The 72,089-nt window shown below is 38.8% G+C and overlaps 1 protein-coding gene across 1 annotated transcript; it reads right to left on the bottom strand.

The window, feature by feature from the left end:
* Positions 1–24,178: 24,178 nt before the first annotated feature.
* On the bottom strand, positions 24,179–59,819 carry HDAC2 (histone deacetylase 2). The gene is made up of 14 exons (XM_036249003.1): positions 59,486–59,819; positions 43,870–43,982; positions 42,659–42,776; positions 40,991–41,065; positions 40,418–40,556; positions 36,995–37,136; positions 33,717–33,809; positions 33,529–33,637; positions 30,511–30,651; positions 30,168–30,276; positions 29,159–29,289; positions 27,965–28,120; positions 25,186–25,243; positions 24,179–24,513 (listed from the first exon to the last, which is right to left on the bottom strand). Exons 1-14 carry the CDS (start codon positions 59,535–59,537, stop codon positions 24,483–24,485), a joined length of 1,467 nt encoding a protein of 488 aa, XP_036104896.1. The 5' UTR covers positions 59,538–59,819; the 3' UTR covers positions 24,179–24,482.
* Positions 59,820–72,089: the final 12,270 nt, after the last annotated feature.

Below are 72,089 nucleotides of genomic sequence, written 5' to 3' on the forward strand. Positions count from 1 at the left end.
AGTGAGCTTTACAGGAAAATAGAAAGCTGTAAAGGCGGAAGAAAGGAGAGAACAGGGCACTGAGCTCCTACCCTAAGGTGGGAGTGAAAAGGCAGCAAGTTTAGTTATTGGATGGATAGTGTGTATCCTACCTGCTTATGACTTTATACTTGACTCCCCCACACCCAGTCTTAATCCAGCCTTCAATCTCATTTTTAAAAGGGCATCAGAGCTACAAAACCTGGCCTGCCAGTGCCCCCAACTAACTCCCGTGGCCCTCTGTTTAACCCCCGAGAATTTAAACATCTCTCCAGAGCGAGTAGGCCAGGAATTCCCAACCCCCACTCTGTATGACATTCAAATGAGGACAACACATGAGTGACGGTGTATATTCAATATCCCACACGGACCAATTTGGGCTTCTTTGCAGCATGGCAAACTAAGGAAGTCAGGTTGCTTGTATAGAAACTGACAGTTTTGAGAGCAAGAAATCCAAGGCGGAGATATCATCGCCCTTTTGGTGATGCCTTGGAAGGTACATAACATCCCTACTGCTATATTCTGTTGGACCAACAGTCAGAAACGCTTGCCTGGTTTCAGGGGGAGGGAACACAGACCTCATCACTTGATGAGAAGTGTTTAAAAGGATTTGTGGCTGTATTAAGCAGTAATTGACTGATCACCCTTTTTGTGTTGCAATTACTTTTTGTCCCTGGATCTTTTCCAGTTCGTCAGTGTCTGTCTTCCACATCTCAAATAAAGGTGTTTCCCACGTTGAAAATGTTAGCAGGTGAGGTAGCTGGGCTCCAAAGAGGGCCCTCTGAGAAACCACATCTCACAATTTCGTCATCTTTTGCAATACTGCCCCTCCCACATTGAATCTGGGCTGGCACTGGGAAGGAAGTGATTCCTGTGATTTTCTTTCTTTTTTTTTTTTTATCCTCACCTGAGGACAATTTTTCTATTTTTTGTTCAGATAAAGGGAGAGAGAGGAAGAGAGAGAGAAACATTGAGGTGAAAGGGACACATCAAGTGGCTGCCACCCGCACGACCCAACCAGGGCAGGGGACAAACTGCAACTGAGGTACGTGCCCTTAGCGGGAACCGAACCCGGTTCTCATTGGACCGCAGGCCGACGCTCTAACTACTGAGCCAAACCGGCCAGGGCATTCCTGTGATTTTCAAGATTAACTCACAGGAAGCCTTGCCACTTCTGCCTGGGTCTTGATAATGCTCATTCTGGGGTAAGTCAGCCACCATATAAGAAGTCTAACCTGAGACCACCATGCTTTGAGGAAGTCCAAGACAGTCACACAGAGGAGCTGCATAAAGAGAACCAAACACTTGCCTGCCCCCAGAAACTTCAGCCACCCTAGCCTGGGTAGGATGGACGTGAGGAAGCTATCTTGGATGTCCAGAGTGGTGGAGTATTCTAGCCCAGCCACCTTCTGACTGTAATGCATTTGAGACTAAGCAAGAACCACCCAGCTGAGTCTGGTCGACCCTCAGAATCTTGAAATAATACATTGTTATTTTAAGCCACTAAGTTTGAGATGGCTTGTTAGGCAGCAATAGATAACCAGAACACCAGGTTCTGTGAACCCCACCTCAGAATGTTTCCCAAATATGGTCCTCCTAAGTAAGTCGTCAACATTGGATATTCGCTGCGGCAAAGCTTCCTCTCTGCTTCCTGAGCAAGGACTCATTCCTTTAAGGGAGTTCTTCCTGGAGGTGATACAAGACATGCTCCCAAGCAACTATAAAATAAAATCAATTCAGAAAAGTTGCTATGAGAATTCAGAAAAGAGGAGAGAATTATTCCAGCTGGAGCTGGTGGGCCTGAAGAGGCGGTAGTATTGACTCGGACCCTGAATGCCAAGTGGTAGTTTGTGGCTTTGTTTTGTAGAAGCAGGGAGCTCCTAAAGGTTTCTGAGGAGAACAGTGGTGTGACCAAAAATGTGTTTTATGAAAATTAGTCTGAGAGTGATGTATAAAGTCAGTTGCATTTGGGAGACACCAGACAGGGTGGTCAGTGAAGGTGGAGAGACCAAAAGAAACTTACCAGGACCATCCAGGGGAGACCAACAAACCCTCAGACCAGGCTTGTGGCAGTAAAAAGGGTGTAAAGAGAGCAGACTTTAGGGACATTGCAGAGATTGATATGACCCTGAAACATTACTTGTTTTATATACATGCAATGATACAATTATGATATCAATTCTCCCATTCCTTGAATAAATGAAAACAAAATAAATAACTCTATAACTTTTACTTTTGAAGGAATGTGATTTTTAAAATAAAGTACCTTTAAAATATACTTTATGTTCTGAGGGGAAAAAAGTAAATCCATTGCTATAAAAATGTGTGACTAGAGCCTTGTGGGTTTGGCTCAGCGGTTAGAGCGTCAGCCTACAGACCAAAGGGTTGTGGGTTCAATTCCGATCAATGGCACGTGCCTCGGTTGCAATTGGATCCCCAGCCCTGGTCGGGGTCCTGTGGGAAGCAACCAATTGATGTGTCTCTCTCACATTAATGTTTCTTTCTGTCTCTTTTCCTCACTTCCATTCTATCTGAAAATCAATGGAAAAAATATCAAGTGAGGATTAAAAAAAAAATGTGACCAGAGATTACTGTTTTGAACATTTCTAGCCAATTTTAATATATTCATATTGATATACAATTTTTGTCACTTATCTATCCCTCTGGAATGTTAGTAGTGTAAAAAGCCTCTAGATATTTTTTTCTTTTCAGGAGCAACATCATCAGTAATTTTGAAACCCACAGTGGCCATTGTTGGGACCATGCAGTTGCTCCAAACAATTTTTAAAGGTGTGCGCTCCCTCTAGTGGCCAAAATAGTCTTTACCGCTTGATCAAATTACCCATACTAATATTTAAATAATCTCGGTGAGACAAGTTTAATTTCCTCTAGAACTGAATTTGCACTTTAAAATTTTTCTTTGCTTTGCATTTAATAGGCTCCATAATATTCATGGTGAATGTCAACATCTACTATTATTGCTATAAATTGGAATTATCAGTCTTCAATAATGTGTTAATATTGAGTTTCAGACCACACCAAAACACAATTATCACCTAATTAATGTACAAGCTAACTTACTATAAATGTTCCAAGGAAGTGAAGTCATCACTTTTCACTCTATAAAATGTCCTCATTGATGAGTCTATATCCTCTTGAAACTAATTCAAGTTGAAAATATTCCAAAATGTACATTTCCCATCTGAATCCCACCATTTCCTACAGGAAGAAGTCACCCTCAACAGACTCCACTGAAGTCATTTCTCCACTTTGGGAGAGTGTGAGGCAAAGCCCCCTGAGAAGAGGGCCATCGCTGGGTTTGGGGAAGTGAAAAGAAAGATGACTTCGACCATGTCTCAGGCATTCGGTTTTATGCTTTGCATCTGCTACCTTATTTTTTTGAAGCTGTAAGATGTCATTCTATGCACTGTATTCAACAAAAGTTTTCAAACTCTTAAAGTCATAATAAGGCACCGAAGTAAAGCAGACACCTTTACCTTTAAGGTGTTTAGACTGTGTGAGGGGACCGAAAAGGAAACGGATGAGTGAAGCTGACTGAGCAGGTGGAAGTTCAAGCCCTGGGAGAACCCCCAAGAGCAGCTCTTCACTCCCACTGCAGGGGAGGAGGGTGAGGAGCAGCGAGAAAAATTTGTCTTCTCAGCAGAGGAGGGGATCCTAAGTTGAATCTTGAAGGATGCCAGGGAGCCAGCCAGGCAGAAGGACAGTACGCGCAAAGGCCAAGAGTCATAAGAGGGCATTAGTTCGGGTTGGCTGGCACTAAGGAGGGGGGTGAATGATTAATATTCCCATTTGCCAGATGACCTAACTGACACCCTGAGGAGTTAATCAGGACTTCTGTCTCCAAGACCAAAGTGAGGCCTGACCGATTGCATCGCTGCCTGCTGTCACCTGTCCCTTATTTACTGGGTCTAACGACAGCCCGGATCAAGCTGATACCAAGAGTAGTCGACACCAACGGAAGTAATTTTGAGCCCAGCTCTAAAAATGCCCCCATCTTTGAAGCTAAAAATAGCCAGAGTTGTTCATTTTAAGCCAAGGTATGAACATCAGAAGTGATTCAGTAGCCAGTTCTGATGAAAATAACTCAAAAGCCGCCTACCCTTAGACCCTGACCTTCAGATGCATTCCAGCTGCCCTGTGCTGGCACCATTACCCAGTGGAATTGCATTTTATAGCCATCTAAGACTTAAAGTGAACAGAAAAGCTAAAAATTGTGTGAAGTCAAAAATACTCTGGAAAATCCCTTACATTATTCATATAAACATGATTTTATGTAGACAGCCCAGTGCTGTGAATCTTATAAGTACTATGAGAGAACCACTAAGCTAAACTGTGAGGAGACCAAAGTTAGAGCTTACATTTCAGATGCCTGGGTATTCAATCCATTCCGCTTTTCTGATATCTGTCAAGTTTCTAACAGTCAATGGGGCAATCAGTAGATAATTCTAAGTATTCCTGCTTATCTGCATTATTTATTCCATTCAGTATTCACATGAACCCTCTTCAAGTTAGGGGATTATGATATTCAGTGCTCTAACTCAACATTTCTACTTTGGGACAGATGCATTGCTGCTACTGTAAGGCTCAAACCAGGTACACTATGTAGGACTGTAACTTGCTCGCTATCACATAGTGGATGCTCTAGAAATGTTTGCTGGATTTAAATCTGAATTTTGTTTCATTAGGCCCATGTTCACATACTCTATGAAATGTTGTAGAAAAGAACTTGACCACTTTATTCTTATCTTCCTAGTTGACATTTCATGGGTGGTTCCCCTGCATAGCTATCAATTTTATAACCTAAGGCATTTATTTTCTGTCCTTCTGAGTAGGTCTGAACATACTCGGGGTTTCTAAAGTTAGCCTCAAGGAAAATGGACACAGGATGGACTTCAACTGTAGCTCTATTTCTTTTGAATTTTGAAGACATTCATTTAGTTATATAGACTGGTCAATGTTGATAACATATCAGATGATATAACAGAAAGGGTAAGGAATCTGATACTCTAACTGGATTTTTGTCCTGCTTTTTCTAAAGGAAACTAAAAACATTATGGTGTACCCAAATCCTACCCAACAAACACTTTTTTTTTTTAATTTTAATTTTTTATCTTTATTGTTGAATGTATTACAGATGTTCCTCATTTTCCCCCCATTGACCCCCTCCTCCCCACTCCCGCCCCCCTTCTGCCTTTTCCCATTGTTGTCTGTGTCCAATGGTTATGCATTTAAGTTCTTTGCATATAAGTTATGCATATAAGTTATTTCCTCCCACCCCCCAACTCCCTTCTCTTTGAGGTTTGTCAGTCTAGCAACCAATTTGTTCTTCTTAATCCCTTCACCTTTTTCACCCATTCCCCACAACTCCCTTTCATCTGGCAACCAACAAAATGTTCTCTGTATCTATAAGATTGTTTCTGTTCTGCCTGTTCAATTTGTTTATAGATTCCATTGTCGATAGATATGTATTCATTGCCATTTGGTTTGTTCATATATTTTATCTTTTTCTTCAAAAAGACCCTTCAACATTTCATATAATAACGGTTTGGTGGTGATGAGCTCCTTTAACTTTTTCTTGTCTGGGAAACTCTTTACATGGCCATCCATTCTAAATGACAGCTTTGCAGGATAGAGTAATCTTGGTTGTAGGTTCTTGCTTTTCATCACTCTGAATATTTCTTGCCACTCCCTTCTGGCCTGCAAAGTTTCTTTTGAGAAATCAGCTGACAGTCTTATGGGAACTCCCTTGTAGGTAATTATCTGCTTTTCTCTTGCTGCTTTTAAGATTCTCTCTTTGTCTTGAACCTTCTGCATTTTGATGATGATGTGTCTTGGTGGGGGCCTCTTGGGGTTCATCTTGTTTGGGACTCTCTGTGCTTCCTGGACTTGTATGTCTGTTTCCTTCACCAAGTTAGGAAAGTTTTCTGACATTATTGTTTCAAAGAGGTTTTCGATTCTTGTTCTCTTTCTTCTCCTTCTGGCACCCCCAAGATGCGAATGTTGGCACACTTGAAGTTGTCCCAGAGGCTCCTTACACTGTCCTCATTTTTTTTTATTCTTTTCTCTTTTTACTGTTCTGATTGGGCGTTTTTTGCTTCCTTATATTCCAAATCGATGGTTTGCTTCTTGGCTTTACCTTCTCTACTATTGAATCTGTGTAAATTATTCTTTATTTCAGTTAGTGCCTCCTTCATTTCTGACTGTGCTTCCTTCATTTCTGACTGGTCCTTTTTTATGCTCTTGAGGCCCTCACTAAGTTCATTGAACATCCTTATAAGCAGTATTTTGAACTCAGCATCTGTTAGGTTGCTTATCTCCATTTCGCTTAGTTCTTTTCCTGGAGATTTGTTCTGTTCTTTTATTTGGGACCTGTTTCTTTGTCTCCTCATTATGGCTGCCTCCCTGTGTTTGTTTCTATGTGTTACTTAACCAGAGATATGGGGCTAGCTGAGACCAGATGCTGCTTGTTTGAAAGAATTTAGGAAAACCTGAAGGAGGATCCAAGACAGGCCAATCCTATGGTCAAGCAACTGACAACAGCTTGGGTGGGCCTGAAAGTTGGGTGGGGCGGGGCCACCAGTGTGAGCCACGTTGCTGGAGTCCCAGATATGGCGACTTTCTGCCCCTCAGGGAAGGGCTCACCAAAGGAACAAAGGCCTCCGACAGCACATCCGTCCTTGAGAAAGCCCCCTCTCCTGCCCTCGCTCCAGTGCCAAACAGCTCAGTTCTTCCCTGTATGTCTCTGGTGCCCCTTGAGCTGCCTCCCTCCAAGCTTAGAGGGAGAGAGTCCGATAAGTCCGTGCGCGGGCCCTTTAGGGAGCTGCCTGAGGCTCCAGTCCCTCATCCCCCCTGAGCCTCAGTTCCCGCTGGTCTTTCCAGCCAGAAGTTATGGGGACTTCTCTTCCTGGCACTAGAATCCTGAGCAGGGCACCTGGTGTGGGATGGGGACCCCTCAGTCCTCAGGGAGGATCTTCCCAGCCGAGGTGTCCTCCTGATTTTTATCGGCCACACGTGGGTGTGGGACCAGCCTGTCCGCCTCTGCCCCTCCTACCAGTCTCGATGTGGTTGCTTCTTTAATTCCTCTTTAATTCCGTAGTTGTAGGACTTCCATTCAGCTTGATTTCAGACGATTTTGAATGATAGTTGTTCTGTAGTTTAGTTGTAACTTTGATGTGGTTGTGGGAGGACGCGATACTGTGTTTACCTACGCCGCCATCTTGACCGGAAGTGCCCCAACGAACATTGAAAACATGACTTTTTATGTCCCAAGCTCTCCCTGAAACACAACAGGGGACGAAGAAATGAATAATATATGGTTCTTATCCTAAAGGACAATATTTTTTTCCATTTTCTCCCTTTCAAACATGAAAACAGTTATTTTGGTAAGATGCAGTGAAATGAGTCTCCTCTACTCTCATGAAAATAATTAGCAGGAAAAATACAAAAGCATTTTCTATTACAATTCTTTATAATTTAATTACCAGATTAAGGGGATTCCTTTTGATAGTCTCACTTCAGGATTGCTAACATTATTAATAAAAGTTGATATAGTTTAAACTTATCCAATATTCTAATTTATCTGTTCTAATTAAGAAAATCTGACAACTCATTAATAAGGAAATCAGTTTATAGGCATTTTAATATAAACACTTCAATCATTTGAGTACATTCTTACTACCATATCAGCAAAAAAAAAAAAATAAGAATCTATTTTTACTGAAAAGAAAGGTATCAAGGAAAGAAATTTTCTTTCTTTACACACAAATCAGAAAATGATTGACAAAGTGTGGACTTTAAAAACTCTGTCCAATCAGATAGTTGTTTAATGCTATGGTTGTAATGTGCAATTCTCAAGCTACAAATAATATTTTGGTGCCTTCCATATATCTATCAGCCATTTGATTTCTTCTGTTTGTAAAAAGCTTATTCGGGTCTGCTGGCCATCTCGCCTATCGATTCTGGATACTAGGGGCTGTTGTTTTCTTTTTAGTTAAACGTGTTGTAACCACTTTCTTCGTTGTGTTTAGGTACACAGGTGGATGATGCCACAGCCAGTGTTGTTGTGATTTTTATTGTTGTGTTATTATTATGACTCTAGCCTTATCTTCCACTTCCTATATTTACTCTGTTAACAAATCTCTAAATATAAACTCTGATCTCTTCCTTGGCCCAGATCTCTGTCCTTGTGGTTAAAAATACACATAACCATGGGTCTCCAGCCTCATTCTTCTGCACCCCAGGCCTTTGACCAAGTGTGAATCCCCAGGTAAGTTATGTGAGAAGTACACTTGTCATTTACATTATCCGACAGCACGAGTATTTGTTTCTTAGATGCCTGATATTAAAAACACACAGCATTCCTAAAATAAATAAAGAGATGATATAGCTGCTAATCTGAGCTTTCTAAATTTACTGATGACGGTGAAGGAAATAGGCTGGCATAGATTTTATACAATTTCTGCATCACACAAACTATAATTCAGTGTGTTCACATAAAAATACTATTTCCTCCCACGAGGTTCTCAATTTTGCAGAGAAAAATCGCTCTGTGAAGTACATTAGTTGACACAGTAAGTAGCCTTGCATTCTGGAGGAGAAATTACTCGAGAACGTCACCACCACAACCTCCAGAAGTAAAAACTCTCTGGTGTCACATCACAATCAAGGAGGGATCCCCAAACCACAGAACAGAAAGTAGCAGCAGGGCAGCCACTGTTGAAGTTGCACCGGTAGAGGGTGTCCTCCGGTGCTCAGTGGGACTTCCTGCTGAGGCCAAGCCCACTGAGAGCTGGTGGCAGAAGGCAGGAAAGAAACTAGACTCACAGTTAACAGATGGCTGGCCAAAGCTCAAAGGAGAAAGTAACTACTTTAGAAAATAGTTGCCTAGGAGGCTCATTCTTAGAAATATTTTAAGGGTTGTTAAATGTATTCTGATGTTAGAGAAATGAAAATTTTATTTTTATCTTATTGAGAAAGAAAAACCAAGAAGAAAAGTAGTGCTCTTAAGAAGAGGTACAGTTGATCAATTATAAAGTAAAAAACAGAAAAAGTCAAGAACCATATTATTTCACTCGTATGTGGGATCTAAAACTGAAACTCATACACACAGACATCAGTATGGTGGTTACCAGAAGGTGGGGGATGTAGGTAAAGGGGTCAAATATATGGCATCAAAGAGAGATCTGACTTTGGGTGGTAAACACACAATGCAATACACAGATGATGTATCATGGAATTGTGCACTTGAAACCTATATATTTTTATTAACTAATATCACCTCAATAAATGTAAGAAAGACACGTTTCTTTTAAACATTTATGTTGAATTTGCTTCGTCATCCCAAATGCAACCTCATGGATTTACGGTGGTGAGTCCTTAGGATCACCTGTATCACATCCCTGTCTGCTCCCCTGCTGGGCAGGAAGGTATTTGAGGCCACATCTCTGCTTCATCTCTGTAGTGGGAAGGCCAGTTCCACACACTTTGTGGGTAACTCAACAAACACTTTTTTGTTTTTTAGAGCGAGAGAGAGAAAGGAAGAGAGATAGAAACATTGATGTGAGAAACATCTATTGGCTGCCTCCTGCATGCCCCCTACTGGGGATCGTGCTGCAACCTGAGCATGTGCCTGATGGGAATCGAACCAGGACCTCTCAGTCCATGGGATGATGCTCCATCCACCGAGCCACACAGGCCAGGCTCAATAGATACTTTTTGAATGAATGTTTAATAAAATGAAACAGCTCTGCTGTTATCATGTCCTTATTTCAGTTCACTGACCTTCACCTCAAGGTGATCATGACCAAATACATGATCATCTTTATAGTTTGTTAAAGCCATCTATGCAAAGCACTCCTTTGTCCGAATGCTTGGCGCTTGAACTGGGATATATTTCTTGGGAGTGAAATCATTTCAACACCAAATCTCAAAGCATTTAGGAAAAAACACTATTGGATCTTTTTTGTAATGGAAAAAAATAATCATGACAAATGAATGTAATCTAAATCATAGACAAAAAGTTAATAAATTATGGTAATTGACAAGAAGATATACTATGCCATTTTAAAAATTACGATGCAGTTCTATATTTATTAGAACCCTATCCTTGGAAAACATTTTATTTTAAAAAGCAGTTTAAAATATGTATAATAAATAGGGGTGGTTTTCTTTTTTGTAAAAATACGTGTGTGTATGTGTAAAAATATCTATGGGTATGTGAGGAACCAGAATAAAGAAAATCAAATTTAAAATTTGCTTTTAAAACTCAGTCAATAAAATGAATGCGTAAGTTAACCATTATGAAAGTCTAATTCAGAGGGAACGTTCCTAACAGCACAGTATGTTTTGCATGCAGCGAGCACTCAATACACAGGGTAGGGCATAAGTAGGTTTACAGTTGTACTTATGGAAAATGATCCATTAATAAATAACAATACAAGAATAAACTGTGTTTTGCTTACTCACAACTATAAACCTATCTTTGCCCCACCCTGTATATTTGTTGACAGATTCTAAGTTAAGTTTATTTTGAATGTGAGAACTGTTGCTAAAACAGCACATACAAAATGTGAGAAATCTCATTTATTGAGACAAAAAATTACAACAAAAATACATACAAAATACAGATGACAGTATGAACTGTAAAATATTACAGTTTGGTATCCACTATTAACTCTCTGATTAGAACCATGGGGATGCATCTTATGGACCTGCTAAAACTTTTTGATTCGCTTGAATGGAAGGGAAGGCTGGCTAAAATTTAGCCATCCTAATAGCAAATTTAAAAAACAAACCAAAAAAAAACAAAACAAAACACTACAACCTTATTTTTTGCACTCCAAAATCACTTTTACATTGATGCAAAAGGAATGCAAGAAATTATCAGAGATGTTTGTTTTCTGAAGCATAATAACCCTCATTTTTCTAAAAGGATAAAAGGATGAGAAAATGGTATTGAAGTTTCCTTTCTAAGAGAAAGTAAATTTTGGCTCCAACCAAGTTCATTTTCCAAATCAGGAAGCAGAAAATTTTTTTAAGGAAAACATTGAACTTGAGAAGTTCGAAAAAAATATTTTCCACTAGTTAATTATTTTTATAATTTAGTTCTAAAAACATCACCACTATATATATTTCTTTAAAAAAAGATTTTAATGTCTAATGTAATCAGTAATGCAGTCACTTAAAAAGCATGTGGAAATTGCAGAGCTAAATAGCGGACATGTATTTATTACTCTTGGTACTGCCCATACTCTAGGGAGAGCTAAATGTGTGTGTAGTACTCCTTTGTCTCCTCTTAGAAACCCCTCTAGAGCTCTGTTATGAATTATATTGTTTAAATATGTCCACACAATTTCGGGAGAGTTATTCCCAAGTCATTTTCAAACTGAACACATGTTGCATCTGTTTTCTGTTTGTGAATACTGAATGCTTGGCACTTTAATTGGGATATTTTTCTTGGGAATGAAATAATTTCAAATATTCACTTAATCAAAACATCAGTTTCCTTTTCCACTTTCCATAGTGGATTGTTGGTAGGTTTCCCAGACCTGGTCTCCTGTGTAGCGGAGGGTAGGAGGGAAAGAAGGCGATACCGGACCACTGGCTGCTCCCCTGTCCACATCCTCTGCCTCCAGATTCCACCTGACTCGAGGGCTCATATTCAAGTACTCTTGAAGGTTTTAACTGCCTCACCTTCATCGGATAGTTTATAATTTTTTGTTTTCCTTTGAGAATTTTAATGGAAGCAGAAAATATTTTCCCACACGTACAATTCTGTGTAGCCATGGAAACTCCCAGCTCCCTCCCCTCGGTTTAGGGGGTATACGTATGCATTTAAGAGAAATCAACCTAGCAGCAGGGTGTAATGTGTAGCAGGCCAGCTGAAGCAGGAGAGATTGGAGGGAGGGGAGACAAACTAGATATGCTGCTGCCCATGGGGAAAGCGAGGAAGGTCACTGCAGTGGGAGGGAAAGAAACAGCATTGCTGCTGGCAGACGCATGGGCCTCGAAGTCAGAAAGTGCTGCTGGAACCAAAGCTCAGTCCCGTAAGAGCTCCGTGACCAGTGAGGTACCCGTCCTCCCTAACCTGTTTCTCTACTTAAAAAACAGATGTGAAATTAACAGACATAATTCTTGCAAAGACTAAATTATAGGGTTTCTTTCAATTTTTATTAATTTATTTTTGTTACAGATGTTTCTCCCCCCGCCCCAGGCCCCCTCCTTCCCATCCTGCGCCCCCCCCCCCCCACATTGTTGTCTATGTCCATTGGTTATGCATACATGCATATAAGTTCTTTGGTTCCTCTCATCCAACCCCCCCCAACTCTGAAGTTTGTCAGTCTGAACCATACTCTTTTCTATGTCTCTCAAATTATAGTTTTTTAAAAGTATATGTTTTTATTGACTTTAGAGAGAGAGAGAAAGAGAGAGAGAGAGAGAGAGAGAGAGAGAGAGAGAGAGAGAGAAACATTAATTGGCTGCCTCCTGCACGCCCCCTACTGGGGACCAAGCCTGCAACCAGGGCATGTATCCTGACGGGTAATCAAACCGGGATTTCTCCGTCCATGGGGCATGGCTCAATCCACTGAACCACACCCGCCGGGCAAGACTATATTATAGTTTTTTTTTAAATACTTAGTATATAGTAGAAGCTCAATGTTAATATATGAGTTTAAGTGGACTCATTCAAAAGATAGGAAGGAAGAAACAAATACATGCCAGTGGATTAAATGCAGGAAATGAAAGAAAACAGTATTCAAATATGCAAAGACCTCTAGCCCACTGACACACATTTCTCTAATTCACTGACCATAGAACACTTTATTCCCCCCACAAAAATAAATAATCAATAACTACCCATGCTGGAGTAGGTAACGAGGAATGAGGTCAATCTGACTGTCAGGCATTAATAGTGACAGAGACAAGACTGCAGTTTTGGCCTTTTGCTCACTCTCTTCCCTTCCATTACCTTCTTTTTCTGAAAAAAAAAATTGATCCAAAAAACTGTTAGGCACTGCAGGCCAAGGTAGATGCCCACACCTGGAGGGGCCTCAAAGTGGGTTATCAGGGTTAGAGCAGGTCGAGGGTCATTCATCCACTTGGGGGTGGGGGGCAGTGTGACACGCAAAGTCAGAGTCTGAGCAGGGTTGGGGTCGTCCACACAGACCAGAGCTGGGCAACTCTTGTCCTCAGGGGAGAAAATGAAGCCACTCACTGGCCCTCACTGGAGCATGGGCTGGGTTGGACGGTCCAAGAGGGCTTCAATCAGGTGCCCGGAGCCGTGGGGGTGGGGACGGTGTCTGGACCTGGGCTCAGATGGGACTATCAACTGGAGCTTCTGCATGAGCCTTCTAGACAAGGCGCTGGGTTCCCACCAAGCGCATGTTCCAAGAGCACAGAGGAAGCTGAATGGTTTTTTATGACCCGGTCCCATAAGTCATGTAGTGTCAGCTCTGTATTCTTTGGGTTGAAGCAGCAATAAACTCACCTGGATCCCAGTGGAGACAACATAGACAGCACCTCTCGATGGGGCGGACTGTCAAGAATTCGCAGGCAGTTTTTAAAAGCGCCATGTCTCCCGAATTGATCTTCCTGCTTCCATCCCTGTCTCTCAGCGATTTATTCACCACACAGCAGCCAGAATAATCGTTTTAAAACGGGAGTCATGTTATGTTACTCTCCTGCTTTAGCCTCCTCTTTGGCTTTGACTTTACCTAGAACACCACTGGGCGCCCCTCCTTCCCGCCCCGCTGGTGCCACTCTCCATTCCTCGTGCGCCCAGCTCCTTCTTCCTCAAGACCCTGGACGGGCCGCCCCCTCTGTCTGGGTGTGCGGTACCCAACTCCCACCGCTGCTTCACGTCGCAGGGCAAAGTCACTTCCTCGGGCGGGCCTTGCCGACAGCCTCGGTGCCTTCTCCCTGCCGGCGCAGCCTCCCGCCGTGCTTGCTGTCCTCCCCACGCAGCGCCTCGTGCACGCAGGGCCTCCTCCACACAGTGCCTCGCTGTCCTCCGCACGCAGCGCCTCCTCCACGCAGCGCCTTGGTGTCCTCCCCACGCAGTGCCTCGTGCACGCAGGGTCTCGCTGTCCTCCCCATGCAGCGCCTCGTGCACGCAGGGCCTCCTCCACCAGTGCCTCGCTGTCCTCCGCACGCAGCGCCTCGTGCACGCAGCGCCTCGGTGTCCTCCCCACGCAGTGCCTCGTGCACGCAGCGCCTCGCTGTCCTCCGCACGCAGCGCCTCGTGCACGCAGCGCCTTGGTGTCCTCCCCACGCAGTGCCTCGTGCACGCAGCGCCTCGCTGTCCTCCCCACGCAGCGCCTCGTGCACGCAGGGCCTCCTCCACGCAGTGCCTCGCCGTCCTCCCCACGCAGCACCTCCTCCACTCAGCGCCTGCCCCACTCAGCGCCTCGCTGTCCTCCCCACGCAGCGCTTCCTGCACGCAGCACTCACACGACACTAGCTTTGCATTTGTCTACAAGTCTGCTGGTTTGATGTTCGTCTCCTTCAGATGAGAAAGTACAGTCAATTTCGGGCCAAGCTGTGAACACCACAATAAATACACTACTTAGGAGAGGGCCTAACACAATACACAGGCACGGATCCTCTTAGCGACATCAGCCAGCTTCCCACCTTTGCCTCTGATCAGCCTCGCGGCTTTCAGTCCCGCCTCCCATGCCGAGCCTGTCTGGAGTTCTGGCAAAGAGGTTTCAGTCGCTAGACTCCTATCTCATTGAATCTCACTATACCTATCTGAGATTGATATTGTCCCCATGTTGTAGATGAGGAAGCTGAGGCTCGGAGAGTTTGGGAAACTTGTCCATGGTCACAAAAGTAGTAAGTGGTGCAGCCCAGTGTCAGTGGCCTTTATACTGTTGTATATGGCTTCACTAAGCGTAAGTAGACACGATTTCTCCAATGTCATCTGGCTCAAGCAAGTGTTCCAAAAAAGTCTTGTTCAGTTCCTTCTGTTTCCTGTGGCTACAACCAACAATTCATTCTTCTGGTGCTCATTCCTCAAGACTAGGCAGGTTCACTCTTTTAACCTTCACTCCACTCAGTGTCCTCGAGTCACAGGAATCTGTGTTAGACCATTATTAGCAAAAGGCCAAAAGGCAATAAAGAGGAAACCAACTGGTGGTGATAGCGGCTGAGAGTTAATAGTTGTGAGGGATTTGCTTCTAGGGAATGGAGGGCAAGGCAAGTGACTGGCGTCTAATGAACCCGAGCCCACGAGAGAATGGCTGATTTGCTGCTCCAGTGCATGCAACAGTCAGCACCAGTCCTCCGGAGAGAGGAACAGGCCAGTTCCTCTCAGCTCCACATTCTTCCTTCATTGCCTGCACTGCATTAGTAGTTGAATCCTTTTTATTTTATTTTTAATGTTTTTATTGAAAAAAAATTTTTTTTAGAGAGAGAGGAAAGGAGAGATAGAAACATTAATGTGAGAGAGAAACATGGATGGCTGCCTCCTACATGCCCCCTCTGGGGGATTAGCTTGCAACCAGGGCACATGCCCTGGCCTGGAACCAAACCAGGACCTCTCAGTCCATGGGACCAGCTCAATCCCCTGAGCCACACTGGGTGGGCAGTAGTTCAATACAGTATTTTAAGTATTCACGATACTAAACCCTGTCAGTAGAGGGTGCTAGAGGAGGAAGGGCTTCTTCCGGTGTGGTGATCTCAGCAGTCCTTGCAGCACTCCCTAGCGCCTGACCCGCCGCACAGGCAGCTTCTCCAGCACCTGGCTCCCGCATGACAGGTCAGCTCTCTAGCTCTTGGCCCTTGTGGTGCGTGGTCCGGGCACCAGCGGTCAGTTTTCCTGAACCGGCTCTGGCTGCTCAAGCAGTTTCACAGCAGAGTTCCTCCCACACGACGCTTTTCCATGACTAGCATTCCCTAGCACCCTAGAGGGAAGATTTCTGACAAGTTCCACCCGTGCAATACCCCAGTGACCTCTCTGCCATCCAAGGAGCCATAAATGTCCAGAGTCTGGATCTCAGTCTTGTGTGTGTGTGTGTGTGTGTGTGTGTGTGTGTGTGTGTGTGTTGGGGGGGAGGGGGTTCTTCTTTGGGTACTCTCTCTCAGCCCTAGGGGACATGCCTGCTCACACTGACTCTCTCCCTACCATTCTCTTTATTTTTTACTAGGCAATTTCCCATTACTCCAATCCTGTTATAATAAATGATTATATTAAACTTTTCATGTTCAAATTAGTGTGGTTTCTCTCTCCTGATTGGACTCTGACAGGGAAACGCTGGTCTCTGTGACATTTATATTATTGCAATATTCAAGGAGAGTTTCTAATGAATGTATCATATTTAACACCCAGGAAATATGTTGCATACCCATCATGCATAAAGACATACAGGCACACTGTTGAGTTTGGACTTGGAAGATCTTGCAGCACAGGATGGCAAAAGCACTTTCTCTTTAACAGAAGCTCTGATTAACTATGGTGGTTATCTGGGTGGAGAAGGATTTTTAGGCCAGAAAGCAAAGATCAATGTATGATATCTATCCCAGATAAAAGTGAAAAAGCATGGTTATTTGTCAACTGTTACCTAATGAGTTTTATAGATTAGTAAACTGAGGAAGAGACTTCAATGACTTGGCCAAAGTAAAGCTATAATGTAAAGGCTGGGGATAGTTTCAGATTTATGATCTCCGGTGCACTGCTCCTACCTGTGGCTGCTGTAGGTGGGGACGGTCAGGTTTTGAGGTCAGGTAAGAAACAGAGACAGGTGTAAGATGGGGTCGCTTAACTCACATACATATTAGGGTCCCGGGTGCATAATATGGACAATCAGATTTATCACCCTCCATGGCCATGAATAGATCTGAAATATAATAAACTGACAGTTTTCTGACTAACTCTAGAAATAGTTTGCCTTAAGAGTCATGAAATTAAGAAAGCCCAATGCATTACCATTTACTTAGATATATTGTACCTTAATTTGGGTTTCAAACAGATTTCAAAATGGCATTCACCATCAGAAGGGAATAGCACAGAAAGTGGGCCTAAGCCTATTACCTGTAAACATTAAACTATACAAATAAATGTGTCTGAGAACAATAATACTTTTTAAAAGAATTCACTACAAGAAGTTTTATTTGCATTTGATTGATAGGGAGGATGATAGCTAATAGTAGTTTGGACTTTGGATTGTTGGAATCTTTTCCTGGAAAACAGTATATCCACTCAGATAGATAGATCCTATGAAAATGAGACATCCAGCTCATTTAGCCCATGTAGCCCATTCAGAGTATAAACTTCTATAATACTGATCACTCTTGCACCTGGTGGGCTATTATCCACCGCTGGAGGACACGAGGGTGCCCTCAAGCATGTCACACTTACCTAGAATATAATCACAGGCACCACAAGTTCAAACCTTCCTGTTAGACTGCAGAGTAAGGAGCGTTTTGAAGTGCCTTTCTCACCTAAGGACACAGCCTAAGTGTAATTTTAAAAAGCCAAAGAAGCCCTGGCTGGTGTGACTTGGTTGTTGAGCATCATGTCTGTAAGAATGAGGTGGAACGAGGCGGTGCAGGGTCTCCAGAAATGCAGGTTTATTGGGAATCAGCCTGCCGGACTACCCCTAAGGAGAGAGTAGCAACCGACTTGTACAGACTGGGGATTTTTTTGTTGTTGTTGTTCAGATAGAGTGGTAGGGGGAGAGAGAGAGAGAGAGAAACATAGACGTGAAAGGGACACATCGAGTGATTGCCACCTGCATGACCCAACCAGGGCCGGGGTACTGCAACTGAGGTACGCGCCCTTAGCAGGAACCGAACCCTGGTCTCTCTGGACCGCAGGCCGACGCTCTAACCGCTGAGCCAAACCAGCCTGGGCCAGACTAGGGATTTTTAAACTCAGGGCTGGGGGGTGGTCGTTCAGCCGAGGAGACGTGGTTGTCTTTGATTGGTTGAGCCTGGGGTCTCCGAGTTCTTGATTGGTCGGGGGCTGGGGTCTCCTGAAACTTGTTTTTCTTGTCCAGCGACCGTTAGCAGTTTTGAGTGGGTTAGGGTGGTTCCATCATTCCATTCCGCCTGACTGGAGTGATGGGTTTTGGTTTCTTGGAATGAAAGGTTTAGGGTAGTAATATGGAAGATAAGAGCTAACAGTGTCATGCACCACAGGGTCCGGGATTTGATTCCTGTTCAGGGCACATGCGTGGGTTGCAGGTTAGGGTGTGTACAGGAGGCAACTGATGGATATTTCTCTCTCTCTCTCTCTCTCTCTCTCACCAATATAAACACATTTTAAAAACCAAAAGAGAAATTCTTGTCTCTTTAAATCAGTTTATTGGCTGATCAGTTTATTGGCTGCCAGAACATGATGACCTTTTGCTGGTATTTGTTAAGTAGAAGCAATTTTGATGTTTTGTCTTTTAAAGTAAGAACTGCCTTTCTATACTTGCCTGTTTATTAAAAAGTTTTACATGTACATCAGCCTATTAAGTATATACCATATGACTGGATGTCACCCTTAAAATGTTAGTTTTTGAAAAAACAAAAACAGATAACTAGTTAGATAAAACATAAGAAAAGCTGAGTTTCTGATTTATCAATGGAACCAGAAATTTACAACTCAAAAGATTAGAGTCATAGATTTCAATTCAAAACTTCATTTAGCTCATCCCTAAACACACACACCACTGGGTACAAGGTGGGCCTGGCAACAGCAACTTTCACCTATTCAGAATTCTAGTACTTTTATTTTAGAAATCATTAATTTATACATATCTCAACTTTTAAAAATTCTTAAATTATTAAATAGATGAGCAAATAACAGCATCTAATCAAGGAATCTACTCTCCTTCATCATTTATTCCACCAGAAGAGAATTAATAATTCTAATCACAACACTATAAAGTGTCGTAATTTCAAAGATCAAAGAGGTTAGGTGCCTAGTTTAGTAACAGAAGTTGTGGAACAAGAATCCAATGCCCCTGAATATTAACTTCATTACACTAAGCTATTTTCCTAGAAATCAATGTCAATTCTCCTTTTCTACTGTGTGTATTAAATGATTCCACCTCCAATCAAAGTAGAAAATTATTCTGGTTCTAGTATTCATTTCCATTCCACTTTTGACTAGGAAGTCCCAAGGAACCGTTTACTACCAGACACCCTACTGTGTTTTATGGATGTGAAGTTCACGAATTAGTGTTATAATTGTCCTATACTTAAAGAAAAACCCAAATCATCAAATTGTAATTTAATTCAAGTAGCACTGAATCCAATAAAGCATTCAAAAGAAGCTGTTAATGTGTGTTACTCAACTCTTTAAATGGACCACGGAGTGACTACAGGGAAAAAAAGCACAGATAGAAAAAATTTTAAACAATGGAAAATCTGCCATCTTGTGGTGGAGTGGAGAAATGCAGCAATTGTTGAGTAGCTTCTAAATACTGCATGTAACTCTCCTAAGCATTGGATCTTCACACTTACATTGCTACTCATGTAAATAGTCAATAACAATATAATAGTCTTATTTTCCCCCATAATCTATTCACTACCATTTTGCCTAACAGATTGTCCTCAAGTAAATTGCAGTGGCATTAAGAGTCCCCTAAATTTGACAAATCTTATTAGCGTCCCTGCTATAGTTTTCAAAAGATTGCTTCTCTATCCACCTTGATCTAGTACTTTGATACTTGTAGGCAACAAAAGGCTCAAATGCTATCCATCTGATGTTTAAAGAACACCCGAAGGTTTAACATCCCCCCCCACATCTACCCTGTTTACCTAGTATTAGAACCACCCCACAACAGCTGCGAACACTTACTGAGCATTAAACAAACTCAGTCCTCACAACAATCCTGTGACGTAAGGACTATTACCATTTTCTTCATTTTAAATAATAATCAACGGAAGCAGAGAAGTTAGTAACTTGCACATTACTGTGAAGAAACGGATCTTAGGCTATTGAAACTTAGGATAGCATACAAATCAAAATTTCCATTAAAACCTTGAAAATCCATATTGTTTGTATCACAGTATAAGAAATGTTATGAATTCCAGATATCAGAGAAACTCCAGCAGTATTTCTACTGAAACCATAGAAACCGGAAGATGCAGGTACATTATTTCAAAGAATCCTATTGACAGAATGCTAGTAGCTTTGGTAGAAAGCTGATTAGCCTGGCCAGTGTGGCTCAGTGGTTGAGCATCGACCCATACACACAGAGGTCACTGGTTTGATTCCCAGTCAAGGCACATGTCCAGGTTGTGGGCCCAATCCCAGTGGGGGACATGCAGCATGTAGGAGGTGATGGTCTCTCTCACTGATGTTTCTCTCCTTCTCCCTTTCTTTCTAAATCAATAATAATAAAAAAAAATTTTTTTTTTTAAATGACAGTAATAGTTCAGTTACTTTACCCCAATTGGGACACAATTCCTTCAGATGATTTATATAATCTTATCTTTGGTATTGGGACTTTTAGCCACATGGCAAGTATTCCTTCTTCTTATAAGAAATACTGGCCCTGGCCGGTTTGGCTCAGCGGTTGGAGCGTTGGCCTGTGGTCCAGAGAGATCTGGGTTCGGTTCCCGCTAAGGGCGCGTACCTCAGTTGCAGTTTGTCCCCGGCCCTGGTAGGTTGTGCAGGTGGCAGCCACTCGATGTGTCCCTTTCACGTCGATGTTTCTCTTTCTCTCTCTTCCTCTTTCTCCCTCGCACTCTATCTGAACAAAAACTGTCCTCGGGTGAGGGCAAAAAAAAAAAAGAAATACTGATAATCACTACTGTACCAGCAACACTGACCTGAATATATCTGCAAATGATCTCAAGACATAATTTGAGAAGGAAAAGCTGTGTTTATGCAAAGTTTCTATCCTTTAGACTAGAAATTATGTGCTTCCATTTTTTATTAAAACGTTTGTATATTCACATGGTCCAGTATGCAAATCCCCATGAAAGTAGCCAATGCTCCAATGGTACCAGATCCATGATCATCTTTCCTAGATGTTATTTGTACAATTAATTTTTTCTTTACACAAAACGTAGTTGTCATGTGTCCCATATCATCCTTGCTTTTCTTCTTTTGATATATGTTGAAGATCTTTCCATATAGTATAGTTCTCATTGCCTGTATTCTTTTTTTTTTTAATCCTCACTAGAGGACATTTTTCCATTTTTTGTTCAGATAGAGTGGGAGGGAGGGAGGGAGGGAGAGAGAGAGAGAGAGAGAGAGAGAGAGAGAGAGAGAGAGAGAAATATCGACGTGAAAGGGGCACATCGAGCAGCCGCCACCCACACAACCCAACCAGGACCAGGGACAAACTGCAACTGAGGTCTAGCCCTTGGCAGAACCAAACCGGGGTCTCTCTGGACCCGCAGGTCGAGGCTTCAACCGCTGAGCCAAACCAGCCAGGGCTCATAACCTGTATTCTTTTGTAAGTATTTGACTCACCCATCCTTCACTGAACATTAGCTTGTTTTAAACTTTAGTATTTTAAACGTTGCATGAATTCTGATATTCACTTTGCAAATGAAATGTTGTATTTGCCAAAATGGAATTTTGAATCAGATTATTTATATTTGTAATTTTGATACAGAATGTCAAATTAAGCTCAAGGGGTTATATTGACTTATGTACCCTACAGAAATAATTTCCTCAAACTCTTGTCAACGTTTATAACATGGGTTTAAAATATTAGGTTTATAGTCCAGCCGCTGTGGCTCAGTGGTTGAGCGTCAACCCATGCACCAAGAGGTTGCCGGTTCGATTCCCGGTCAGGATTTATGCCCGGGTTGTGGGCCCAATCCCCAGGGGGAGGCATGCAGGAGGCAGTCAATCGATGTTCTCTCTCATCGATGTTTCTCTCTCTCTCCCTTTCACTTACTCTCTAAAATGTCAATAAAGAAAAAATATTAGGTTTACAAATAAAATGTATCTTTATAGTTCTTAATCTCTTAAAGATCTTTCCCTATTTAAGAACTATTCATATTTAACTGCTCACATTTTATGCTTAAAAAAAAAATCCAAACTTTTCTCTACCATCTTTAGATGATTGACTGTTTGAATGGTGAGAGTCAATCCTGAACACTCACCACATTTGATGTTTCCTAATCAAGCCTGCAGAATTTCAGTCTCATCTGTTGTTTTACAGTTCGGGATTGCCGTCATACCTAGAGAGGCCTCAGTTCCTAGTACTGAAGGTTTTATTCTTTCCTATTAATCTGATATTTCTGGTCTAAGTCATGACATTTACCCTCCACCCCCAATTTGGCTACCTATTATTCCAGTATCACTTAATAATCTTTCTTCCCTCCCTCATCAATATGCAAGTTTTATCCACTAATTTCCGTGTGTTGGGGTATTTAACATCTACTGTTACATTGATTTCATTATACACCACAACCATTGCTTTACACTCTTACTAGAAATTGTTACTGCGATTGTTAAGGAGTGTCTGTTCTTCCAAGGTATCTTCTAGTTGTTTATTTAGATATATTGATGTAACAACTCACCTGGCTGAACTTGCTTGTTTCATACTCTTGTGGCTTTTGTTTTATATAAATGCTTCTATTTATAAATAGAACAGAACTTGAATGGGCCCAAGGCGGTTCACTACTGTAGTGAAATGTCCTTTTAACGGAACATTAATACATCATAACTAATAAACTTGTTCAACACGGGAGATCACAATATAAAATGTAAAGCAAGTTATAGGAGTATACATATATATCATGTTTTACAAACACATTTCACTATTTCCTCAATGAAGGACCTAGTTCCATAATTCCTAATGTCATAAGGGTTAACACAAGATATGCAGCAAAAGTAAAAACAAGGAAAGCTATACACAGGTTTCAGAATACTGGTTACTTCTGAAGAGTGGAGGGGAATTAATGGCAAAATGCAAGTGCTTCAACTCCCTCTTTATGAAGAAAAAATTTGAATATGCCCAAAGTGTAACATGTTAAATCCAGGAGGATGAAGGTTGTTCACGACAAAACGCCAGATGCTTTTGTGAATGCCTGAAACACTTCATCAAATACAGGGCTTATAAAAAAATATTTGATTGATGTCTTCCAGCATTCTATAATTTTTATCTCAAAGGAATCAATTTGGGCATAGCCCAAAAGAGAGATTTCACTAATTTTGGCAAGTTCTTAAAATATTTTCTCCTTTGTACATCTTAGAAATTACCTCATTTGCATTTTCTGCCACTAAATGTAAGGTATGAGAGCAGGCATTTCCCATTATGTTCAGTTGCATACCTACAGCCTTAAAATGGGTACACAAGTCAACAAATTAAATGATAAATTACCCCCCTCTTTATTGATTTTAGAGAGAGAGGAAGTGAGAGGGAGAGACATAAATATGGATGAGAGAGAATATCGATTGGCCGCCTCCTGCATGCCCCCAACTGTGGATTTGGCCCACAACCTGGGCATGTTCTGACTGGGAATCGAACCGGCGACCTCTTGGTGCATGGGTCGATGCTCAACCACTGAGCCACACCCGTCAGACGATAAATTCCTTTTTAAAGTGTCTATTTCTTGGGTTTGGAAACCTGAGTGTAATAGTGGAACCTGAATACATGTAAATTCAGTAAAACAAAAAACAGGTCGTCAAAATAGCAGGTTTTAGATGAACTTAATGTAAATACAGGAAAGTTCTGGTCAAACACCACTATATGGTTTCCCGTCTACGTGGTACGTAGTGAGGGTTGGCAGAGCCTGTATAACATTTACAGGTTCCTTCTCTTTACGAATTTCTTCTTTCAATTCAGAATTTCTATTTCCAATTTTGAGGAATCTTTGGTTCAGCTCAAAGATAATGGCCATAATCTCAACTGTATGGTATAGCTTGCACTATTAACTTGAGAGATAAATGACTGTTATGAGATGTCCATCTTCACCAATACTGACTGACCAACCTACAGAGGACAAGATGGTAGAACTCCCACTGCATTAAAAATAATAACTACTGCAAATACTCTTTCCTGAAGAAATAGTAAATGGAAGTTTTTGAAGCTGTAATCAGTACCTTTCACCTCTTGTGTATTATAATTCTACAGAAATAGTTATGTCATTTGTCTATAAAAAAATTTCATGTTATAATAAACAGACAATAGATAATCCAAGTACAATTTTTTAATAAAGATAATTACAAAAGATGAAAAAATCAGCTGAGAAAGGCCAATTACTTCTTTAATAGATCAGTTTTTTGACATAATAACTCACATCAATTTTAAATACTATCACATAAAGCATGGTGGAGAAAAGAAATTTCGCTTCATAATTAGAAACTCACACTAAAACTTGCCTGAACAAAAACAAAAACAAAAAAAGCCATTTTGAAAATAAATACAGTCCATGCCAAAGTAGTATAAAACGAAGCCAGAAGTCTTCAAACAGAAAACATTTTTCTTCCCAATATTTTCTCTTTTTTTCTTTTTTGTCTTCTGAAATTGGAGAGACTGTCAAATTCAAGGGTTGCTGAGCTGTTCTGATTTGGCTCTGTTAAAAGAGGAAATATAAAGTATTTAAAGTGGCAAAATCTCAGTTTAAATATACAGACCCACTGATCAGGTCCTTGCACGCTCATGCCAACAAACACGTAAGCTGAAAATACTGCCTCGAGGGTTTTGGGACTGCCTTAATCTTTCTGGTGGTTTTTTAAATCTTTGCCAAGTTATCCTATAAAGGCTAGCACAAGATTTAAATAAGCTTTCGACAACAAAAATCTCAAGTATGTTTTTTTTAAAAACTGTTATGCTAGCCCAGTGTTTCTTAAACTTATCTATCTCACAACAGTAAAAAATCACGTATACAGAAATAAGCAGTGGAAAACCACTAAGTGCCTATATAAAAATTAATAGCAAAAAAGGTTTCAAATAAATTATGTAAAAAGAATACAAACTGATTTATGTTCAGTTACAATACTAACTAGTACTGGTCTTTGTGACTTTTTAAGGAAAGCTACATAAATGACAGATGAGCAGTTTTGCAGATGACATATAAACTGATGGTTAAGATGGCATATGTTTGTCTTCTGTGCCAACACAGACTAAAATTCAGAGCCTCTCATAGAACTTACTGATGTTCTCAGTCCAGTACTTCTCAAAAGAATACATACCTAAGTAAATGTGTCCAGTATATAAAAATTACTAGATAAGAAATATAATTTACCCTTTGGTATCTGTTTTTTCACCACTATTATCCTTGGATTTATCTTCTTCCTTAACATCTATAAACAAAAATTAGAAGAGATTAAAACCTAATTTGAAATATAAAATGAAATAATTTCAAAATAAAGAACATGTAAAAGTATCCTTACTTAGCATATAAAAAGCTGTCATAATACATAATCTTACTAGTCATGCATGCAATAACTGAATAAGCTTTGTGTTAGGTGTTGTACTAATGCAGAGGTTCACATATCTGTGTAACCTCAGTCTACAGCTGGGTTTGTGAAGAAGTTACAGCTGCATTACTGCGAGGAAGTTAAGCCAAGAGACATGAGCACAGCACTGGCAGTCAGAAAAGGCTATATGAAGAAGTGACATTTGAAAGTTTCCTGAAGAATAGGTTTTGGGTGAAAAAAGGGAGAAGTATCTTGAACAGAGGGAAAACTTAAAAGAACTTTGAAATAAGAAGAAATTGGCAGCCCTTGGTCGGTTTGGCTCAATGGTTAGAGCGTCAGCCCACGGACCAGAGAGTCCTGGGTTCAGTTCCCGCTAAGGGCACGTACCTCGGTTGCAGTTCATCCCTGGACCCTGTTGGGGACATGTGGGTGTCAGCCAGTCAATGTATCTCTCTCACATTGATGTTTCTCTCTCTCTCTCCCCCCCTCCCTCTCTATCTGAAGACAAATGCAAGTATGTCCTCGGGTGAGGATAAAAAAAAAAAGGAAGGAATTGGCAGATTGGTGAGAAGAACTGAAAGACCAATGTTACCGGAGTATTGTCAGAAGGGGGGTTGAATTAGATAAGATGAGCCCAAAGACACAGCAGAGGCTAAATCCTATTGTTTATACCATTAGTTTTTAACACTCATTATAAATACTAAAACTTTAACATTGTCTTTGAAAAAGCAAATAAACCAAAGTTTTGAGGCAATAATCTAATCATCAAGATACAGTGACTTATAAATACGTATTGCTGTTAAGCATGCTACATAGATATTTCAGGGGACTGATCTAATAGCATACAAACATGTGGCAATATGGACATGAATATTTGTTTTGACTTGTGGCTTAATTTTGGATATGTAAACATAAAAGTACAAAAACAAGACTGGGGCCCTGGCCGGTTTGGCTCAGCGGTTAGAGCGTCGGCCTGCGGTCCAGAGAGACCCGGGTTCGGTTCTCGCTAAGGGCATGTACCTCGGTTGCAGTTTGTCCCCGGCCCTGATTGGTCGTGCGGGTGGCAGCCACTCGATGTGTCCCTTTCACGTCGATGTTTCTCTTTCTCTCTCTTCCTCTCTCCCTCCCACTCTACCTGAACAAAAAATGGAGAAAATGTCCTCGGGTGAGGATTAAAAAAACAAAACAAAAAAAAAGACTGGGGAAGGAAGGAAAAAGAATAGCCCTACCTGAGATTTAAAAAAAGTTTTCTATGATAGTATTTCATTTGAAGGTTGAGGGATTTTAACAATTGCAAAGCTCTATAAGAATCTTATTAAAGGAAAAAACTTTTTAAAAAAACACCAATTAATATTAGCAACACAAGTACAGAGGAGATAAAATCTGGAATTAATCTACTACAACAGGTCATTAAGCCAAATCAAAAGGTACTCTCATTTTACCAAAAAAAGAAAGAAAAAAGGAGAGTCAAGACCTACGGACAGTGAGAAAAAAGAAAAATTCTACAGCTAAAGGCCAAGTCCTCCTTTCTTCAATCATAGCTACAATTTCTGCAAGTCAATCGTATAGAGGAGAAGACCGAATCCATCATTGTATTACTGTAACACACTGGAAAGGTAAAATTATAAAATGGTGGAGTACAGTAGCCTAGAGAGGAGTAAATCCAAAAGTAAAAGAACAAAAGAACCCCAGAGCCAGCTTACTTGAATAACTTCAATGTGATAGATAAAAGATAAGGTGCTAGACAACTATTTTCTGAATCCGTTTTCCACGTGCTACCGGGTCAAAATTAACAGGCTAACCTAAACTCATGCCCATTGCCGTTAGCTGTGTAGGGGTATCAGGTAATCATTCAGAAAGTGTACCAAGTGCTGAACATACAGATGTTTAAGACATTGGGTTCCTTAGTCATGAGCAGCTCAATCTAGCAGGGGGATTATGTAAAAATCTGTAATGAGCTACTAAATTATGATGTGTTAAATAAAATGACTGAAGTAAATGACTCAGATAAAAGATCAGAGATTCCCAAAGCTAATCCAATGTCCCAAAGCATGTATTTTCTCAATAGATAAGCTGACAGCATTTCTGAAGTTCAGACATCAGAAAAATAGCATCTCCTCCTCAAGCCAGCTCCAAAATCCCTTCCCATCTTTCCTCAGAGTTTTTATGTTTTCTTCAATTTCTGAAGGAAGTCTATTCTCTGAGCTTTTCCAAAAGAATCAAACTGGTCTAAGGATAATGTAATTTCTTGTGTTTTATACCCAGTAAATACACTTTAGGGAGTTAAAAAGTATCTTAAATTTCAGCTTTGCTCTGTCTTCTCTCTTACCCAATCTGTAGCACAGTGCAATGTTCACTATGTTAAACCCACATCAACCAAGAGAAGGTATTAAGGTTTCCTATATTATAAAAGCAAATGTGACAAATAACATTTATTGAGCTCTAAAATAGTTAAGAGCTAAACACCACTTATATGGAAAAAAAGTCACCTACCTAGCACCCCACACCTCCAGTGACTCCAATGTCTCATAAAAACTGGATTGCAGCTCACTTTTTAAAACTTACAATTTAAAAACACATTTACCAAAAAATAATAAATCTCACCAGCTTTTTTGTCTTCTGTTTCCTTCTTGTCTTCCTCAATTCTAGCTTTCTTTGCTCCTTTCTTATGATCAGCCACATTTCTACGACCTCCTTCTCCTTCATCCTCTGAATCTGAGAATTCTTCATCGCAAGCTATCCGTTTATCTGATGCTCGAACTGATATATAAAGATTTTAAATAAAAGTTTTGACAAAAGTAGTTGTAGGTTTTATCATTGTCACACTGCACTCTTGTACAAATGTACTAACCAGCCACTAAATTTAAAAGTATAGGGTAACAGATACGTAATAATTTTGAGGTTAGAACTGAATGCATGGTTTGCTAAATACTAAAAATTTAGCTTTGATCTAGGAAGAAATAATTTAAAGAAATAGGAAAAACATTTGGGGAATCTCAAAAAAACATTGGAGGAAAAAAAAAAAAGTGTTCTAATAGGAGGTGAGTATGATGTCATTATTTAAACAGTAACTTTTTCGCCCTCGCACGTTTGGCTCAGCACTTAAGAGTGTCGGCCTGCGGACCAAAGGGTCACAGGTTTGATTCCCACCCCAGTCAGGTGAATGCAGGAGGCAAATGGTTCAATGTTTTTCTCCTCCCTGCTCTCTCCCCTTTCATCTCTCAAAAAAATCAGTAGGAAAAAAAATTATCCTCAAGTGAAGTTTAACAACAAAAACAAACCAAATATGTCAACATCTATACCAACAGCATGCTCTTAGGCTATAAATTCTAGCAATCGTATTACATGGAATGAGAGACTATAGAATCAAACAGAAGGTGCTTCAGGTTATTCAACTCACTCAACTTTAAATAAATAGTTTATTTTCCTATTTATTCCTAAATATATATAAGTGGGTAGTTTGTGGAAACTTCTGGTTATAAACAGTTGTTTGTGTGAAAAATAATACAATAATTAATACATAATAACACAAGAATAAACTGTTTCACGTACTTACAACTGTAAACCTACTTTTGCCCACTCTGTATATAGTCACATAAACTAAAATCAACACTTAAATCAGTCTTTAAAACACAAGGAAGTTAAACTTTTTAAGATTAAAGAAAGAGAGACAAAAATAACAATGTGCTAATGAAACCTGACCCACTGTGTTCTTAAGCAACTAAAATCTTCAGTTTGTAGTGTTATTTTAATAAACCAGAAAAATGTAAATGAACACACATCAAGGCAGTATCTTACTAGAAATTCTCTTGTCTGGATCTTCTCCGTCTTCATCTCCACTGTCTTCATGGACAGCATCTTCTGGAATCGCTTGCATTTGGACGCCAGGTGCATGAGGTAACATGCGTAAATTTTCAAATAAACGCTGTCTAAATTACACACACACAGTTAGACAAAAATCATTTTCTTTCAAGTTCCTTTTAAATGTTAAGAGGAAACATTAAGCAAAAATTTCATCTTTTATTTAACTTAACCTATGAATTAAAGTAACAACTTCATTGAGTACTAATAATTTACATATTATGAACCCATTTAATCCTCAAAATTTACAATAGTAGGTACTATTTCACTCCCATATTTCATTAGTAAGAAAATACAAGCACAAAGGCAAATTAACTTGTCAAATGTCAGAGCTAGTGTGGCAAAGAGAACACAAGCCTAGGCTGTCTACGTACTACAACATCTATGAAAATAAACTTTATTTCACTTCCACATAAAACAAGAGAGAATAATATTTATAGTGCCCCTTGCAAATTAAAAACTGATTTTAGCCCTGGCCGGTTTGGCTCAGCGGTTAGAGCGTCGGCCTGCGGTCCCAAGAGACCCGGGTTCGGTTCCCGCTAAGGGCACGTAACTCGGTTGCAGTTTGTCCCCGGCCCTGGTTGGTCATGTGGGTGGCAGCCACTCGATGTGTCCCTTCACATCGATGTTTCTCTCTCTCTGTTCCTCTCTCTCCCTCCCGCTCCATCTGAACAAAAAATGGAAAAATGTCCTCGGGTGAGGGAAAAAAAAACAAAAACTGATTTTAACTGATAAAAAATTAAAATAATTTTGAGCTATGAAGCCCATATATTTTCTATTATGTTTAACTATTAAAGAAATAAATAACCTTAAAGTTTCAAATGCTTTTGAAAAAGACAAAGGAGCTATCTTAGATATAAAGCTAACATGACATACTATACTTGGCCTTCTAAAGGTTCCTAAAGCTATAGCAAATGTTTATCAAAACAATTCACTGATGTCTTACTTTATCTTTTCCATATATTCTGGAGTGTTCTGGTTTGTCATATTTGAAGGACTAATATGCAGTTTGAAGTCTGGTCCAAAATACTCAAAGTAATCATTATATGGCAATTCTATTAAAAGACAATGAAATAAAGTTACATATTAAAAGCTCAGTTTTCACACAAATCCATGCACAAAAATCCAGATTCAACTTCAGAATTATTTCCAAAGAAAATGTTTAAAAGTGAATTCATTAATTGACTGCTGCCCTCCTATCTACATGGTTTTGGAATCTACTCTATCTAATCATTCACCTATCTGTTTCTATGTATTGCCAGTTAACCCAATAAAGATATAATACTTACCATTGGGAATCTCACAATCAAGGGCAACTGCAGTCTCATATGTCCAACAGCGAGCAACGTTACGGATTGTGTATCCACCTCCTCCAAGCATCAGCAATGGTAAATTGAAAGTTTTTACAACTTCTACACATTTAGCATGACCTAAGATAGACAGTTGGGTAATAATAAGTCTGCACTGTTACAATTGGAGAAATTAACATTTTTAAAAGATAACAAATACAAAATTTTAATCAGCCAAAATGGCTTTTCGAAATATTTGTAAAACAAATAATATGTAAAAATTTCAAGAAATTTATAGTCTATTTTTTTTCAAATCAAAACCTTTCACAATGATATACAAAACAAAGTAAGACATTACTGGCTATTTTAGCAAGTATCCCTGATAGAAAAGTCAAATATACAACTATATTAAGATTAAAATATAAATATAACCCATTTTTATTAAACAGGAAGATGTTATGTGATATGAAGATGTTCTGTTCATGTGAGGTTACACAGGGAAAAATAAATCAAATAACAATGAAACATTACACACAATGAAAGGCTATCCAACCAGTAATTTCTTATTACCCAGATACATTAAAAGCCTATTTTTTAAAAATCCTTCAATTATAGAAGCCATGCCTGTTAAAGAATATTTGGAAAAATAAAAAAAAAAGACCTACATAAAACTCCATTATTCAGTTATTTTTTTAAAAATTCTCTGTCAATTCCCTCTGAATTAATTTTTTAAAGTTTAGTGATCTTTCTTCTTATAATTGTATGTTGTGAGCATTCTCATTAAGTATTTTTCAATGTTGAATTATAGGACTCACAACCCAAATTTTATTATTGCTACTAGAAAACATGGCTTTCTTATAATAGACAAAAATTGTTTGGGTGTTTTAAAAAATAAAACAAAAAGCTAACTTACAGACTTCCAAGTAAAGATAGCCTACTATGCAAAGAAATTTACTTATATCTCAAAACCTGATAAAAATGAAGATTGAGATGGAACACAACAGTAACAATAATAAAGGGAGGAAGGAAATGAACAAGAGGTAACTGACTTGAGCAGACTTAGAAATCTGAATAGAGAATGGCACTGAAGAAAGTTTATGATCAAGTTTAAGATTTGGGATTACAAATCTGTTTATATACTTTATACAACTGAAATCCTATCAGCCAGTTAAAATATACAGATTTATTATCATAAAAGTAAAATGCAGCTTACAATTATGAAAGCAACTGCTTTTAAGAATGACAGCATTGAGAACTTTCAAAGCGTTCCTAAGAATAAATTAGGTACATCATTTTTGGAAGATCATATGCATTTTGAGGCAACAGATGGTTATCAACGCATATGAAGTTCAACAATATGAAACTGCTATTACTGGGCCATTGTTAACCTACCAAAAAGAGGGTCAATTAATTTCATATAGTTCAACCTAAAAAGGTAGAATAGATTATACCATAATTCTAATGTTGCCTAGTACAGCAGCAAGTATAACATTAAATAAAATAGCCTTTAATATCTGTACTTAGTTATTTAATTCCATTTGGGACATCAGTCATTCTGGAAAAAGTTCTATTTGAGAATTCTTCACATCTATGAGAGAATTCAAAGCAGAACATCAATTTGTTACCTAAAAATGCATAAGGGGAGCCCTGGCCGGTTTGGCTCAGTGGTTATCGAGTGTCGGCCCGCAGACCAGGGTTGCAGGCTCAATGTCAGTCAAGAGCTCATAAATGAGTTGCGGTTCAGTCCCTGGCCCTGGTCCCTGGTCGAGGTCGTGTGGGAGGCGACCAGTGGATGTGTTTCTCTCACATAAAATTTTTTTTTTTTGGTACGTGTATGTGCCCCTAGAGGGAACTGAATCCGGGACTCTCTGGTCGGCAAGCCAACGCTCTAACCACTGAGCCACCGGCCAGGGCGCTCACATCGATGTTTTTCTCCCAGACCCTCCCTCCCACTCTATCAGAAGATAAATGAAATAATATTCTCAGGTGAGGATTTTAAAAAAAATTTCACAAGGGGAACAACTCCAAAATTATGTACAATATCCACAACAAATCACTCCTGATACATACATAGTAAGTTTTAAGTACGCATTAAGTAAAATTTCAGATTTATTCTTATTCCTTAGAAGTTTGTTCCATAACAGCAATTTTTAAACTTTGGTCTGGACTTCTATCATATGCTGATTTCAATACTTGATCAAATTTAAGAGTTGAAATTAACATCATCCCCTAATCTCCCACATAACTATCCTCAGGAAGCCACTTGAAAATGTGCTCCACCAAAATGTGAGACAAATTTAAGGGGAAGACAGAGGAAACAGTAATCAGGAGAGCCAATACAACAGAGAAACAAAGAACAGCTTACTTTCTATCAGGTCTAGAGAGGGCACTCATCCAATTAGGACCAGATCAGAGGCTGGTCTTCAAGAAGGTTCAATTGATAAGATATCTGACACATCTGAACATATGAAGCTATTTAGACACTAGTTATTTAGCAATGCATAAAGAGAAAATAAAGCAAATAAAATTGGACAGAAAAAACAAGTTATACAATGAAGAAAAATTTATAGGCTGAAATGTACTTTAATGTTATTGATGATGCTGTGAATAGTGAATACTACACCCAAGTTCCGTTATAAATACCAAAATTAAATGGTAAACATGGGTGTGTGCATACTGGGGATAAAGTGGTGAAAAGTAACTAAATCCCTCTTCTTTCAAAATAGGAAGTTCATATACAAGGTTAAAATGAAAAATTAAAAGTAGCAAAGTTTGCATGTTATTTAGGGAAAGATACACACACCAAAAGAATCAACCAAAAATGCTGAAAATAGCTACCCTGGTTGAGACTGTAACAAATCCTACCTATAAAACTATTCATGTATGTATACATAAACTTGATAAAACAAAAGACCTAAACAAGACCTTACTGAAACAAGATCTATTGTACTTATACAAATCAATTCCAAATACATACATACATAATTTTCTAGGACTATCACCCTTTAAATTAATTACCTTTGACTGTCAGATTGAAGCAACCAAGTCTATCACCAGATAGTGAGTCTGCACCACACTGTAAGACCACAGCACTCGGTTGATACATCTCCATCACTTTGGAGATAATCTATGTATAAGATATCAAATGTTATTATCTCTAAAAAGATTTTCAAACTCAAAATAAATTTGAAAATAATGATACTTACAGGCTTAAATATCTGTCCATATGATTCATCATCTATACCATCTCTCATTGGAAAATTGACAGCATAGTATTTGCCTTTTCCTGCACCAATATCCTAAAAATACAGTTAAATAGAGAATATTTCATAATAAAAAATTTGACAGATTTTTTAAATTAAAATATTTTTAAGAGATTAAAAGAACAGGCAACAAAAAAACAATTCTGAATTCACCGTGTACAGTAAACTGAGAAAGGAAATAATACAGAATAGAATAAGGGGATTATTTTAACATTTACAGACTACTTATAAAACTGAAAAGAACCAATTTCAAGTAAACTATAATGATTATTTGGAGGAATTTAACATAAACAGTTAAAGGCAATATGAAGTTATACTTACAGTAACCCCCCAAAAAATCATGATAAACAGAATGTGTAAAAAATTGTATGAGTAAAACTATAGAAAATATACTCTGAGCCCAAGAACACTGCGGGACAACTGTCTCTATAATGTAGAATCCTTCTTATGGCTCACAATCTGGCATGAGTTTACTTATGAAGCAAGAAAAGCCCAGACTTTCTTGAAATTTTTATAGTTTCAGACTACAGCATCAAAATGTATTCTTCAATTGGGCTTGAAATAAAATATTTTCTACTTGTTGAATAAGTACCACTCTAGGTACTTAATACCTCCCAAAAGCAAAGGAGAGAAGTTGATGGCTAGGTTCCAGCTATATACACACCCAACACAGTACACTATATATAACATATACCTGTGTATGTAATGCATGTGTGTGTGTGTATATATATACATATATGTATCTATGTGTGTGTATATGGATATATACATTTTATAGGGATATATTCCTAGGAGAGATGGGATATGAGAAATTTCTACAAAATAGTGCTTTAACATCAAAGGATTGGGGGTAAGTGATTCTTGTGTTTTAAATTATGTCTCAATAAATATGAATCTTTAGGATTATTAACACTTATGTAAGTTCTTCCCTTATCTCTGGAGTGATCTTAGCTTGAAATTATTTTTTAAAAAGCATATTTTATCCTTCAATATTAGAGTGATTATGACCCAACTTTTGATAAAAAAAAAAAAGATTACACCCACCATGGTAATTTTAAATCTGAAATTTTTTTTTTTTTTTTTTTATCCTCACCCGAGGACATTTTTCCATTTTTTGTTCAGATAGAGTGGGAGGGAGAGAGAGAAACATCGATGTGAAGGGACACATCGAGTGGCTGCCACCCGCATGACCAACCAGGGCCGGGGACAAACTGCAACCAAGGTACATGCCCTTAGCGAGAACCGAACCCGGGTCTCTCTGTACCGCAGGCCGACGCTCTAACCGCTGAGCCAAACCGGCCAGGGCTTAAATCTGAATTTTTATATGCAACTAAATACAAACTACACAAATGTAGATAAACTAAAGTATTGTGAATCCCTAGACTCCTGCACTAAAAACACTTTTGAAATATACTCTGACACTAAGCACAGTAAGTTGATCGATCAGCAGTTATCACTCTAGACTGGCAACTCAGAGCTGCTGTCCCTTTCATTTCTTTCTTCACAACTGCTACTTTATTCTTCTACCTAGACACTACTAACTAATAAATGCAAGCAGGGTTTTAACAATGATCTAAGTTCAGAGTAGCCTTCTTTTCTGATTTACAATGAAATGTCAGGTAGAGAAGGGAATGTTCATTAAAAGAACATCCAAAGGTACACTTAAGTTTCACAAAAAGCCAAATACACTTCACATATAATGTTAACTATTGATTTTACTTTTCTTACAAAATTTTGGAAATACCTGTATTATACTCAAAAGGAAATATGATGGTTTTTCATATAGTGACTATAAAATCCTAGTTAGGAAGAGATGTTCATTCTCAAATCTTTTTAAAATATGCATGCATTCTCCAACAATTTCAAATAATCATAAAAATACTGTCAAAAATGAAAACAGAGACCTCCATTTGTTATTTCTTAGATTAATTAGGATTATATTACAGATTATATTACAAAGACGCTATCCTTCCTTAAGCTTAAAGCTGAGAAGCTTTGCTTAATTTCTACTGGGATGCAATGACTGGAGACAAATGAATTCTACTGGTTTAGAGTAGTGGTTCTCAAATCTTAGTGCACAGAACAACCCAGTTACCGGACCTGAAAATATGTGCTCCTAACAAGTTCCCAGTGGATGCTTATTTTGCTACTTTAAGGATCATACTTTGAGAACCACTGGTCTATTAAATAAGACCAAGTGGGGAAAGGCATCGAGGAACTGAAAATATAAATTTGTTTTTTTTAAAAGCCACATAATTTAAAATGAAATAAATTAAACTACTGACCTCCTACTCATTTCTTAAAAACAAAAAACAAAAAAACTCACCATCACAACCATTACTTAAAAAGCATCAACTGTGGTGAAATAATGAAAAATTACAAATTTGAAGAGTAAAGTCACGTAAAACCTTTGTTTGCTAAATAAACTATAATGACATATCAATTTGAAAAATAACTTTAACAAAATAGTTAGGAATTAATATTGAATGGTACACTAAAAGAAATCACTCATATAATCCAGGATGAATTAAAAACAGCTGTTTACATTTCTGAATTAAACCGCATCATCATGTGGTTTGGTTAAAAAGAAACAAAACACGACAACAAAAAACTATAGTGAAGCAAAAAAAGTTCAAGAACTTTGTAGAAACAGGATTTGACTAGTGGTTTTAACATTCATGAAACACAAGAGTACCAAATGAAAGAAGTTAACAGATACATAATAGAAATAAATGTACTTGATGTAATACGTAGGCAGAACAAACTATGGTATTTTCTCTCCCTAAAAGGTATCACTAAAAATTTCAGAAAACTAAGAAAAAGACCTATTAAATCAAGACCAATCATAAAAGGACGGCAGTACAAGAACCTAAAAAAGACTTAAGTCAATTATTTTATTCTTGCAATCTTTCTAATCAGTAAAGGCTACCAATAAGTAGGTATTGAAGATTCAAAATGAACATCAATAAAACAGCTTCATGCTTTATCCATACTCAAAAATATTTCTTTAAAAAAAATAGTTGAGCAAAAGAAAGTTAAGTTCTCATTCAAATTTTGCTTATAGTAAGCAAAACTGAATTCTAGCACATTATAGCATATAAAATGACTCAATTCTGCATAGAAGCTTCAAATTAGTGACTAAGGAAAAATATTACTTCAGGTACAGGATTACTAGCCTCCTAGGTTAATCTCATATTTATACAGAAACAATTCAGTCTTACTCTCAAGTCTCCTGTTCCAGGAAAGTATTCCCCGTATTTATGGAATGATACAGTCATTACACGATCTGTCGTATAAAAAGCTTCTTCAACACCATCACCATGATGGATATCAATATCAATATATAAGACTCTCTGATGATACCTGAAAAGAAAGCCGTAACTAAGTTATTTAATTACCCTGGAATTATAAACCTATTTTGAGCTCTTAAATTCTAGAATGCTTATTCTCCGTTCTTACTTTATTTCTAGCCTAAGAGACCATTCAAACATCTGAATTTACCATTTGAGCCTCAGACCTTTAAATCTTCCCTTTAGGCCCAATCTAGGTGAAAAAATGTACTTGCTATGAAAGCTGTCCTATTTTATGTGCTTCAAAAACACAGAGCGTGGGAGCAGGGAGAGGAGTTAGTGGGAGAAAAAAGGAGGCCCACCTGTAATACTTTCAACAATAAAGATGAATAAAAAAACATAGTAAGTACACATTTCTTTATATTAACAACTGAAGATTATACCATATTTAAGACTGCAAATTTAAAACATCTCTCTAATAAATATTCAATCTTATAAAATAGGGTTTGGCAATCTATGGGCCATAGTCCAAATTTGGCCAATGGACTTTTTATCTTTACCACTGAGAGTATTAGAGATGCCCCACCCCAGGCTTTCACCACCCTATTGTCTATGTCCATGGGTAATACACATATGCATATAAATGCTTTGGTTAATCTCCCTGCCCCCCACCGTTCTCTCTGAGTTTGTCAGTCTGTCCCATGTTTCCATGCCTCTGGTTCTATTTTACTTATGAGTTTATTTTGTTCATTAGATTCCACATATAGTGAGATCATGTGATACTTGTCTTTCTCTGACTGGCTTATTTCTATATAACTTTTGAGATGATTAAAAAATAAAATCAAAACAAGAATACTCTGTATATGTGATGAATAGATGATACTAAAATGCCAATGTCCAAAAATAAAATGTTACTGAAACATGACCATGCTCATTTGTTTATGTGCTGTCTACGGCTTCTTCTGTGCTTCGACTGCACAGAGTTGTCATGACAGAAAACACATGTGGTATTATCATTTCACAGTGCTGCTTGGAGCACTACAAATCAGTAATGCAGTTATAACTCAAATGCATTTTAAGTGTCAAACAGGTCCGGCTGGTGTGGCTCACTGGTTGAGCATCAACCCATGCACCAAGAGGTCGCCGGTTCAATGCTTAATCAGGACACATGCCCATGTTATGGGCCCGATCCCCAGTGGGGGACATGCAGAAAGCGGCCAATCAATGTTCTCTCTCATTGATGTTTTTCTCTCTCTACCTCTCCCTTCCTCTCTCTCTAAAAGTCAGGAAAGAGTCCGGCTGGTGTGCCTCAGTGGTTGAGCACTGACCCATGCACCAAGAGGTCGCCGGTTCAATTCCCACTCAGGATGCCCAGGTTGTGGGCCTGATCCCCAATGGGGGACATGCAGGAGGCAGCCAATCGATGTTCTCTCTCATCGATGTTTCTCTCTTTCTCTAAAATCAATAAAGGAAAAAAAACTGAGCCACATGGTATCACAAACCGCCACATCTTATTACCAGTGCATACCCGTGTTAATACAAGTAAAAAGGAAAGTAAACTTCAAATGTTATCTTAAGGCAAAGTGAAGTGAAGATTATCACTGAACTAGATGGTAGAACACTGAATTTATTTTACAATGATACCACAGATGTGTTAAAAGAATACAATACAGTGCATTGGTGAATGTCAACCCATACACCAAGAAGTTGCCGGTTTGATTCCCGGTCAGGGCACATGCCCAAGTTGTGGGCCAAATCTCCAGTGGGGGGCATGCCAATCGATGTTCTCTCTCATCAATGTTTCTATCTCTCTCTCCCTAAAAATCAAAACAGAAAAATTAAAACAAACAAAAAAATAATACAATATAGCCCTGGCCGGTTTGGCTCAGTGGTGAGAGGGTTGGCCCATGGACCAAAGAGGTGTGGGTTCAATTCCGGTCAAGGGTACATACATTGGTTGTGGTTCAATCCCCAGCCCTGGTCGGGTTATGCAGGAGGCAACCAATAGATGTTTCTCTCTCTCTCTCCCCCACTCTATCCGAAGATAAATGAAAAAATCTCCTTGGGTGAGGATAAAAAAAAAAACAATACAATATAAACTGACATTACCAGATTAAGTACTCATAAGAATATTCTTTTAAAAAAATTTTTTTATTTACTGATTCTGAGAGAGAGCAAAAGGAAGAGAACGAGAAAGAGAGTGAAAGAGACAGAAAGATCGATTTATTTTTCCACTTATTTATGCATTCATTGAATGATTCCTGCATGTGCCCTGACCAGGGATTGAACCTGCAACTTCAGTGTACTGGGACAACGCTCTGATCAACTGAGCTATGCAGCCAGGGCAAAAATATTCTTTACTCACAAAAAAGCAATACTCAGAAAACTTAGAAAATAAAAAACAGAGCGTCTCAACATAGCAGAATTTATTCATAAAAATAAAGCTGTGAGTGAGCAAAAAGTTTCTGAGTGGCTTCACAACCTGTTTAAACAAGTCAAATTAAACCATGTATATTTGCACCAATTTAAGAAATGTGTCCAGAGAAGTACGGTTAAAATTGTTTATGATTATTAACATGTGAGCAAGAGCTACTGCTCAGAGATAAAGACATGAAACCAACATCAATAGTGACTTAAAAACAAGGCACAGATTTCAAGCGGTTTTCCTGGGCTCTTGATTAGTCTACTGACACTACCCAACTGTTTATTTGAGGAGTCAACACCAAACTTTTAAGTGACTGAAAAATTGGCCTCTATATTATACATGGAATAACTACAAGTAACACATTCAAATGTGAAAAAACTAACACTACAATTTGAAGTGGTTCTGCTAAGACTTGTTATGGATGATGGTAAAAAAAAAAATCTAACTTTTTGTAACTCCAAATTCACATGTAACTTTATAGATATCTCTCTCAAGCTCTTGTCAAGGATAACAACAACCATTCTTAGAGAACAGAGAGTCCCATTCTATGGAAGCTAGGCAGTTATCTCTATTTAATTCAATAGGCAACCAAATTTTCTTTACATAGGTTTCAAATATTTGCCATCAAAAGTTAAAACTTACAAGATGTAAGTTAGAACATAAATTTCCAAGGTCAATGTCAAACTACTTCTAATATTTTTTTAAAGGGTATCTTATGGGAGCTTTAGACATTTATATTCATTTCTCATTCGTAACAATGCAACGGTTGGACAAATTTCCTATTTCTACAATGGTCCATAATAAATCCCTTCAAGATTCACCATTAACTGTTTTCAACATGTTTACCTTTGACGTTGTTTTAAAAAGCCATAGATTTTATTGTTTTAAAATATTTTTCATAGGAAAAATATCAACCCAAATTAACTTACTTTAGTAATTCAAGGATGGCAAGCACAATGTCATTAACATAACAGAATCCTGATGCTTCTGATTTCTTAGCATGATGTAATCCTCCTGCCCAATTAACAGCCATATCAGTTTGTTGTCGGTTTAACTTCACAGCCCCAGCTAAGAAACAAGACGAGATAAGACTTTTAAAATGTTTAAAATTAAAAATGAGCATATCTAGAAAAAGCCACGGGTAAGTCAAGAGTTTAAAAATCATAAAAGGTAAGAGTCACTGTTCAGGGCTCTAACAGTTAGCAGTTTCTCATTAGGTAAATAAGTATTTTCCTACAGTGGTAGTCTGATTATATTAAGAGCATATATGGAAAGTGGTAGTAACAAATGGTAGCTAAAGGAACACAATGGTAGCTAGAAAAAAGGAAAGAAAAAGAAGTTAATAATGGTAATAAGAAACTAAAAAGTAAAAAAAAATCTGGGGTCATTATGATCATAAAACATGGGGGGTGGGAGGGGTGGCTTTTGCTTTAAACAAATAACCCAAAAAGTACATACTAAGTTTAAATCAACTTTAAGTCTGACTGAATCAGGACACTTACCAACTGAGCCACCAGTTGAGAGCTGACAAAACTCAAAGAGTCCATCAAACACTGGACAATCTTCTCCAACATTAACTGTGAAAGATGGATTTCATTAATTTCAATCCATTCTAAAAGCCTTTTCTCACAAAAACATTTCCTATAAATACTTTATGTGATGCAACTATAAAACATACACACATCATTGTAGTAACCTAAAGTTTGAATATGAAAATGTAATTTATCATTTTATCTAATATAAAGCTTTATATGTGAACCACCACCACCAAATCTTATCAGAATTATTTGTGGACTATCTCTGCTCTATTAACAAGAAATCAATATCTATCAAAATAAAAAAAAGTATTTGCTTTTATTACATTAAAACATGAACTTAAATCTTCTAGACATCTCTCAAATAAACAATAAATTAATCAAAATCCTAAAAAGTTTAAGTAACGTCAATTGCTTTATGATTTACTTAAAAAAAAAACTCCTACATACACAGAACATCTTAGTGAGTACTAAAAAGAAGTAACAGCTGGATGCCTATGCCCATGATTAACTGTAACCTTGAAAAATGATCAGAATTAACTAGGTTCATGACAGTCAAGATAGGAGGGGAACTTTAAGGCATAAGGAAACCAAACTAGAGATACATGAAAGTTCAGGACATATTTAATATTTGTTCCTTAGTACTAAGAGAATAAAAGGGACAAAGATGTGTATGTACAACACATTCTCAGACTCTCCCCACCCCCCCAAATTATAAACTTCTCAATAAGGGTATTTTATATATATCTTTGTACACCCTTAATTTATTAGCACCATAATGAATAAATTACAGTTTCTTACTGCTCAGATATCATAATCTCAATATAACTCAGTATTATATAAGTTTTAAATCAGTCTTGTTAATTTGTTTGCCCTAGGGCTACTCATGACTTCTTAATCTAAACCTGAATGTCTATTAAAAAGAGATAATACTTATTTACATTATAGCATTTTACTGAATAAAACATACAATAGAAATGTATATAAAATTCTGTAAGATTTTCCCCAGCTGCACTCAATTTAGCATTACTAAAATAGTTCATTTAAAAAAATAATCCCCGAAGTCCATCAATAACAGTGACAAGAATGTAATCCAGTATCAAGTTTTAAAAGACACTGTTCCAATAATTTTAGGATAACACTTTGCATTCTACCTTCAAGCCAACTAACCTGTAATATTTTTATCTATAAAAGAGAACATTATGTAGAAGAAAATGAAAAGCTTCATTAATATAACAACACAGGGAAGTAACAGAGCACATTTATTAACAGTCAAGATTAACTAAACCACACAAATAGAACACAAGAGGTATAATATACACCAGATTAAGGGCAGAGTATAATCATTTTTATTTTTTAAAGCAAGGGAGGGAGGTCTCCCTACTAACAGCCATTATCCCAAAGTTAACATGGCACCAAATCAAAGAGTAGGTGAATGTCCAAGTAGCTCTTTGGCAATTAAATAGGCTCCAGAAGGTTGTTTTTTAAAAGGAGCTTTAATACTTTTACATTGACATTTCAAGTCAATAAATAATTAAAACAGTATTTCAGATTAGGAAAATATAATTATAAACTTCTAAAAATACTCATTTATACTTATCAGTATTACTATATACTTCCAATGTAGAAACGTACATCTCTGCATCTGCTTACTATACTCAGACATGTTATCTGGTCTTATTGAACGTAGAAATTTGATGTACTCATCACTGTGGTACTTTGTCATTTCTTCAGCAGTGGCTTTATGGGGCCTCTGTGAAGAAAAATAAATATTATAATTGTGGAATTACAACTGGTTATTACCAGAGTTATCAAATACAAAGTACACAATTTCCTCTGATAGTCCTCTCAAAACAACTAGATCTTCCAGAACAAAATAAATTCCAAGCTAATTTAAATTTATACATGCAGATTTTAGGAAAACAATCAATTAAAAAACTAATTTATACTCCTTTAAAAGCATTAGATAAGTCTAACACAAACTATGATTTAATCACTCCTTTTATTTTAGTGGAAATGGGTCAGCCCTTATAAATCAAATCCACATTCATAAATGCTACTTTTTTTTTCCATCATAAACATGCTCTGTATCCACCGATTTTATCAATGACCTTCCAGAATGAGACTCCTTCTCCATTATATGTCTTTGTTCACAGTCTCTCTTCCTTTTCCTTTGTCCAGCCAAATCATCATTATGAAGAACTGTTTCATTTATGACATACTTCCTCCACAAGACTTTCTGATGGAAACTCTTATCCAACTCTTCCTCTTCTCTAAATGTCTATATCTGAAGAAAATAACTCACACAATGCCCTAATACTGTTAACTGCTTCTCCAAATAAAATCATTATCTTGTATCTGTTTATAAATACTCTCAGCTTTATTTTTAAAAAAAACAACATTTAAGGCAGCTTTTGTATCTTATGTTATTTTGTATTCTCTTGTCCACCAACAGTGTTCATACACCAATAAATATTTGTAGAATTAATTTATCTGTAATTCTTTTGTAACAGTCCCAAATCAACTCTTAGCAGTATAGACAGATCAACAAGGATCATAACAAAAATATTTAGTATGCTAAATGGTGTTGCTCTCCAGAAATGTAAAAACCTGGGGTAGCGGAAACTGTTTTAAAATGTTGAAGGAAGAGAGAAAAAAGAGACTACAGGTCAGCACTCAGTTTTCTCTGAATAAAACAAAATGAGAAGTTTCCATTTTCTTCCAGACATTTTCATCTGCCAAATGCCCTCCACCAAGGGGAATAATTAAGGAAAATAATAAAGTTTCATAGTAGTTAAAAAAACAAAACAAAACAGTGCTGAGTGTTTATCAAAGGGTATACTCACATATATTTCCATTTTTCTATATAAGCCATAATTTAGCAGCAAGTTATGGGTCATGCGGATTCTATGAGGTTTCATAGGATGGCCTTGTCCATAGTAATAATTTCCAATATCCCCTAAAGCAGAAAAGAGACAAAATGAACAATACAAACAACAGAATTTCATGAACTATGTAAATTTGTGTACATTCATCATTAAGAAAGCATTTACCACCTAAACAAGGTTTAAATTCTTAAATAAGGATATTATAATTTGCAACTTTCAAACTCAAAACCAAGATACTATTATGCACACTTTTATATGTTGACAACTCCATTAATACATTATTTATAGGTTAAAGCAAGCAAGTTTTTCTGATTTACAATGTAATCAAGTTTCTCTTTTAGGATTAGCCCAAATGAAATATACTTTACTCACTTACATAGTTTCTGTTCTTTAAAGTGATACCTGTTTTTAGTACTTGTTGGTAAATTCAAATGCGTAAGGTAAACTCTGGTATAATTTTAAGTTTATAGCACATACATAATCCTTCTTGGATGACTTACTGGTATCCCAGAAATCTCACATAGTTGTTAGTATTATGGGAAACTAAAATGGTTTATACATCTGTAAGGGAAATTTTGGTAACTGAAATCTGGATCCTAAACAAAAGTTTGCTCTGATGATATGACATTTTTCAAGGTACTAAAGGTATTCTGTCTTTCTTAAAAGTATTTTTTTTCTTTATTGCTTTGAGAGTGAGGGGGGGGGGAGAGAAAGAGAGAGAGAGAGAGAGAGAGAGAGATTGACGAGAGAGAACATCGATTGGCCGCCTCCTGCATGCCCCCCACTGGGGACTGGGCCCTCAACCTGGGCATGTACCCTGCCTGGAACTCGAACCAGCGATCTCTTGGTGCACTGGTCGATGCTCAACCAGTGAGCCACACCGGCCAGGCTAAAGGTATTCTGTCTTACTCTTTACCACTGAAGTTACAATTCCTAGCCTATCTTTTTATGATAACTTAAAATTTGTATACAAGATTTATTTTAAAATAAACACTAAAATCACATATTCATCTAAAAAATTTCGATGAAATCAATACTTTTAGGTAAAGCACTAGTGTTTCTGTAATGAAGTTTTAAGCAAACCTCTTAAATATATATACTATTTTTTTCTAATGTAATGGGCATTTTTTACAATAGCCTTTATTAGAAACTACTTTTAGTAGTAATTCTAGTCTTTAAAACAATGCCAAGTTTTTGTTAGGACAGCCAACCTGATTTTAATGGCTTGAAGTCATTCATTTCAGCATGGGTTTACTTAATAAAAGCTAAGAATAAACAATGTCATTTACTCACTTTCAGGATCAACACATCTTTCAAAATCCTGCCTAAACACATATCTATTTTGTTTAGTGGAAACTGAGAACTCAAAAGACTTGTTTCTCTCTTTCATATAGTTGATAATAGTCTAGTATGAACGTTCAGTTTTATTAACATACTTGTTTCTAATAATAATACTACTTGATTTTGTTGATATGACACCTCTAATTTACTTAGCCCTTCATTTTCAAAACAAGCTCTCTTCTGAAAACAATTCATATATACATTGTCATAAGGAAAGCCACCTTTTGCAATGAAGGTGCCAGCAACAAAGCTAAGACAATATAAACAAATACAAAGCAGGGCTATGGGGATGTGACATGCCTCTGCATTTATCACAATGCAGAGGCTACAAATACAGGAAACAATATGCCTTCCAAGGAAAGATCTCCTGTGAAGGTCTGGTCTACATAGTGGCAGCACATAACAGTTCCTTGAAAGCAGTCTGATCCCAATAAATTCTTAGATATGGAAAGCCCACTAGTGTTACAAAGTATCAGGTATACCAGTTAATGCAAGAAAGGTATTTCTACATTACCATCACTATTAATGAAGACCACAAGAAAAGAATAAAGAAACTCTAGTCTTGCCCAGCCAGTGTGGCTCAGTGGTTGAGCATCAACCCATGCACCAAGAGGTCACTGGTTCGATTCCGGGTCAGAGCACATGCCCAGGTTGTGAGCCAAATCCCCAGTAGGGGGGCATGCAGGAGGCAGCCAAATGTCGTTCTCTCTCATTGATGTTTATATCAATAAAGAAAAATAATTAAGAAACTCTAGTCTTCACTAACTTCCCACCTGCCTCTGTAAGAATTACAAAGATGAAATGTGCTATATTTTAAGATCAAATACTCTGGTGATGGACATACTGAAAATTCAAAGAAAAGCCACCAATAATCTAATAATGGGAAAGGCCCCAATAATCTGTATAGGAGGGACAGTACAGTTGCAATTTCTCAGCAAGCACTGAAAAAAAATAATGATGACAGCAGTAATTAGCACTTATTTATTTATTTAATTTATTTTTAAATCCTCACCCGAGGACAAGCTTATTAATTTTAGAGAGAGGGAGGAAGAGGGAGCGGTGGGAGGCAGGGAAAGAGAGATAAAATAAAACATCAATTCGAGAAACATTGATTGGTTGTCTTCCCCTATGTGCCCCGATGGGGGATTGAACCCACAACCTAGATATATGCCCTGACTGGGAATCAAACCTGAAATCTTTTGGTGCATGTGACAACACCCAACCAAACCAAGCCACACCAACCTGGGCAGTAATTAGCATTTATTGAGTGCCTACTAGGAGGCAATATTCTACGTACTTCACATGTACTATCTGTTAATATTCTCAACCCTCTGATGTGGTAATTATCATCACTGTTCCTATCTTATAATAGTGAAAACGGGGAGATGCAGACAAACCAAGTAATAACTGCGAAGTCATAAAGCTAGCAAGATTCAAGCTAGCAAGAGGAGCAAGATTCAAACTTAGGCAGGGCAACTCAACCAATAGTAATAGCTACTGGAAGTGCAATGACGCAGTCACTAGAAAGAAATGGTAGGGAGAAACCTAACTCAAAAAGGTCATATGTAGGATACGGTATTTTAATAAGAAACTAACTTACTCTGTCACCAACAGGGTCCTCAAATGATGATGTACATAGCTTTAAATAACAACTAACAGGCTCTATTCCCACCAAGAATACATACACTAAATGACACGACATGTCCACAAAGACAGCCAAGCAACAGATCATTGCTATTTGCTTTTTTAAGAACTATTCTGAAATGTAAGGGGTTTAACCATCTCCAACTTTTTCCTGTTTAATCCCACACCTCAAAATTCTTTAGATGGCTGCTTTGTAGCCGGTTCACTTATTTGGTTTTAAAAAATCTTTATTGTTAAGAGTATTGTCCCCCCTTTTCACTCCCCTCCAGTTCCCACCCCAACTTAGGCCTTTACCACTCTATTGTCTGTGCCCATGGGCAGTGCATATATGCATATAAATTATCTGGTTAATCTCTTCCTGCCCCCGCCCCTTTGAGATTAGTTTGTTCCTTATTTCCAGGCCCCTGGTTTTATTTTATTCATCAGTTCATTGTGTTCATTAGATTCCACACATAAATGAGATCATGTGATATTTGTCTTTCTATGACTGGCTTATTTCACTTAGTAGAATAATCTTCAGGTCTCTCCATGCTGTCTCAAAGGACAATAGATCATTTTTAATAGCTGCATAGTACTCCATTGTATAAATGTACCATAGCTTTTTTATCCATTCATCTACTGATGGGCATTTGAGCTGTTTCTAGAAGTCAGCTACTGTAAATAACACTGCTATGAACACAGGGGTGCATATATTCTTTCTGATTGGTATTTCAGGATTCTTAGGACATATTCCTAGAAGTGGGATCACTGGATCAAATGGCAGTTTCCACGTCCTCACCAGCACCTGTTGACTTATTGATGGTAGCCATTCTGACAGGTGTGAGATAGTACCCCGCAGTCATTTTAATTTGCATCTCTCTGATAATTAGTCATGTTGAGCATTTTTTCTAATACCTTTGGCTATTTGTATCTCCTCTTTGGAGAAGTGTCTATTCAGGTCCTTTGCCCACTTTTTAATTGGAGTGTTTGTCTTCCTTTTGTTGAGTTGCATGAGTACTTTATATGCTTTGAAAATTAACCCCTTATCAGATGTATCATTGGCAAATATGTTCTTCCATACAGTGGGTTCCCTTTTCACTTTCATGTTGGTTTATTTTGCTGTGCAGGAGCTTTTTAGTTTGATGTAGTTCCGTTTGTTTATTTTTTCCCTTGCCCTACCTAGACAGTGTATTGGCGAAGATTCTGCTACACAAGATGCCTGATATTTTGCTGCCTACATTTTCTTCTAGGATTCTTATGGTTTCACAACTTACGTTTAAGTCTTTTATCCACTGTAAGTTTGTTCTTGTGGATGGCATAAGTCAGTGGTTGTTTCAATTTTTTTCATATACCTGACCAATTTTGCAAACACCATTTAATGAAGAGGCTAGACTGTCTACTTTATTGTATGTTCTTGCTTCCTTTGTCAAATATTAATTGAGCATGTCTTGGGTCAATTTCTGGGCTCTCTGTTCTGTTCCATTGATCTATATGCCTGTTCGTGTGCCAGTACCGGGCTATATTGATTACAGTGGCTGGGTAGTATAACTTGATATCTGGTATTGTGATCTCTTCATCAACTTTGCTGCGGCTATTCAGGGTCTTTTTTGGATCCACATAAATTTTTGGAGTATTTGTTCTAGATCTGTGAAATATGCCTTTGGTATTTTAACAGGGATTGCATTGAATCTATAGATTGCTTTGGGTACTATGGACCTTATAATGATGGTAATTCTACCAATCCATGAACACAGTATATTCTGCCACTTGTTTATATCTTCCTCTATTTCTATTTTCAATGTCCTGTGGTTTTCTGAGTATAGTTCTTTTACCCACTTGTTTAAGTTTACTCCTAGGTATCTTAATTGTTTTTGTTGCAATGGTAAATGAGATCCTTTTTTAGTTTCTTTCTGAGTTCATTATTGGTATATAAAAATGCCATCAATTTCTGGGCGTTAATTTTGTATCCCTGCAACACTGCCAAATTCATTTATTGTATCAAACTGGTTTTTGGTGGAGTCTTTAGTGTTTTCTATGTACAATACCATGCATCTGTGAATAACAACAGTTTTACTTCCTCCTTTCTAATTTGTATTCTTTTTTTCTTCTTATCTGATCGCTGTTGCCTAGACTTCCAGTACTATGTTGAATAGGAGTGGTGAAGGTAGATATCCTTGTCTTAGTCTTGTTCTTAGGGGAAAAAGCTTTAAGTTTTTGCCCACTGAAAATGATGTTGGTTGTAGGTTTGTGATACATGGCCTTTATTATTTTGCAGTATGATCCTTCTATTCCTAATTTGCTGAGAGTTTTTATCAAAATGGGTGCTGGATTTTATTGAATGCCTTTTCTGTGTCCATTGATATGATCATGTGATTTTTGCCTTTCAATCAGTTTATGCTATATAGCACATTTACTGATTTATGAATATTGTATCAGCCTTGCATCCCTGTAATAAATCCCACTAGGTCACGGTGTAAGATCTTTTTAATATATTGCTGGAAACAAATCGCTAATATTTTGTTGAGGATATCTGCATCTATGTTCATCAGTAATACTGGCCTGTAATTTTCTTTCTTTGTAGTATCGTTGGTTTGGGAATTAAGACAATGCATGGCCTCATAAAAAGAGCTTGGAAATGTTCATTCCTCTTGGATTTTCCGGAAAAGTTTAAGGAGGATAGGTGTTAGTTCTTCTCTGAATGTTTGGTAAAACTCCAGTGAAGTTGTCTGGACCAGGGATTTTGTTTGCTGGGAGTTTCTTGATCACTGCTTCAATTTCATTGGTTGTTATCAACCTATTCAGGTTTTCTGATTCAGTTTTGAAAGACTATTTTTTTTAGAAATTTGTCTATTTCATCCAAGTTGCCCAGCTTGATGGCATATAGTTGTTGTTCATAGTATTTTCTTATAATCCTTTGTATTTCTGTGGTGTCAGTTATTTCACCTCGGTTGTTTCTGATTTTATTTATTTGGGTCCTCTCTCTGTTTCTTGATAAATCTGGCTAAACGTTCATCAATTTTTTTTTCTTTTCAAAAAACCAGCTCTTGGTTTCATTGATCTTTTATATTGTTATTTTTAGCCTTTGTCCTTTATTTCCACTCTGATCTTTATTATTTCCTTCCTTCTACTTACTCTGGGCTGTTCTTGCTCTTTCTAATTCAAGGTAGGCCTGTAGTGCTATAAACTTCCCTCTCTTGACTGCTTTTGCTGTGTTCCATAGATTTTGGGTTGCTGTGTTTTCATTTTCATTTATTTCCAGAAAGTTTTTTATTTCTTCCTTTATCTCACTGGTAACCCATTCATTGTTTAATAACATGCTATTTAGCCTCTCCATGTGTTTGAATGCTTTTGAGTATTGTTATTATAGTGTCTAATTTCAGGCCATTGATCTGAGAAGATACTTGATATGATTTCAATCTTCTTGCCCTTGCAGAGACTTAGTCTGTGTCCTAACATGTGCTGTATCTTTGAGAGTGAGCCGTGTGAACTTGAGAAGAATTCTGTTGCTCTGAGGTAAAATGTTCTGTAATGTAAATGTCAATTAATTTCATTTAACCTAGTGTATCATTTAGGATTGCTGTTTCCTTGTTAATTTTTTGTCTAGAATATCTATCCAGTGATATCAGTGGAATGTTAAAAGTCCCGTTAGGGCCTTCATTCTTTTTTTTTTTTTTTATCCTCACCCGAGGACATTTTTCCATTTTTTGTTCAGATTGAGTGGGAGGGGGAGAGAGAGAAACATCGACATGAAAGGGACACATTGAGTGACTGCCACCCGCACGACCCAACCAGGGCCGGGGACAAACTGCAACCGAGGTAAGTGCCCTTAGCAGGAACCAAACCTGGGTCACTCTGGACCACAGGCCAACGCTCTAACCACTGAACAAAACCGGCCAGGGCAGGGCCTTCATTCTTAAGTATACTTTGTCAGATATGAGCATTGCTACCCCAGATTTTTTTCCATTACCATAAAATTTCCCATTTCTTCACTTTAATTCTGTGTGTCTTTTGTTCTGAGGTGAATCTCTTGAAGACAGCATATATATGATGTTTTCTTATCCATTCAGGTACCCTATGTCTTTTAATTGGAGCATGTAAGCCATTTATGCTTAAGTTTATTTTTGATAGGTACTTATTTATTGCCGTTTTTATTCTTTATGCCCATGTTCCTCTCTTTCCCTCTATTTCTTCCTCTTCTTACACCAGTCCCTTTAGCATTTCTTTCTTTTTTTTAATCCTTACCGGAGGACATTTTTCCATTTTTTGTTCAGACAGAGTGGGAGAGAGAGAGAGAAACATCGACGTGAAAGGGACACATTGAGTGGCTGCCACCCACACGACCAACCAGAGACAGGGACAAACTGCAACCGAGGTACACGCCCTTAGTAGGAATCGAACCCAGGTCTCTCTGGACCGCAGGCCGATGCTCCAACCACTGATCCAAACCGGCCAGGGCCCTTTAGCATTTCTTGCAGTCTTGGTTTGGGGGTAATAAACTCCTTTAGCCTTCTTTTGGTCCATGAAACTATTTCGCATTCAATTTTGAATGCTATCCTTGCTGGATAGAGTAGTCTTAGATTCAACCTCTTGCTTTTCATTACTCCGAATACTTCATGCTACTCCTTTTTATCCTGAAATGTTTCTACTGTGAAATCAGCTGACAAGAGTCTAGTGGGAACTCCCTTGTAGGTTACTTTGTGTCTGTCTCTTGCTGTCTTTAAGATTTTTTATTTGTCTTTAACATTTGCCATTTTAATTATGATGTGTCTAGGTGTGGGTCTTTGGGGTTCACCTTGATTGGGACTCTGTTACCTGAACTTGATGACATTTCCCTCTACCAGGTTTGGGAAATTTTCTGTCATTATTTCTTCAACAGGTTATCTATTCCTTGCTCAGATTCTTCTCCTTCTGGTACCTGATGATGTGGATGTTATGTTTTATGTTGTCCCGAAGCTCCCTTAAACTATCCTCCTGCTTTTTAATATTTTTAGGTAGGCATTCACTTTCAATAAAGATAAATGTCTTTTCTTAGTTTTATGAACCTATGACTTTTCATTTATCTTATATAAAAGGTCCATAATTTGGGCATTTTAAATGTTATACTAATTTTCAATAAAATAATCAAAAACACTTTACCAATGAAGTAATTTACCCGGATAAATTAGTTCAAGATGGCTTCCTGAATACAACAACAAACTCTGTTACTGTGAAGAAATTACCATAAAGAATGAGTTATCTAGCCCTGGCCGGTTTGGCTCAGCGGTTAGAGCGTCGGCCTGTGGTCCTGAGAGACCCGGGTTCGGTTCCCGCTAAGGGCACGTATTTCGGTTGCAGTTTGTCCCCGGCCCTGGTTGGTCGTGTGGGTGGCAGCCACTCGATGTGTTCCTTCACGTCGATGTTTCTCTCTGTCTCTTCCTCTCTCTCCCTCCCACTCTATCTGTACAAAAAATGGAAAAATGTCCTCCGGTGAGGATAAAAAAAAAAAAAAAAAAAAAAAGAATGAGTTATCTAGAAAGTTTTAGAAAGTCCTCACGCTTCAAGAAGCTATCAGAATAAAAGCAGCTATGAAGTTCTATAATCTCTTATCCAAGTCTTTGAGATTAGATATATTTCAGATTTTTTTCTTCAGATTTTATAAATGTAATGTGTTACACCTGACATATTTATGTGATGTCCTAGAGTCTGGGAAGTATTCTGTATTCAATATTAATATTTCTACAGCAAAAACTTACAAATATTCACAGTAAGTGGAGTAAAGATCATTAATATTAACTCAGGTTAAGCTTTTGATTCCAAATGAGTTGTTTTTTTTTTCAATTTTCAGATCATTTCAGATTTCCAGAGTATAATTCCTTTACCCTTAAAGAAAAGCAGATTAAAAAATAATTCAAGAAAAAACAAAGCTACTGTATTATTTTTGCCTTCCACAGACTACTTAGTCACTAGCACCTTAACACACTGGTCACTCCTCCTCCTCGAAGCACTGAATTTTGACGTTCACTGAAAGTACCACTTTCCTGGATTCTACCCCTAATCATAGCCACTCAACCACCAACACTTAAACATCAAGGTTTCTCAACTTCATTCATTCATTTAACAAATCAAGAGCCTACCATGTACCAGGCACGGTTCTGGATGCTTGGGTAAGTTAGTGAACAAGAGTGCTGCCTTAAATCCTCTTCTCTCAGGAATGAATCACTTAATTGCTCAATCTAGAAACTTCTAAGAAACTCTTTATTCTGTACCACCACTGCCCAGTTCCTACTCCATTTCCAATCCATCAACAAGTTTTATTGGTTTTACTCCCCAAACCTTTCTTAAATGTATGTGTCCATGCCTGTCGGCTGCAACCATTACATTTTATGTGGACCAACATACATTTAATTTTTGCTAAGTCTTACATTTTACCACTCTTTATCATCCTTTCTCTACTTTCACAAGTTCTCTCTACTTAAAAACCTTTAATGGCTTTCTGAATCTCTTACCACAAAGTATTGTGTGTTCTGGCCCTTTACTACCTAGCCCAGCACCCCAGGTTCCCCCCATGTCTTCCTCTTGGCTTCATTTTGGTTAAGTGCACCAGGTGCTTTCTTACTACCAGGCCAGTGCAGTTTGCAATGTCTTATGTAGAACAAAACTCTTTTATGGCTAGCCCATTCTCTTCCTCCAGGCCTTACCTTTTCTGATTACTCTATAAAGGTGTCCTCTCTTACTATCTAACATATAGTCTTGTATTTCCTTCTTAAGACTTAAATAATCTTTTGTCTACTTGGCACATAGTAGAGACTAAGCCCATTTGATATGTCTTTCTTTCTTTTTTTTTTGTAACGGGAACCGAACCTGGGCCTCTCTGGTCAGCAGGCCAACGCTCCAACTGCTGAGCCAAACCGGCCCAGGCCCATTTGATATTTCTGAACCCAAAACTGACTTCATGGAGAACTGCTATCAAAATAGAGAGAAATAAGGCTTATTAGCCAGTATAAACACCCTTATACTTGAACTTTAAAATGTGGCCTCATCCATGTTTCAATACTATTATGATTGCTACCTCCTCCCCAATTCCAGTTGTTTTCTTTAAGGGTTTGTCAATAGAAGCATTTAAAGTTTTGTTAAAGGGCCCTGGCTAGAAGGGTCGCAGGTTCGATCCCTGGACCCAGTCAGGGTTGTGCAGGAGAAAACCAATCGATGTGTGCATCTCTCTCTCTAACCTCCCCCCACTCCACTCTATCTAAAAATCAATGGAAAGCCCAGCCGGAGTCGCTCAGTGATTGAGCATCGACACACGCACCAAGAGGTCACTGGTTCGATTCCCTGTCAGAGAACACGCCCAGGTTGTGGGCCGGGTCCCCAGTGGGGGGGCATGCAGGAGGCGCCCAATTATGTTCTCTCTCATCGATGTTTTTGTCTCTCTCTCCCTCTCCCTTTTTCTCTTTCTAAAATCAATAAAGGAAAAAAATTTTTAAATCATTGAAAAAAATTTCAGGTGAAGATTAACAAAAGAATAATTAATAAAATACTTTAAAATTTTGTTAAAGGGGAAGAAATAACTACTAAAACATTTCTTTTTTTGTAGCAGAAAATACCTTTCTTTTTGTAGCAGTGAAAATAGGCACACTCTTGTGTCACTAAGGGGGAAAAAATCTTTAGGTACCAGGCATTAACCTCTCCTCACACATTTAACTAGTCAATGTGGAAAAAGATAGGGGTGGACTGAGGTGAACAGGGTATCAATCTGTTTTCATCATAAAACAGACAAAGCACCACTCATCCTACCTATCTGTACTCAGTGGTTTTAAGAATTAGAATATTATATGAAAATGCTTTATATATAAAAATATAAAGAATTAAACATTTATTCATCAGTAATTTTAAAATCCTTTACTTTTATGGTGGAGATATAGATATAAGCAAAACAGACTCTGACATCATGAACCTTACACTCTTGTGGGAAGGAATACAAAAGTGAGGCGGTACCAGTGACAGCGGAAGAGCAGTACTGGGGTTAAGGTATAAGGGAAAGCCTCTCTGACAAGATGAAATTGGAAGGAAGTGAGCAGTAAAGAATATCAAAGTGAAGAGGACCCAAGTATAGGAAAACCTCAGTCTTAAGAGTTATGACCTACCATGGTTAAATAATGAAGTGCAGTTAAGACCACTGGTATTTATGAACTACTGCTGTATGATTACATATTTTATGGATAATAAAGATTTATACTAGAGCCAAGAACCTAAGCAATTGTATTAAAGGGTATCTAGCAAAAGACTTTGGCACTACTGTTATAAATAAAAGTCTAAGAAAATCTACAATAGTTGGCTGCCAAGTAGAATTCTTATAATCTGCTACAGTAAACTAGGAGTTAACAGGAGGCATGATCTTGGTTAATTTTTATATTCTATCTCTGTATAGTGTTGAATACTTTTCTCTAAACACTTGTCTCCAAACATTTTTTTTTAATCTTCACCAGAGGAATTTTTCCATCGACTTTCAGATAGAGTGGGAGGGAGTGCGTGTGTGGGGAGGGGGCATGGATGTGAGAGAGAGACACTGATTGGTGGCCCCTGCATAACCCCAGTAGGGCCGGGGACCAAACCTCAGTCCAGGCATGTGCCCTTGACCGAATGGAACTGCAACTGTTTGGTCCGCCAGAGGGCGCTCTAATCACCAAGTCAAACTGGCCAGGGTATCTCCAAACATTTTAATACATCCTATCTCATGAGAAAAAAAAAAAGTGCAGACAGGTAAGTGCTTAATTATTTAAATATGCATACAGTAAACTCTTGAACAATGCAGGGGTTAGGGATATGGAACACCTCCCCTATGTAGCTGAAAATCTGCCTATAACTTCCAACTCCCCGAAAACTTAACTAGTATCTATCTGCAGGGGACTGGCTCCAAGATTCCCCACCACCCCACCAAGAACACCAAAATCCCCAAAGTTCAAGTCTCTTATATGAAATGACACAGAACAATGCATACATTTTGCCCTCTGCATCCACGAATCCCAAAGTACAAACTGCAAATACTGTTTTTGATCAATGGTTGGCTGAATCCACAGTTATGGAGTACTACTGACTGTGTTTACTGAAAAAAGTCTGTGTATAAGTGATCTGTGCAGTTCAAAGGTCAACTATATACACAACCCTATTACACTGTATCCACAGTAAAACAGACAGTAAATGTGATTGGTATCAAGTTTAATTCAAAACAAAGAAGAGTTGACACTTCAAAATAAAGGATTAAAAACATATTGTAGGCCAGCCAGTGTGGCTCAGTGGACCCAGTGCCGTCCCATGGACTGAGAGGTCCCAGCTCAATATCTCATCAGGGCACATGCTCGGTTTTCGGGCTAGACCCCCCAGTAGGGGGCGTGCATGAGGCAGCCAATGGATATTTCTCACATCAATGTTTCTATTTCTCCCTTCCTCTCTCTCTCTCTAAAAAAATAAATTTAAAGATCATTAAAAATGTATTTAAAAAGAAATAAATAAAACATATTGTGATCATGGCCTAACACAGCTTGGTTCGCTTATTATATTAAGTACAGAAATCACATCAATTTAAAGCCAGAAGGGAGCTCAGTCACTGACTAGCTATATCTTTGTACAGATTATTGATAATTTTACAGTATATACAACATGATGGCCAAGTTTTAGAAATATGTTTTTGGAAACTCTGGAGGCATGAGTTAATAGCTACGAGAAATAAGAACTTCCCTTAACTTCTCCTTAAAGGTTAAAGGATACATCATACTTGGAAGCAGCATTCCAATGTTCTAAAGGGTATAGTACTGAAGATTGTAAAGTATACAGAGAACACATGTCTTTAGAAGTCCCTTTCATTTGCTAGTCAGACCTGTCTATATCACCAAGAGTGTGCCTAATGGTACCAGAAAGCCTAACGGTAGGATTCCTATGGTTACAGAATTTGCTACTCTTTTTTTTTTTTTAATCTTTCTTCCAATTTCTTTACAACAAATTAAAATCAGGTAACTTAGGCTAGCCAATTATTTAGGTCACATTACTATTGATACTACCCACTCCCAATCCAATCCAACTACCCATTCCCAATCCAATCCACGTTGTATACCTTCTAGTCATAGAATTCTATGACACAGAAGCTGCTTTACTTGGATCCTCTTCCTTCACAATTAAAAAGAGAAAGAAAAAAGACCCACTACTGCTACCTTTATATGTAAGCTGACAAAATAAGAGTTTTGGGTGATAAAAATGTTAAGTTTTTGAAATTAACTGCAGAGCTTAGAATACTATCACATGCTATTAGCACAATACCAATCCAATTAAATAATCTCTGCAAAATATTTTATTAGCCCTTCTTCCACAAAAACTCAAAGAATATTTCAAATGCAAGCAACTATATATTCCACTGTAAAAATGAGTCAAGGAAGGACCACAGACCAAAGACAGATAAACTAACCAGAAATTTCCAAACATTCAATTATACAGTTGTTGGCCACCAGGTAAAGCAGTTGAATGATCCATAATAAAGTATTGATTACGTCACAATCATGAAACTTAAATTATTTCCACTCTTTCATTCTACCTATCAAGCCTGCATCCTGTCCTTGGAACCAGTGCTTGCTCTCATTTTCTCAGCAAAGGCTCAACACAAATGGGTCTAAGAACCAACAGCTGTTCATTCCCGGTTCTGCAGTTCAAGCCTGGTGACAAGAAGTTACAAGCAGCTTACTTCTTCACAGCTTACCATGTCAACAGCAACTAACAGCTGCAGGGAAGAGCCTTAGCACCAGTTACTCCAACCTTTTAAAACTATTCTCCTTTACCCTAAAGCTCTGATAAGAACAAATCTCTAAATCTTAGAAACAAAACAGTTTAAAAAATTAACTTACATACATGGTTATTTACTTTCCAATATGATCAAGGAGTGCAAGGCCAGGGTTTTGCCAGTGACCCAAAATATGCATGAATTCTTAAAGAACGTATTTTAAGAAACTTTAATAGTTGATGTTAAGATTAAATAAACCCATCTCTACTACTCCACGACGGCATAATTTCAAACTAATTTGCATTACACATATATGCAGTATTCTAAAAAAATGTTTTAAAAATATAGCTGTTACTATTTTTAGTACTAGGTACCAAATATCATACAATTTGATTTCTTCTGCCAGATTTTAGATTTTTCCACAAATGACACAGGTGGTTATTTTATATAAACAGGCATTAAGAGATTCATACTTGCTAATTAAAAAGATACAATATGTTCATTTTCAAATTAAAGTCAGATATATTCTGACCTAGTCCTCTAATAAGATTTTGTGATTTATAATACACCAAATGTAGGCAATAGCTTCCAAATTTTGTATTGCTTTAGACAAATCAGATAGGACTTTCAGGTCATTAAGCCCACTTTCTTTGTTAAATTTCAGAATTCCTTCTCTGGAGAGTAACTTACTACTATTTACCATGTTAGGTCTTTGTGAAATCTGTAAAACAGGATACTACTCCATTTAGTATAATTCAGGCTGGTTCAGAAAACAGCATTCAAAAACTTAATGTTACTGCTCAAACTGCAAATTAGATGAAACCTCAAAATTAAATTTGACTGATAACTTACTGTATGTACCATGAGCTCAAGATAACCTGATTATTGAACACTTCTGTAACTACTCAAAGATTTCCTACACCAGGACTCCCACCACCTAGAAACAGCTTTCACAAGTAAGATGCCAATGCTCTCTCAAACCTCCAGAGCAGGGTGGTATTTCCTGATTGAACAAAGAGCCACAAAGAAGTGGGTGGCAACCACCTCTCAGAGAGGCAAGCCAGGACCCATCGAGTCTGATCCACAACACAAACAGTAGCAGCTCCACCTTTCCCTTCCACCGTCCTATTTCCCGAGAAGACGAACTGCTCAAACTCTAACACCCTAATTTTTATTGAGGAAATGAAGCCTTTCTATTTGAATCCCGAGAAAGTGGCGCTCAAAGAACCGGCGAACAAAGGAGAAGGGATGAAGCGCACGCAAAACAGCGGTGTGCGTCCCCCGCCGGCCGTGGGTCCGCCCCCAGCAACTCCTCTGCAGCTCCGACCGGCCGAGGGGTCGGGGGTAAGGCTGGAGGCGGAGGAAGAGGGCGCTCGGACCAGCGGAGACAGGGAGGGAACCAGCGGGGATGGGGGGGAGCGAAAGGGACCGGAGGGCGGAGCTCTCGCGGCCGCCGGGCTTTGTGTGGAGTCTGGGCCGGGGTAGATGTTTCGACCTGGGGGGAGGGGGCGAGGGTAAGAGGCCAGATCGGGGCACCCCGAACCTCCGCTCGCACGAGCGGCGGGCGGGAGAGATGCCATGGAGGGCCGTTCTCTTCGCCACCACCAGAGGAGGTGGACTGCACCGCCCGAGAGGGCCAGGAAGGAAAAGTGGGGCGTCCACCCGGCCCCCGTCGCAGAGTCTCCTGGGGCGGCTCGCGGCGCAGGGGCTTCCACTGCCGGCGTCGGGCACGGAGTGAGTTAAGATGCGGACAAGTGCCGATCGCTCCTCCTTCCCACTCTTCAGCACCGGCGCCCACTCGCCACGCCGGCCTCGAGGCCGGCGCCCCGGCCCTGCCCGCCCACCTCCCGCCGGCCCTGCTCTCACCATCGTAGTAGTAGCAGACTTTCTTTTTGCCGCCTCCCTGACTGTACGCCATGGGCTCCCCGGCCACCGCCGCCTCCGGGCTCCTCCTCCTGCTACTGCTGCTGCCGCCGCGGCTCCGCGGGGAGAGAAAAGGGCTGGGGCGTAGGTGGGGGTGGCCGTCTCGCGGGGAGGCAGGCCGGAGGGAGGAGAGAGAGCGCCGGCAGGGCTCCGAGCGGCCGGGCGGAGGGGCCGAGAGCGCGGAGCCGGGGGGGAGGCAGCGGCGCCAACGCGCGACACTGGGGAGGGGGAGGGGGCAGCCAAACCACCTCCGGAGGCCGAGGGGAGATGGGGTGCGTCCACTGTGGCCTCCACGGGGGAGGAAGGGGCACTACTAGAGAAAGAGGCCTCTTCAGTCGTAAGAGGCCTTCTAATGGTGAAAAACCAGAAGAAGGAGGAGGAAAATAGAGTCGTCAAGTTAGAAAAGAGGCAGACTTTCACTTTTCAAGTAGATAAAAAGCACGAAGGGGGTGAACGTTCTCCCCTGCAGATTTTCGCATAGTGGTTGCGCCTACCTCGAGCCTGCGCAGTTGTCGCCTCTTCAACCGTAGCCTTGGCCGCCCAGATCCCCTCCGTGTAATCCACTCCCTCCCCCCACCCCACTGTCGCGAAGCTCCCGCCGGAGCAGACCATGTGCCGCAAGCCGGCGGGGAGGGACCACTTTGGCATGCCCCTGGCGTCCGCCAACCCGCCGGTCCGCAGCCCCTGGCCGTTCTGTGCCAGGTAGCCTTGTTTTTTTTCGTTTAATCATTTATTTTTCTCTTTCGCTTTTTTTCTTTTTTTAAAAAATTGCCACCAATACTTGCTCGGAGGTTTTGAGGTCTTGTTTAAGTGACATCACAGACGTTAAGGGGTGTACCGCCTGGGTTTGAATGAGCGTTTATGGAACGCATTTACCAGTTTGGCACGGGTCTGAGTGGTTGCTTTTATGTGTTTCCCTGATACCTAGTTATAATAGATAGCCTACTAGCTCATTCGAAACTTTCAACAACGCTGAGACGTATTATTTCTATTCCTTCTTTATTGGGGTTCAGGAACTTGGTCCTCTCAACTGTTGATGGTCTGGGGTTTTTTTTTTTTTTTTTTTCAGATGGAGTGGGAGGGAGAGAAGAAGAGAGAGAGAGAGAAACATCTATGTGAAAGGGACACATCGAATGGCTGCCACCGGCACAACCCAACCAGGGCCGGGAACAAACTGCAACTGAGCTATGTGCCCTTAGTGGGATCCAAACCCGGGTCTCTGGACCGCAGGTGGTCGCTCTAACTGCTGAGCCAAACTGGCCAGGGTTGCTCTGGGGTTTGAATTGAGTCTTTCTCCAAAAGCTACACACCCTAGCCACTCCACTGTACTGCTACTGCTACCTGGACACTGGAAGATCAGAGCAGAAAGCTAAGAGAAAAGATTTTCAAAGCTCATGAAAGTTGTGAATACCTGTGTCCCAGTGTTCTCATCAACATCTATTAAGCACCTACACTAAGCCAGCCTCCTTGTAGGTTGGGAGTCGGCCGCTGACAGTTAAGTGTAGCACTCTTATCCCAACTATATCATTTGCAATTTTCTCCAAATTCATGTTCTCCTACTACCCCTTACCCCATTACAAAGGGGGGAAAAGGCCTTATTGAAGCAGGAACCATTTGGAGCCACTAAACATTTCCCTTTTATTTCTCTATTTGACTTCAAAATCCCTAAGTGGTCATACTTAAAAGAGCAATTTTCACCCTGGCATGTTTGGCTCAGCGGTTGGACTAAAGTGTCTTGGATTCGATTCCCAGTCAAGGCCATATACCTGGGTTGCAGGTTCGATCTCCAGCCCTGGTCAGCATCTTGGGGGAGGCAACCGGTCAATGTGTCTCTCTCACATTGATGTTTCTCTCTCTCTCTCCCTTCCATTCTCTCAAAAATTTAGTTGAAAAATATCCTTGGGTGAGGATTAACCAAAAAAAAAAAGAGAGCATTTTCCTGGACCTCACCCCCAAGAAATCTAGGAAAAACTAAATCCAGGATAATCCTCTCCCCTCTCTCTCCAAGTTTGTATTTTTAACAAGCACCTTAGGTAACTAATACAGTTGGTACAGAAACCAGTGTGAGAAACATTGGCTTTGAGGTCGAGTTAATTACATGATATTGACTTTTAAAAAATTTTTTTTTCTTTATGGATTTTAGAGAGAGAGAAACATCGATGACAAAGAACATCGATTGGCTGCCTCCTGCATGCCCCCCACTGGGGATTTGGCCCAAACCTGGGCATGTGCCCTGACTGGGAATTGAACCGGCAACCTCTTGGTGCATGGGTCTATGCTCAACCAGTGAACCACACCAGCCAGGCATAATATTGACTTTTAAAGTTTTGCTCTATCAAGTCCAAAATCAACATAGTACTTTCTGAGAACAGAATAAGTTAAGTTACTAGAAACTGATGTTCTTAGAGTCAACATATTGGAAGTCTGAAATGAGACTTTACTTCGGGAAACTTCCCTGATACTACCCCTCCTCCCAAGTCTGTTTTCTGTGCCCCTTACGTGGTGGTTGTACCCCTGTAGCTCAACACTTGCCCTATTACAGTTGCCCACAACTTCTCTGAACAGTCTCATTAGAATAGAGTTTCAGGAGAAGAGGGACCATGTCTGTCTTATATGGTAGCACCTGTGACTGGGGGCAAGTCACTTAAACATTTTTTTTTTGTCTGAATTACCTTATCTGTAAATTGGAGCAGTATTACTTGGAGAATAAGTAGCTCAAATAACAAAATAAATATGGAATCATTTTTAAGCAATAAAGACCTATGTGAATATATTATTATGATTACTGTTATAATAATAATAATTAGTAGTAGTAGTATTGTTTGTATCCACAACACCTATCCTTGAACTTGTGAGAACCTAAACATACATTTTGATTGGTTGAGGAACTTGCTATATTGTTTATTATTTGATTTAAATCAACAGAAGCGCCCTGGCCGGTTTGGCTCAGCGGTTGGAGCGTCGGCCTGCGATACAGAGAGACCTGGGTTCGGTTCCCGCTAAGGGCACGTACCTCGGTTGCAGTTTGTCCCTGGCCCTGGTTGGTCGTGCGGGTGGCAGCCACTCGACATCGATGTTTCTCTCTCTCTCTCTCTTCCTCTCTCTCCCTCCCGCTCTATCTGAACAAAAAATGGGAAAATGTCCTCGAGTGAGGATAAAAAAAATAAAATAAAATAAATCAACAGAAGCAAATTATTTTACTCTTTGAAATTGGCATGGTAGGAGTTTAATCCAGTGATAAGAGCAGGCCATGAGAATTATATACCTAAACATCTAAAATGAGCTTTAGATCATCAAAGGTAAAATAGAATCAATTATTGAAGCCCATTGACAAGATCCAAGCTTCACTTACTATTTTCAAACTTGTCTCTATGAAGCCTTTTTACCATTAGAGAAAAGGAAGTTTTAAACAATATATTAAGGAAAACAAGTTGAGATCATGGTTCATTTTTAAATGCATAACTGAGGATTGACTTTATTCTTTTGTTTTTGTTTTTGTTTTTTTTTATCCTCACCCGAGGACATTTTTCCATTTTTTGTTCAGATAGAGCAGGAGGGAGAGAGAGGAAGAGAGAGAGAGAAACATCGATGTGAAGGGACACATCGAGTGGCTGCCACCTGCACGACCAACCAGGGCCGGGGACAAACTGCAACCGAGGTACATGCCCTTAGCGGGAACCGAACCCGGGTCTCTCTGTACCGCAGGCCGAGCTCCAACCGCTGAGCCAAGCCGGCCAGGGCTTGACTTTATTCTTAAACCATTTTTCTTTAGTTCCTACTCTGTTTATATGAACTTATTTTTCCAATTTTGAAGATGTTTGGTGCTTGGAGATTATTCAGTAAAATGATCTGTTAAACATAAATGGATTATTTAGAAATAGGGCTACAGCCATGCACCACCAATAACGGGGATACATTCTGAGAAAAGCGTCGTTAGGTGATTTCATGGTTATGAGAACATCATAGAGTGCATGTACACAAAACTACATGGTATAATATAATGTACTACACACCTAGGCTGTATGGTATAGCTTATTGCTCCTAGGCTACAAGCCTGTACATGTTACTGTGTAAAAAAAACAACTCAGGATTAAGTCAAGCACAAGAGATGCGGTAAACGTGAGATGTATGAAGCTGCTGCCAGCATAACATGGCATACTGGTTTTTTTAATCTTCACCTGAGGATATTTTTCCATTGATTTTTCAGATAGAGTGGGAGGGAGAGAGGGGGAGAGAGAGAAAGATAGAGAAACATTGATGTTAGACACATTGTTGGTTGCCTCCCGCATAACCCCAACCAGGGCCATGAATTGAACCGCAACCGAGGTATGTGCCCTTGACTGGAGTCAAACCAGCGATTCTTTGGTCCGTGGGCCAACACTAACTGCTGAGCCAAACTGGCCAGGGCTGGCATACTGTTTTATAGCAAAATTTTTTCTTTTTCTGAAAGATGTTTTTATTTTTTTTAATTGATTTTAGAGAGAGAGGAAGGGAGAGGGAGAGAGAGAGAAAAAAAGTTCAATGTGAGAGATAAACATCCATTGGTTGCCTTCCATATGTACCCTGAACCCACAGCCTGGGTATGTGCCCTGACCAGGAATGGAACTGGCAAACTTGGTGCATGGGACAGCACTTAACCAAATGAGCCACACTGGCCAGGGCACAAATTTTTTTCATAAGTACAAAGACTACACTATAAAGTAAGGATTAAAACTGTACTATAGTAAATACATAAACATAGTTATTTGTTTTTATTAACAAGTATTATGGCCTATACATAATGTATGTGCTATACTTGTATATAACTGGCATGCAGTAGGTTTGTTTACAACAGCATCACCATAAATATGTGAGTAATGCATTGTACTATGATGTCACTAGGTGATGGGGATTTTTCAGCTCCATTGTAATTTTTTTTAAATCCTCACCAAGGATATGTTTTTTAAATTGATTTTAGAGAGAGGGAGGGAGGGAGAGAGAGGCAGAGAGAGATTGAGAGAAAGAAACATCCACATGAGAGAGAAACATTAATTAGTTGCCTACCATATGCACTCCAACCGAGGATCTAACCCACAAACTTTTTGGAGTGTGGGACAACACTTCAAACAACTGAGCCAACTGGCAAGGGCAGCTCCATTATAATCTTGTGGGACCACTGCAATCTATGTAGTCTGTCGTTGACCAAAATGTTATGTGGTACATGACTATTTAGAAACTGTGTCAGCGTATGCTGAAAATTAAATCCTGCTATCGACTGCAGCAGATATTTTAATTTTTATAAAACAATTATATAAGCTTATTTCTATTCTAAAGAAATTGAGATTTCTTGGTGTTAAACTCCATATAGCAGTTCCATAAGGTAATACAGAAGGTAATACAGAAGCATAGTGATTGTATGGTTAACTGGGACTTAAATGACCCTCCAGTTCACTGCTTGTTAATGAGGAGGAATTGAGTACCTATTTGCAGGCTAAACACCAGGCAGTAGGTTTAAAGATAGATACCAGAACAGTGCACTGGTTGTTGCAACTTTCCTCGAAGTGGTGAGACTTCTTCACCATGTTGGGGGTACTGTCAACCTGTGCTCTCAGAGTTAAGTCCGTCTCACTAGGAAGCCCTAACAATTGTAATCAGTACTTTCTAGGGACATCTCATTCACTCCCACAACTGTACTTCTTGTGTGGAAACCAGGAATTAATTTCTTCACCTCCGAGATCACAGTACCTTGCATCCTTGTTGTTGTCATAAGAGACTTTCAAGTGTTTAAGGAACCATCAATAGATCAAAAGCCCTCCTATGATTGTGGAAATCTCTCTGAAATGGGGTCACCCTTAGTTACCTGGGGGAACTCCCCAGAGGAAAGACTAACTTGCTGATGCACACTCTGAAAAGACAGCAAGAAATATGTCCCTGAATTTAGCAAAAATTATCAGTGACACCACCTGAACCTTATAAGGCAACCAGGTCCCCTCTGCTCACTGTCCCGAGTTGTTATAGATGACAGAATTGCCCTAGATGGCAGATTCTGAACCACCCCTAATATATTCAACTGTACTTGGATTAATCCCTCAAACCAATTAGAAAGGTCAAATCAAAGCCTTAAGGAGAAAGCCATGGTTATCTAAGGTACATCCTGATGCATTATGGGAATTCAGGAATTGGGGGGTGGGGTCGTATGATTGAACTCAATACTGCAGATTGACCTCATCCTGCTGCTTGGCTGTTTTTGATAGTGCCTTAATTAAATATCACATGAGACAAAAGGAATGAAGCTCTGTTAGATTAATCAGAGTGGTCAGTGGAGTCCTTTATCCACATGGAAATTTGAGCCAAGAACGTGTGGAGTGGATTGTTTGAAGAGGCTGGTCTGTCGTGGCCTTAAGTGCTCCTGCACATTCTTGCTGAGTATACCCAATAGCGAGGTTTCTCTGTCAGCTGACACTGAGCAGTTTCTGTAGCTAGTCACATAGACAGCTAAATAGGTCAAGGTGACCATACCATGACTGTCATGTAACTGCCTGCTCTTAGGATAAGGGAAACTGGCTTGTTCACTGTTTGCTCAAGAAGTCTGAACCTTTGGTCCTGGGTTTCTCTTTTGCAGTGCAACCCACTCTGTGTCTGTCGTCCATGTCCATTACATATTCCCGTAGGACTTGGGAGCAAGAGGAACTGGCACAAATATGTCGATGTTCATTCCTGTTGCTGTGCTGTGAGCAATAAAGTACTTTGTCTCTGACTCAGGAGTCTGCAGCCAGAGTCCATGAAACTAGCACACTTATTACTTTGCAAGAAGAGATAAAATCTGGAATGCTTCACAGTTCATGACAATAGAATGCCAAAGTCAATGAGAAATTTTTCCTTATACTGTGAACCCACAGACGTTTTATTTCCAACTCAGGGTAAGTATTAGATTCTTTTCCCTGATCATGGGGGGAAACGCAAAAATCCCTAGGAAACTGCACATTATTTTGTGTAGGTTTTACTGGAAAACTCCATCAGATTAATAGTTGGTAGAGAAAAATTGATATGCTGCTATCTCAATTGTGCTGTTAGTATTAAAAAGTAGAGATATTAATTTTAAAAACCCATGAATGGAAAAAGAAATTATTGAAGATTCAATATCTTTTTTTCACATGGCTAAAAACGGGGAATGCTGATAATCCAGAACAGATATTATTCAGGAACAGTGGAGGTTAGATTTTGCCAAATGAACTTTCCTTCACCTCTTTTTTTTTTTCTTCCTAACTTTCTTAAAAATTTTTTTTCAGCCCTGGCCGGTTTGGCTCAGCGGTTGCAGCGTCAGCTTGCGGACCAGAGAGTCCCGGGTTCGGTTCCCGCTAGGGGCACATACCCAAAAAAACAAAAACAAAACAAAAGAAAATGTTTTTTCCAGTTTTATTGAGATATAATTGACATATGACCTTGTTTTCTCCCCCCAAGTTTTCCATTGCTGTGCCCCAAATATTACCATACATTTCTTAATATAATGATAACTTCCACCTGAGTGTGCACCATCATGGGGACTTGTTCTTTGGTGCTGCTCACTCTTTTTCTTCTACAGTAAAATGTTCACATTTTTAAAAGCGTGAAACGTTTCTCTGTGGACTCTGGTCTTAGTTGTGCTATGGTACTTTTTCTTTACAGGATGTTCTGTTGAAGCCTACTATTAGAAGTCTGCCACCTTGCTTTGCAGGAATAGCTGGATATTAGTTTTATATTCCATCTCTTGACATAATACATTTTTACATTTGTTGGTATATTAATATGTTAGAAAGCATCTCTCAGGCAAAACTTTAACAGCAGATGTTAAGTCTTGTTTTTTTTTTCTCTCTCTCATAAGTTACTTTATAGTTTGTTATTGCATTTAATTTGTGACGTAGGTTAACTAGCCAAACACATGTACATTTCTTCTTAAGCTTAAATAACCACTTTATATGAGGTTCAAGAGAAGATCTTGTTTAAAAATAAGACAACAAATATGTAAATTCATATAACATTTTCCTAATTCCTCTTTCCTAACTCTTCATATTTATCCTCCACCATCCTCTATGCAACTTATACCTTAACATCTATATTTTTTCTTATACTTATTCATATTTATATCCCATTATAAAGCTGTAAAATCACTGAAGGCATGGGTATTAGTTTGCCAGGGGAACCAGAACAAAATACCACAGACTTGGTGGCTTAAATAAAAATTTATTTTCTCATAATTTTGGAGGCCAGAAGTCCCAGATCAAGGTGTTAGCAGGTTTGGTTTCTTTCCAGGCCCCTCTTCTTGACTTGCAGCTGTCCTCCTTGCTGTGCCCTACATCCTCCTCCCTCTGTGTTGTCGGTGTCCTAATCTCAGAAGGACGCCGGTCATATTGGATGAGGACCCACCCTAACAATCCTGTTTTAATTTAATCCCTGCTTTAAACCCCCTATCTCCAAATAAAATCACATTCAGAGGGCTTCATTATATGAATTTTGTGGGGACATAATTCAACCCATAGCAGGAGGAAACCTTGTCTTATTTGCCTTCAGATTTGAGATAACTGATGTTAATGTACACAAATACCACTTTGTTCTAAAATTAATCCAGGCTCTATAACATCTCAAAATTGCTCCACCTATGTTGTAACCACTTTATAAAATATATCACCAAACTTCCTACCTGTGTCAGGGTTCTTGGCTGTCAATTCTGGTTGCCATAAGCATAAAAGGAATGTATTAGAAGGGTATAGGTAGCTGACAAAATTAATGAGAAAGCCAGAGAAACAGGCTTGGAAAATTGACAGGAATCAACCAATTTAAGACAGATAAGACACAACTGTATATCTTTATGTGAGGGGTCCGTTACAGTGTTTCTTCCCCAGTGGGAACTGGAAGCTGTTGTTGCTGGTATCACTACTCCCAGCTTCGGACTCTGGAGTCAGCTGCCACTGTCCCACCAGTGACACACACTGCCCTTCCCTTTCTCTGTGTATTCACTTCAGGATAAAAGTCCTGGCAGGAACATCCAATAAACAGTTTTTAGATTATATGCACCAGCTGTCAGGAATCAATGGGAGCAAGTGTCTGGCCTTTTTGGTGGGAGATGGAAGCATGACTTCCATCAAAATGCAACAAGTGGTCTTCACATCTTAACTGCAACATTGACTCTTGGTGGATATCCAGCCTTGTGGCCTTTGGACTTGAAGTACAACATCAGTAATGCCCTGGGTTTCTAGCCTAAAGCTTCACCCTACAGATTTTGGATGTGACAATTTCATTACTACAGGAGCTAGTTCCTTAAAATAACTCTATTTCTGTAGATACACACATCCTCTTTATTCTATTTCCCTGGAAAACCCTGATTAATACAATCACGTTAATAGGACGGATACTATGTCACCGAAGAATAAATTGTGAGCTGCATAACTAAAATCTGATGCACTACAGCTCCCCTGTATTAAAGCTTTCTTGAAGCTATTAGGCCACCATAGAAACTAAGGAGGAAAATAACTGAATAGATAATTTAATTTATATATTTTGCTGAGTTTCCTTTTACACTGTATTTCCAAGCAATTTAAAAGTACTTAGAATTGGCAATAAAGATTTTTGCTACTCCAAATGGAAAATTATTCAGTATCTTTATAATAAAGATTCACCAGAATTTAGCTTAGCCCATTTTATTCGATTAAACAAAACTTCATTAAATTATTTCCTTTATTACTCATTGCTTTCCATTACATTACTTGCATGCACTCATTGATTAAGTAGAGTTGAAGCAGGGTTAGTTATTAATCTTTCTTTTATTTCTTCATTTAATTGTTATTCTACATAATTTTAGAATAATAGGAAATGCCTAAAATTGTAGATTCTCCCAAAGTTAATTTGTAAGTTGAACTTTGGTATATTAAAATTAAATTTTAAGTCATTTAGAAAATAACCTTGATGGGATTTTCTGATTATAAAAGTGCTTGTCCTAAGTACTTACTTGGACCCCAGCAAAATTCTAGTAAATTTTTCTTTCTTCTTTCTCCTTCCTCCTTCCTCCTTCCTTTTCTTTCTTTCCTTCTTTCTTTCCTTCTTTCTTTCCTTCTTTCTTTCCTTCTTTCTTTCCTTCTTTCTTTCTTTCTTTCTTCCTTCCTTCCTTCCTTCCTTCCTTCCTTCCTTCCTTCCTTCCTTCCTTCCTTCCTTCCTTCCTTCCTTCCTGAACTATCTATACTTCCAGGATTATTTTGCTAAAACATAGATATGATCCTAGAATGGTTTCTATAATGTGAATGTTTGTAGATTTTATGACTTTTGATCCCTACGAATTTGGAATGCATTCTACCGGGGGAAAATGTTGAGCCCTATATGTAATAAAATTATTCTATTTTTTCAAATCATAGTATGCTTAATGACAACTTATAATTGTTTGATTAATGTTCTAGTTGAAATGTTAGACAAAAGGACTGTGCTATTGATAACAATGATAACAAAGGCACCCTTGGTACAGTGAGTGATTCTCTCTTGGCAGCACGATCATGCCCGTCTCACACTTTCTCTACCTCAAAATATCTGAAACAGGTGTTCTCATGCTTCAGTGTACATAAAATTCCCCTGGGGACCCTGGCCGGATAGCTTAGTTAGAGTGTGGTCCCCATATGCCAAGGTTGCGAGTTCAATCCCCAGTAAGGGCACATATAAGAATCAACCAATGAATGCATGGATGAGTGGAACAACAAATCTCTCTCTCTCCCCCTAAATATATAGTACTGCTTTAAGTTGGCCTTTCCCCTCTAATTAATAAATGTCTATATAAATACTTGTAAAAACATTCCATGAAAAAAGTAAGATTTGTTTAATGAAACATCTATTAATTTTTTAAAAATCTTTGGCTCTTATAAAATGGTATATTCTTTAGATCTTTATGCATTTTTCCAATATTTACCTTAAAGAGATTTTGATATATAGTTATCTATGTTTAGGTCCATTAGAATTATATTATAAAATTGTGTCTTTATGAGCATAGGAGGAAAATGTAGCTATAGTTTTTGTCTGTCTCGTTTTTTTTTTTTTTTTTTTTTTCTGGTTCTTTAAGTAAATTGTATCCTGTAACATCCTACTCTGCTCCCCACCCTGGGCCATGATCCTGGGAAAGTTGTAAATTACACAGCCTTCTCCTACCCACTCCCATGTATGTGTTTATGATTCAAACTGGATCAGAGTATTCTGATAGTGCAAATTGAGAGACATATTCTATCTCTTCTTGGCTGTTTTCCCGGCCTTAAGGAGAAGGCTGTTTTTACGAAGAGCAACTGTGAGAAATATAGAGGGGATGTAGATAAATGATGGATGATGGAAGGAAGGAAGGAAGGAAGGAAGGAAGGAAGGAAGGAAGGAAGGAAGGAAGGAAGGAAGGAAGGGAAGGAAGGAAGGAAGGAAGGAAGGAAGGAAGGAAGGAAGGAAGGAAGGAAGGAAGGAAGGAAGGAAGGAAGGAAGGGAAGGAAGGAAGGAAGGAAGGAAGGAAGGAAGGAAGGAAGGAAGGAAGGGAGGAAGGAAGGAAGGAAGAAAGAAGGAAAGAAGGAGGGAAGGAAGGAAAGGAGGAAAATATTTGAGCCTTTGTATTTAACCATGCCTGAGAGTTAGAACTAACTACCTCTGGACTCCCCAGTTATATGAGCCAATAAATTACTGTTTTGGCCTAGTTGATTTGGATCTCTGTCATTTATAACCAGAACAGCCTTGATAGTATAAGAAGTATTATAAAAAAATATAACTAATAAAAATTTACCAGTCTTACCAACACATTATTTTAATAGCTACAAACACATTTATTTCCTATCAGGTGGTCCACTATATTAAAAACAGAATTTCTGCTCTCAAGCTTGCATGATTTATCACTAGCCTCTACCTACTTTAACATCTAACTTTGCAGGAATACTATATTTTAAGATAACATGATTTTTTTTTTAATCCTCACCTGAGGACATTTTTCCATTTTTTGTTCAGATAGAGTGGGAGGGAGAGAGAGAAACATCGACGTGAAAGGGACACATCGAGTGTTTGCCACCCTCACGACCCAACCAGGGCCGGGGACAAACTGCAACCGAGGTACATGCCCTTAGCAGGAACCAAACCTGGGTCTCTCTGGACCACAGGCCGACGCTCTAACCGCTGAGCCAAACCGGCCAGGGCAACATGATTTTTTTCAGAGACAAAATATTGGATTAGAAAACTAAAAAGTTGGTATGTTTTTACATTTCAAAATGTTATTCTATAATATTCTTTTAAATGTTTCTCATAGTGCAATAAAAATATAGTTTTAGTTATAAAAATTCAATTTAGTTATAGCTTTTCAAGAACACATATTATGCAAAAAGACTACTATGTAACTTTTAAGTTGCACTTTTCCCATTCCTGAGAATTTACCCAGTGTATTTTCATCATCTAAGCATTTGCATCGTTTTTGAGACAGTTGTTGTACAGGGACGCATAAAGCTAAGGAATTGCGATTGGCATCACCTCATAAACTTAACATACACAAACTGTTAACATCTCTTATTTTTCCCCTTTCTAGTTTGAAGACTTACAT

Source organism: Molossus molossus, unplaced genomic scaffold, assembly GCF_014108415.1.
Source record: "Molossus molossus isolate mMolMol1 unplaced genomic scaffold, mMolMol1.p scaffold_m16_p_8, whole genome shotgun sequence".
NCBI lineage: Eukaryota > Metazoa > Chordata > Mammalia > Chiroptera > Molossidae > Molossus > Molossus molossus.

What these genes read in the sequence shown, in the direction of transcription:
- HDAC2 (XM_036249003.1), bottom strand. Translation starts at nt 59,537, where the DNA reads ATGGCGTACAGTCAGGGAGGCGGCAAAAAGAAAGTCTGCTACTACTAC. An exon ending in TAGTAAGCAGATGCAGAGAT is followed by an intron (nt 41,066 to 42,658) that starts GTACGTTTCTAC and finishes CATCTTTCACAG; the next exon opens with TTAATGTTGGAGAAGATTGT. An exon ending in GAATATATGGAAAAGATAAA is followed by an intron (nt 29,290 to 30,167) that starts GTAAGACATCAG and finishes TGTGTAATTTAG; the next exon opens with ACAGCGTTTATTTGAAAATT.